The 68,755-nt window shown below is 34.8% G+C and overlaps 1 protein-coding gene and 1 long non-coding RNA gene across 2 annotated transcripts; both read right to left on the bottom strand.

Annotated features, from left to right (window-relative positions):
* Window positions 1-478: 478 nt before the first annotated feature.
* On the bottom strand, window positions 479-49,159 carry LOC136815893 (uncharacterized). The gene is made up of 3 exons (XR_010847778.1): window positions 48,950-49,159; window positions 44,930-45,028; window positions 479-530 (listed from the first exon to the last, which is right to left on the bottom strand). It is a non-coding gene; the product is annotated as an uncharacterized lncRNA (long non-coding RNA).
* A 10,006-nt stretch (window positions 49,160-59,165) lies between these two features.
* Window positions 59,166-65,118, bottom strand: LOC136815894 (uncharacterized). The gene is made up of 3 exons (XM_067072343.1): window positions 65,021-65,118; window positions 60,880-63,940; window positions 59,166-59,821 (listed from the first exon to the last, which is right to left on the bottom strand). Exons 1-3 carry the CDS (start codon window positions 65,091-65,093, stop codon window positions 59,398-59,400), a joined length of 3,558 nt encoding a protein of 1,185 aa, XP_066928444.1. The 5' UTR covers window positions 65,094-65,118; the 3' UTR covers window positions 59,166-59,397.
* Between the last annotated feature and the right edge of the window lie 3,637 nt (window positions 65,119-68,755).

Here is a 68,755-nt window from a genome sequence, read left to right on the forward strand (position 1 = left end):
TGTTTTATAGTTATTGTAACCTTGAGAGTGACTCATGGCTCGCACATACTTGACACCACGCCTAAATACTCCCCGAATCTTTTAACGAGGCCCCCTCAGCGGTAACTCTGATCACGATATCACGCAATTTTTTGTCTTCAATCACAATCATGAAAATCAGTAAAAAGGCTAATCACGCTACATAAAAGGCTAATCACGCTACATAAAAGTCTCTATCACGTCATCACGCAAACCGCTTGGGGGCCTCTTTAACCAAGATTTTAAATACCTTATCGGGGAAAATTTCGTCGGGGAAAAGTGACGAAATTTTGGCCAAGTGACGAATATTTTTCCCCGACGAAAATTTTCCCCAGCCTTAATGCGTTTACCAACTACCAGCAAGTGACGAATATTTTTCCCCAACGAAAATTTTCCCCGACGAAGTTTTCCCCGATAAGGTAAAGAACATAGACTCTGATCATATAACGAAATGACTTACCACTGGGCACCTCTATCCATATCCAGTAACTTCCATCCATGCAGCTCCCCACCTAAAAGGAGAAGGGTGAAAAGCTTACCTATCCAATGAGCTATGAAAGATTTATCTTATCGGCCAAAACTTAGTCGGCACTAAGTGACTAAAATTAGGGCCGACTAAAAATTTAGAAATGGCTAAAACTTAGTTATTAGTCGGCCCTTCTAAGTGACTAAATTTTGACGAAGTGACTAAAATTAGGGCCGACTAGAATTAAGGCCGGCTAAGTTTTGACTAATAAGGTATACAGCTTCTTCTCAGAGACCCACTGAGACCATAGATTTATGAAGCCTGAAGGGCTAGATGTCGTGCTTTGGCTGAAAAGTGTACCATATCTAGGTAGAAAATCCTACCTAGGCCACGTGACATTACAATAGGATTTCAACGCTTGACCAATCAGAAGCTTCACAGATTTTTGAAAACAATATCAACTATATTTCTTGCGCTATTCACTATTTTTGCCTGTGATGGCTTAAAACACGATATCTAGCCCTTCGGTCTTTATAAATCTGTGACTGAGACTCATTTCCACTGGTCGTCCCAGAGTGGAAAATTATACTTTAATTTTTGTCTTCATTGAAAATAATCTGATAAGCAAATCCTCACTGCAAAATATTGTGCTATTTTTCCATTCCCACTGAATTTTCAAATAATGGAATTCAAATCCCCAGCCATATAAAAAATGGGAATATCAATCCTCATCGAGTTTTGATCCGTTATTTTTAACCCTTACTGGCTGAAAAAATCCTACTGGGTCTGTGGGTCTTCCGACATACTTATCTAGATTAGAAGATAGAAAACCAAGCAAGCAAATTTTAGTTTTAAAAAGATACGGCACTTTTAAGGTTTAATTTTTAAGTGAATAAAGAAATCGAATAAAGGCTGACCTATGAAAAACTCCCGGGGGATATCTCCAGACCCTGGCCAGTGCCACGTCCCCGTATCCAATTTTGCGTAAGTGCCCCGTATCCAATTTTGCGTAAGTGCCCCCCCCCCCGGGATACTTTGAAGTCTCGATCATTCTCTTTTTACTAAATGACTAAATTGAACCAAAATTACACGAAAGGCAGATTTGAAAAAATTAACAATAGACGGACATTGCTTCGTGACATCCGACTAACACCAAACTGTCCGTAATTGGTATTTAGCAAAAATGGTCTTTGAAACTAAAGCCCATTTTTAGACAGGGTCCGCAAACATTATAGATATTTGGGTAGCCCGAAATTGCAACTTATTCTATTTAATGCATAGCGTTCCAAATTGAGCAAGACAGATAAAGTTAAATCTAGGAATAGAAATAGTCAAAAATAGCAGCATTCTTTTTTTGGAACTTGTTTCTTTGACCTTATCAGGACCTTATCACAAAAAATTAAAGTGAAATTCTAAAGTTATACTGATGACGTTAAATTGCAAAAGAACGACATACAGGCTAGCAAAATAAACAGCATACTACGTCTGAAGCTAAACTCTAACGTAATTTCGTTAGGATTATAGCATAACGAATTATATTTTTATTCGAGGATTACGTATCTATAGTACCGTAATTTCTCTAATTTAATACGACCAAAAAAATAATTATTTTGGAGGTGTCGCACTAATAATAGGAGGATATAAATTGCTCTGAATCTGGAATCTTTTTATCGTACTAATAATTAGAGGAAAAACTTTGTAAAGGCGCGCTAAATTGGAGGAAAAATAAAAAAGACAATTTTTTTTATTTTCTGTTTTTTGTTTCTTTCTTTTTTAAGCTTTTTTCTAACCCATATTTTCTTCTCTTTTCAAACTCTTCCAACTTTTCACGTGTCATCTGCCTCATTTGGGCGAAAAGATCAGCGTTCTCAGTCTTAAAAATAAAGCTTGCGGGAATTTCCATTCCTCCTTTAGGCAGGTCATGAGAGTATCTCCTTTCTCCTGTAATTTTCACCGACAATCCTCCTCCATTCTTGTAGACTGGGTTGAGAAAGCACACAAAGTTCTGTCAAACGACAAAGAGATGGTAGCCAGATCATTTGAAGTATGTGGCATCACAACAACTGATCCAAGCAAAGTGAGAAGTGGAGAATTCTACGAACAATGCATGGGTAATGCTAAAACTATCTTAGATTTAGAGGACGATGCCACTGAAAAAGACGATGACGATGACGACCCTTTTGAATTGTAAATAATATTTTTGAAAATTTGAAAAATTTGAAAGAACAAAACTAATCCTGAAAAAATCAGTTCGTACTATAATTAGAGGAAAATTTGAACTTTACCGTATTAAATTAGAGGAAAATCAAAAGTAGGTAAATGGGTGCTCGCACTAATAATTAGCGGATTTAAATTAGTTCAAAATGACGAAAATAATTTCCTCGCATTAATTAGAGGACGTATTAAATTAGAGAAATTACGGTAATGTGAATGTTATTTTGCCTCAAAAAGACGTAGGAAACCTACACAACACTACATCAACAAACGCGAGAGAGGGAAAAATTGAAATGATAGTGAAACAAGATAATATAAATTATGCGACGGGGGATTTTCCCATTTGCCTCTTTTTGTAGATTTAATTTAAAAACACATAAATTATAAACTGTGCTTTTTGTATTACATCATGGAGACATATTGTCTTTAAACCGGTGAATAACATAAATCAAATTCTTTCACCATCGTTGCTATAGTTTAAGAATAAATTATTCCCATCGGTCTTGCATCATAATAAGTCGTGCATAAAATATGCTAATTATGCAGTTTACATACAGCCAATAGTAACATAACGTTATATTGCTATAAGCAAGGAATTTTATCTAGAACTTGATCACATGATTAATAGTTGAAAGTCTAACTTTAGAAGTAGTCTCAATTACGTTGTTGTGTTGAAATAATTTCGTGATGTCATTCATATTGCGGTCAGTAATTTATGAAAATTTATGCGGGGTTTGTTTTTGTATAATTATGCAATCCCATGACGACAAGTGATGATAAGGCACAAAAGCGCTGCAATATCTATATATAAAGAAATTGGGAAAAATGAGATAGATTCATATGCAAGTCAACTATAGAAGAGTTCAGAACTAATGATCTTTCTCAGAACACATATTGCAAGAAAAGTCTGAGAAGTTTCAAGAAAAGTTTAAACAGAAGTCAAGTGCAAAGAAAAAAAGGTCATAACAATTCTAATTCGTGGAACTCGGAAAACAAAAGATTGTTGGTAAAACTATTAAAATTATCAAAATTCTTGGAAGATATTCACTACAAGAGAGTATAAAAACGCGCTGGAAAGGTTGCAGGAATCCAGAAGACAGTTTTTCAAAACTGGACATTGCACGGAGATGACCCTTTGTATTCAGATGACAAGTTACAATACATCGATTGGTGAATCTTATGGGAATGATACACCTTTACCGAATCGTTGCCGAGCGTTCTTACTGCAGCCTGCTAAAAAGATCAGCAGTTCAGTATGCACCGAGGTGATCGAAGAAGGTTTTGTAGACTATGGGAAAACGGTCCAGAAGCTTGGCCAAGAAATTCTATCTAAAGACACTCGTTCAAATTCCACTAAAATTGAAAGGGAAGGAAATACGAACTTTGACAAAAATGATATTGCTTACTGTACTGATATTAAACGATCATGCAACACGGAAGACGAACAGCAGCATCATCAGAAAGAGCTTAAAGCGCTTTCGCCAGCCCACGATTTAAACCTATCATCAACTACACCAATACACCAGGATATAAATCACGTAAATTCGAACAGACCTCACAGCGAGAATGAAAAAGAAGATATTATGGTAGAGGATGATGATGACGAAAATATAGACGTCGTTGGTGGTGTGGAAGATTGTATTTCTTGTCGATATGGACTTTATCAGCAGATGTCAGACCACTATTCAAATGACAATGTTTTATATAGAAATCAAAGATATTTCGAAGATAATATGAGAAATTGGAGTTCTGGTAAACGTCGACGATCTTCATGTTCAAGTGATGATGATTCATACGGCCCTTCACTTCCAAAACGGCCCGTACCAAGACATTCGCCGCCAGTTTCTTCACCAGTAGTTACCAGTCCTCGATTGGAGGCTAGATCAGACATTGGTCATGATAAGGGTATGTTTATATCTGCTTTTAATGTTTATTCGAGAGCAAAATCTGCTGTTGAAATTAAAGTTGAGGATAATGAGGATGTGGATGGTTTATGTATTCGCTCCAGTAGTGCCGACAATGTTTTCAAAACATACCCTACTTCAACAAACTGTTCAAAAGGATTGGTTTTCTCTAACCAAGGAATAGAGAAATATTTCCCTGAAAATGTCCAGCGTTTAAATAATGTGGCCGATAACTTGAACAATGAACAACAACGGTCGAAATTATCAAGCTATTTCATTAAATCATGCAGTAATAGTCCGGAAACTGTTAACGAGATCGACCAACGGAATCAAGATAATTATAGCCAAAACAGGGGACAATTCTTGTTAGAACATGGTCAAAAACTCTTTGAAAACCGATTGTCAAATTCTGGGAATATGGTTGATCATGATGAGATAAGGGGACTTGGAACGAGTATCAAAGAGGAAAACGAGATTAAGAAGGAAGTGTTAGCAGAGGATAATGATAATCACGAGGACGAGATTCTCGAAGAGGAGGGGGCAATCCCAGAATGCAATAAAAAGAAGCGAAATAAGGAAGCTTCAAAACAGTACCGAGAAAAACGGAAAACAGCTATCAAGGAAGTCTTCGAAAAACAACGAGAATTAGAACAAAAGAATCAAAAACTGAGAAAACAATTACGTGAAATGGAACAAGCGAGTGAAGAAATGCAAAAATTGTTTGCCAGTCATATAAAATCTAAAGACATGATCAAACAAGAAATAGTCAAATTGTTGAGTCGATCTAATGATACGACTGATTTACAAAGTGAAATTTCTGTCATGCAAAAAATATTCCAACATGTGGCGAATGGGAAATCGAGCAAAGGTTGTGTTGAAAAAGCTATTTATGAAGTTCTAGGTGAAGTCATTCATTAAAACTTGTATTATTAATCCTTTTCTATTTTTTGAGAAATTTTTGTTAAGAATTTAAAAAAAATCTTAATCATTATTTTTTAAGAGTGCAATTTATAAAATAATTCTTTATCATACAAAAGCTAAATTAGCAGTTTTTTGGTAAGCAAAATTTGCATCGTTTATTATGTTCAATATTTGAGCCCTAGAGTAGATTTTAATAATGTTGTAAAAAAAGATATTGTTCATGTAATTATAAATAAAAAACATTTTAAGGGTATAGGTAACATATTTTGTTTGTAAATTTTATCTTCATCATTTTGTTGTAAATAATTATTTTGTATTATATTTAACACTAGAACAAAATTCTAGACAGAAAAAAAATAAATTGAAAAGAATCTAAGGTTTAAAATAACCAATAAAATTTCAATGTCTTCTTTTACTTTTAGTTTATGTTGAGTTTATGAAAGCCATCTAAAGTTTTTGGCTTGAAGCTTTTAAGAATATTTTTTGATATGGAATTTCATTTCAATTTTTACTGATGATGGTGATCGGAAGACACAGAAACGCCTAAAATATATGTTTTAAATTTTATCCAAATAAAATGAAAACGCTTCTGTGCATGAACTTCACGTTGAAAATATTCAGGAGGATCAATCAATTTAATTAGTTTTTTAATATATGTTCTTATTTTCAGCATTTGTAGATTAATCTTTTTGCGATTTTCAAAGTCTTTCAAAGTTTTCGAGTCCTCAGATAAGCCTTATAATGCTTATACAATGTTCTTAATTTTTTGAGCTTAAAAAACTTATAAAATATTTTATACTTCCTTCTTGTACTTTTTTCAATTTAGGGTAGAAAATTCTGAGAATAGTAGTCTGTTTAAAAAAAGAACATAATAAGAACAATTTCATAGGTTCAAAATGTAAACAAAGCACTCGACAAAAAATTTGTAATTTTAAAAGTGTTTTTGGTTATATGATGATAAACTACATTTGATAACCGAAATAATGATAAAATTTATTTCGAAGAAAGATACCTCACACGACATACCACATAGACCTACTCATAAAAAAAAATCAAGGGAAATTTCACTGAGGTAAGCATTGTGTTATACAAATAAGGCCATTTTTTAGGCCTTAAAAGACCATTTGATAACGTGCCCCAGATAAAGCTGTGTCAGCTACTTGACAATTGCAAATTATGTCATCTTAAGATATAATAAAGTAAAATTCTACACAGTCGACACTAATTTGGTGACGTTATGTAATTTAGCTTTTCCTTTTATAAAAAACTGATTTTTCTAGAAACTTTCCTAAGGAATGGCCTTATATTGATTACTTTGCATACCTAAACGAAAATCTGGTCCAGACCTTCATTTTATTGTGAATCAATTAGATTTTTATTGACTACTAGATTATGAAGAGTTTTTCTTCGAAACAAAATTTACAAAATTTCGTCTGCACGTATATGAGGTTTAGTAAAGATAAAACATGAATGAATGCAAAGATTCAATTGTTTTGCTTAATGCATTTTTTGGGATTTCTTCTATTGGACATTTTATCAGATTCTGAAAGGAAGCATTGTCCATTATGTTTTGATATTTCTAATGTTCTGGGGATAAGTTTTTGAACAATTTGAGGATATGAAAAATACTTTCAAATCTCAAGTATCGATGGGATGAATTTCGATCCAAACATATTATTTGAAAACTTCTGGGAATAAGACTTTGGAACAATAAATCACAGTGGTGTAAAATAACAGTAATCTTTTCAAATGAATTGAATGGATTTTTATAAGAACACTAAAATCTTTAGAGCATCGGATGTTCTTAACTTTTTGAGTTTTAAGCCAGAAGATATGTTCTTAACACGTTTTTATTTTCACCTTTTTTGTGAGTATTTTAGTCCATTTTCCTAAGAAATTGGGTGTTTTAGAGTCAGAAAAACTATTGGCTTTTATTTACTTTGATTTATTCTTATAAAAAATGTGTACTTTTGCAATCGTATGCTTTTGGAAATAACCAAAAATATTGAAATTATGCGAAATAAACTCTTCTGGTTCTTATGATAGACATGCCACGTTTTCTAAATGAAAAAACCTTTGTTTAGCTAATTCTGCTGATGTCATCAAAGTAATATAATAAAACGAAATAAACTCGTGACTCTTCAAATCATGCTGAGCTCATCATAAATTAGTCAACCAAAAACTTTGCAATCATCTGCGTAGGAGGGTTGATGTAATCAATACTTCCTTAAAAGGAGTGTTACAGCACTCCCCCACACCTAATTTGACTCACACGTGGGTGGGATGTGATTTATTAAACAACCGCATTACATAGTTTCACATGAGCTGAACTGACTCAAAATGGTTCGGAAAGCACAAATTCTTTGATTCGTAATGTACATATCACTTCTATTACAAAGAAGCCTTCCGAAAAGCACCTATAAAAAATCTTACAAAAAAAACTAATTCAACAGAAACCCTTCAAAGAATATCGTCAGCTTTGTACTTTGAAATACATGCTAACAAATACCAAAATTTCAAACAGCACAGTCTGACTAGCATACCGACCCACAAAAGTTAATATCAAACATGAATCTTCTCAAATACAAAAAGTTAAATGAAATCGAATTAAATAAATTAAATAAATAATTTTTACATTTTTACATTCTTACAGTACACCGTCTCTCAAATCGACCCTTTACAATGCACTTGAAATTTTTACCCTTAGCACGGCCGATAGGTCAATTACCTCAAGTGCTGCAAGGCCCCGGGTCCACACAAGTACAAAGGTAAGTCTTTCTCAAGTAGCATAAGTGTCAACTATACATATACTATCTGTTGTCGGAGACAATTTCAATCAAATTTGAAATTTTCTAAAGATTTCCTCGTGTTTTTTAGTTCCTAGATAACCCAGATAAAGTTCTAATGTACCTTAAAATATAAAAACATCGGTAAAGAAATATATCAAGCTTTTGCTTTATTCTCTGTAATACTTTTGCCCACATCAAAGTTCTTTTCTTGGTACGAGGTCTATAAGATTCAATTAGAGTAAGATTTTAATACATATTTTTTATAAGAATGTCAAAGTTTTTTTGAAGATTTCGGCTGTTCTTAACATTTTGAGTCTTAACACTAAAAACTTTCCCAAACTTTTTTATTTTCACTATTTTTTGGGAGTATTTTCGTGTAATTTCCGAAGAAATCGTGTGTTTAAGAATCCGCAAAGCCTCATGTTTGTTCTTATGAAAAACTTGCTCAGAGCTAGCAAAAACAGTTTTTTCAACGTACATCAGATGGGGGTTTAATGCCAGCTAAAATAATATTGTATACTTTGAGCATCATTTACAGAACCTTGGGGTCTTCAAAAAGTTCAGAACAAAACTTAGTATCATTTCTATTATGACAGTTTTGAGGAAATTTGACGAACTTTGAGATATCTGTCAAGAGAAGCAGAGCCCATTATCAAATAGGGTTAATTCTAAGAATTTGATGCAGGAATAAATAAACTGTTCAAACACACAGCTATCAACCTCAAATTTTTTTAATCTATGGGCACTCTTAGCAACAAAAGAAAATGTTCATCGAGTTCTAAGAAACCCGTTAAAACCGCTTCCCTCTTGACAGAATTTTCCCACCCATGGCAACCCTGACATTGTACAATACCATGTTCTCGTTCAAGTCGTTTGCATTGGATTTATCTCCGGTGGCAGTAGATTTTCATTCTTGCAGCGTGCTTAGGGTTTTTCTCCCCGAGCGACGCGTTGAGACTCACGACCCGAAGGCATATTCGTTATTTTCTATACAGACCGTCATCTTGATCAAGGTTTAGTTAGTATTCTAACGGAATCCCCCTTAAAAAGTCTGTTATTTAAAAACAGTGTTCAAAATCCGGCCTTTTTCGGGTGCTTCCGTTAGGAAATATGTGTCATTTTGCCTTGGGTAGTCTAGATTTACTAAACCTTTAAAGAAAGTTTATCTAACATACATATAATGTCCACCATTTAACGTTAGAAGAAAATCGCAAACTGGGGAAGTCAAACAATTTTTGACACTCCTTAATTATTTAGATCTAAGCATCTGTGTTAGATAGTGAACTAATTCTGAGAATTCTATTCATACTTAAGCGACACAGTATACAGTAAATAGTAGATGACGCAGATGAGATGGAGTTTTTTATAAGATACTTTAATAATTGGTCATTTGAAGTAATAAAAATGATGCGTTCTTTAGAACTTTTTTATTACTGGTTAACGACCAACCAAATCAAATAAGAGCTTGTAAAAACTCCATCTCGTCCCTAGATGACGTGACATATTCACGTGATGCAGCTACAAACATTATTCAACTTTAGTCCATTAGAGAGTCAGCGTCAGTTCGTTGTCTCTCGTCATTGTTTTTACGTTCATCGAACGTTGTATTGAAGATGTTATGTACTCTCTAGGTGTGAAGTATCATTTTTATTTCGAAAGTTTATTTTGATCTTTACATAAGCATTGGCGTTTTGTTAGGGCTGGCAGACAGCTACGCAAGGCAAAGGGTTTGACGATCATTAATTTAGGCGCCCTTTTCCAACTTAGCCCCAAAAAACGACAGTTTTTTCGTATTAGGGGATCATGGTGATTAAGTGATTTGTGCCAAAGGGCTTTCTCATTCCAGCAAATTCCGCCAGTCCAAAAGACGAAAATATTATTTCATGCACATGCGCATGTTAGAGAGCGTCTTTAAGGCACCGACAAAGCACAAATCGAGTAAGAGCTCTCTGTCTCTCACAAAAGTTTGTTTTACAGTGGTTTCAATCTCGTCGGTTGTCAGCTCTCGTCAGTTCTCGGAATTGGGAAATCTGGTGAACCTTAAATGATTGTTGTCAACACGATCAAGGTTTGAAAATAACTATATGGGAAACTATTTGGGCTCAGAGAATTATACACCATTTGTCAATGTTTTTTTATCTATCCATACCAAACATCCTCGCCCTCGTGCCTTCTACTAAGCGCCAACACCATGATTTTGAAAATCTGCGCTGCCATTCTATATATATTAAAAGAACATACAAATTTTAGAAGGAAGTGTATTCATTTCAATATGACTCAGTCATTAGTCATTAGGAAGCCCGCCTAGTGGACCTTCAATCCACACAATCACGCAAATTTTTTCCCCAAATTCATGCACTCAAGCATTTTTTTTTTGTAATTCAAGCTATTTTTGTTCACGCAATCCTTTCCAATTCACGTATTCACGCAAGTGAAAAAGCCCATTAACGCATTCACGTAAACCGCTGGGGGGGCATTAGGGCATCTAATAATAGGGCATCATCTCACCCGGGTATCTAAGGTAATCCCCAATGGCCCTACAGAGTACTGTAAAAAACAATGGTAAAATGTAGATACATATCACAAAAATATCATTTTTGACTTTTGGCAGAGTCATTCCGGTATATAAATAAACAGGTGCTATATGATCCAAACATACAAAAAATTTGTGCTCAGACGTGTAGTAAATCGGGGAAAAACATAAACAAAAATAAAAACGTGAATTTTAATCTATAATTCGTTGTCTCTCGGAATTAAAAATAGCATGACATACCACATTTGTTCAAATATTGCCGTTGTCAAAACTTTTGGACAAACTATGTAATATTAAACAAGTGGGAGTCTGTCAATAAACAAACGCTATGTGCCCTTTTCCGATGAACGTGCAACATATTTGAATCTTTGTCCAAGTCTTTTTTATAAGAACATTGAAGCCTTATGATGTTCTTAACTTTTTTGGTTTTAAGCCTAAAAATGTTCTTAAAATGTTTGTATTTTCATCATTTTGTGGGTATGTTTACCTATTTTCCTAACAAATTGGCTGTTTTAGAGTCCACCAAGCCTTAAAATGTTCTTAACATTTATGTCATCGAAGCCTTATGTTTTATGTATAGTTTGTTCTTATATAAAAAAACGTGTAGTAGACCTTAGAGAATTTAAAACACCCCTGTGTTACAGACCCGGTGGACCCCCCACCCCGGTGGAAAAATAGGCCAAAAAATCGTCCCCGGTGGAAAAGATATCCTACAATTTCAACCCCACTGCGAAATTGCTCTATGATTTTATCCCCATTGAAAACTGAATGTAAAAGATTGCACTCCAAAACCATCCCCACTGAAATTTTCGAGCTGGAAACAATAGATTTTCTATCCCCATTGGCATTTTGATAGAAATTTTCATCCCCACTGAGGGAAAAGTTCTACCGGGGCACTGAGGCAGGGGTGTTTTAAAGATACAGTCGTCTCTCTAGTTCGATCTTCAAGGGACCAAATATTTTATTCGAATTAGAGTAAGATTTGAATTATAAAGAGTAATTTAAAGTACCATGTACTTTCCAGTTGATGGGGCCAATATTTTAGTTCAAATTACAGAAAAATTCGAATTAGAGATAGTTGACGTGATAAAGAAAGGAGGTGCACTGCTATGCTGACAAAGAAGAATAATGAAAAGAATTTCTCAATTTCACTCATGCTTACGAGTAAGATTATGTATCTAGAGCCTTAGTATTAAGATATACAGTGTGTCAAAATATAAAATTGCGCATAAATCATGACGATTTTACTTGGGACACAATGTAGTATGGGATCTTTTTGGATTAAAACAACTCGACAATACATGCCTCCTGCTGGCACATAATAAGTTTCCACCAAAGTAATTATTTCTGTTTTTCTTGGAATACATAAGATACGGAAAAAGAAAGTTAAGTTAAAAAATACAAAAAATCTATTTTAAGACAGGATTTTATTTGGATGAAAATTTGATCTTTCTGTTTTTGTTATTTTTGGGAGATTGACATAGTATGTATGACAAAAAATTGTTTATTTCTTTGATTTGAAGATGCAATTTTCCCAGGCTTCCTGATTGACATGATGACAAAAAATCTTGACCTTCAGTTTTATCTACACGTTTTTTTATAAGAACAAACTACATAAGAACATAAGGCTTCGATTGCCAAAATGTTAAGAACAAGTTAAGAACATTTTAAGGCTTTGCAGACTCACACCCGATTTCTTAGGAAAATGGGCAAAAATGCTCGAAAAATGGTGAAAATAAGAACATTTTTAGGCTTGAAACTCAAAAAGTTAAGAACATCTAAAGGCTTCAAAAATTTTGGATGTTCTTATAAAAAAAACGTGTACTCGGCAGATTTTTTGTCCAACAAGATGACAACACTTTGACCTTTGTAAGTTGGAATAGACGATATCGGCTTAACGAAATTCTCTCCGAATGATTACCCATGATGCATTGCGCAAAAAAATTCAGTAAGTCAATATTGTCCGTGAATTTTTTTGCGCAATGCATCATGGGTATTCATTCGGGGAGAATTCGGAAAGCCGAGATCGTCTATTGTAACAATATGTGTCAAAATTAGAGACATGGTGATGCATGTTGTTTTAACTTATACATTATACCATATTATGGCTTAAAAAACTTTCCAAACATTTCTATTGATATTGAATAACAGGATGACATATGTAAATTTTGACGGGATTAAGTTTCAGTTTTACAAAACTAAAAAGTGCGTAAAATGATCTCACCCTTATCTTCTTTTAACACAATCAAAAGCCGCATAAATATAGCATCAGGGAAGTTCCCTAGCGAGACTTGTCCACATCAGTCCCATAGATCTGCTGAGGCACAGCATCAACAACAACTATATAGATTAACACCGGGGATTAACATTTATAACATAAAATTGAAAAATATAAAAGACACGATTAGACGTAGGGTGTGGTGGTTCGGGACGAACGGGGGTTCTGATTTCCGAAACACCGAACAATTTTGTTGTGATTTCCCGTTTTCTTTGACCTTTGACCTTTTTGCCGAAAACCGAAAAATGTAAGAACGAAATGGAGATCATCATTACCGAGATTAGGACACGTACAAATAGGTCGTTTTTTGATATGTTTCCGAAATACCAAATAGATTTTATAAGATTATCGAAATTCCAAAGTATATACAGAATACTGAAATCTTGTACGCCCCAATATTTTTCCAAGTTATAAAAAAGGCAGAATGGACTTTGATAAATAGTGATCACTTTTACTATTAGTGTCATGGTAAATTTTTTAAACATTTAAGAGATGTTTTGATACCTAGGAAATTCTTATATAGTGGAGTCTCTATAACTCGAATAAGCACGGGGAAAAGAAATTGGTTTGAGTTTAGGAGTAAGGTTGACTGAAGGGACCATAGCACTTGTTCTAATAAAGAAAACAATCGAGTTGTGGAGGTTCGAGTTAATGAGATTCAGCTATATATCATAAAAATCTCAACCTATCAACAAGTTTTCCAAGATTTTTCATAGAAGTCAAGTTCTCCTCAAAGCGAATAATTAACGTTCTAAAGGAACCCAGCCGGCACACAACGTCAAAACAACGTCCATTTGACATTCATAACGTCCAAATAACGTTATTTAAACGTTAAAACAACGTTGCGTGCCAGCTGGGAAGAATAACACATTCTAAGTAATTGATCTGATAAAATTGAATTCCTGATTAATTCAAAATATGGCGGCTTTATTGATATGTAGTAAGATTAGTTGTCATGGAAACTTTAATTGACCTTATTTACTTTTACTCAGAAATAAGTAGAAGTGATCCAAGCCATGAGCCAACTCACTTATATCGTAGAAAAAAGCATTAAAAGAAGATAAACTTGTCTCCTAGTGTCCAGAGCCAAAGGTGATAGCGAATCTAAATCATCACATCCTCATTTGTCATAAAATGACACCAATATACTTTATGATCAAAGTCCAGAATGATTTTTTTAACTTTCACTTTGGTATTGAACTTTCAAAATTTCCCTTAACGAGTATTATATTTGTTACACATCATTTTTGGCAAAGTCATTTAAGTCAGCATTTTACAATGAAATCATCTCCTAGAAAGGATTCTTGAAGAAATTTCGATATCTCCATCGGTGCTTGGATCAGAATGTGGATTATTCTCGTAGTTTGACTCCAGTTCTTGATCCTTTGTTTATTGAACCATTAAATCAACGCCCACATAGAATCCATGGCATTAATATATAACGTTGTATGGACGTCAAAAGAGCGTAGTGTTCCAGGTTCGGGGGGAGGGTCACTCAAGGAAAACGACCTACCGTATGTGCGGCCCTTAAGGGTCCCTCTTCCAAGCTTCCCAAAGTTCACTGTAAGGGTTGAAATGATCAAAGATGAGAAAAAGTGCAGCACTAAGGGTGTAAAATTTGGAAAATCTACCCTTTCAATATTTTGCCTAAAATTGGTCAAAAAGCTTCAAGAAAATGTACCCTAAGGATCGATTTTTCGCCAAAATTTACTCAAATTTGGCTAAATTTTCTCTGCACTGAATGTGTCCGCTTTAAAAGGCCTAATTTTGGGCCGTACGTACGGTCGTTTTATAAATCAACTGTCCCACCCAGGGTTCCAGGGGAAGGCTTATCGGTAGGATAACACAACATGATACAGCCTGAACTTCTCACAGATCCATATTGTTAAGTAGATCAAGGTCAGAAATTTTTGAAAGCACGAAAATGGTTGTAACTTTGAAATTTCCCAATTACTAACTAGTATTATTGTTGTTCAAAAATTATTTTTGGCAAAATCATCATGGGGAGGGATTGTTCATTTCCAAGGACAACAATCAGCAGATTCAAAAAATCAAAAGTTTATTCATGACAAGCAATCAAATAACAAGTACTCGTATTGTATTATATACACGTTTTTTTATAAGAACAAACTATATTAGGACATAAGGCCTCGAGCGACCTCGAGGGCCAAAATATTAGGAACAAGTTAAGAAAATTTCAAGGTTTTGTGGACACCCAATTTCTTAGAAGAATGGAGAAAAATGATGAAAATAAGAACATGTTTTTAAGAACTTTTAGGCTTAAAACTCAAAAAGTTAAGAACATCCGAAGGCTTCAAGAATTTTGTATGTTCTTATAAATAACGTGTATTATATTTAATGTCATGAAAAGTTTTCGAAAAAAAAAAAAATGACGAATCAAAAATTGACTGATTAATACTTGAAAGTAAACCTATATGGGTCAGAGTAGAAAAAATATTATCCCATTTAAAAGTATTGGAAATGTTTCACTATTGCATTGAGAAAAATTGGAAAGATCAGGAACATTTTCTCTAGAAACTGAGTTTCGAAGTAGGAATGAGAAAAGAAGAAGAAATAATTTTCTAGACGTTTCAAATTAAAAAATACTGATGCACTATAATAACCGTATTTTGGTGATTTATTCATGATACACGTTTTATAAGAAGAAACCATGTAAGAGTAAGGCTTCGGTGGCAAAAATATTAAGAACAAGTTAAGAACGTTTTAAGGCTCTTAAAACACCCATTTTCTTGGTGAAATGGACAAACATAATCATAAAATGGTGAAAATAACAACATGGTAAGAACTCTTAAGTTAAGAACACCCGAAGCCTTAAAAAAATGTTCTTATAGAACGAAAACGTGTATCATGGTGAAATGAATAATAAGTATGGTTTAAACTGTGAATTCGAATTGAAATCCTAGATGACAGTTGACAAATTAACAACCGATCAGAATCGAGCAAAAAAATAATACACCTTTTTTTTAAGGATATACTTTCTAAGAATATTTATGATTAAATTGGCCAAAAAATTAAGAATATGGAATTTGGAACCTAAGAATGCCATTTTTAGAACATTTTACCAAATTAAATTGCCAATTATTCCCCAGCAATGCTAACAAGATTGCACGAAAAATGCCAAATTTTTGCTTCACGTGTGTATCACATGCTAGATCTTTGGCTTTGTTTGGATCCAAAGTTAAGAATAACGTAAAAATATTTCAGGATGATTTTTCCCGAAAAGTTTAGAATATTCATGATGAGTTGAAAAAACACCATTGTTATAGAAAAAAAGCTTGTAGCCTTTTGAAACTTGGACAACCACGGGCATGATTTGACGATTCAAATCAAACCATAAAAAATCTCGGAATTGCATCCATTATTCATTATTAAGCAATTTACAATTAATTATGATTCGAAATCTCCGAACAAAGCGCAAATTGTCATTCCCAGAAAGATGGAAACTGATAAATGGTTGATGATTGGACCTGCCTATATTATTTTCAAAAGACTACAACGTGATGGTTAGTAATTTGGCATATACTTTTTCCATAATTGGCATTTTCCGTTTTTCTTTTTCGCGTTAAGTGTTTTTCTTTGAAAAACAAATTAAAAACGGTGGAAATAGATGATTGACGAGGTTATTTTCAAAGAAAGTATAACTAGTCCTAATGGATAGAAAACGGCCTCTTTCCACATGTACGGTCGTCAAGGAATATCATCATTTCACCAGGACGGCCCGAATTTTCTCCGATGAGCAAGATTGAAGACAGATGATAAGGATAAGGAAAAAAAAAGCATGCCCAGCTATGATTGAACCAGCGAAAGTGTAAACAAAGTTATAAACTTTCATTTTTTGAGAGAAAAATATAAGGGAAGGGAATGAATACTAAGGTCGTTACATGTGTAGATTCATTTTTCGAGCCTCTGCGGTACACTCCCAGCTGGCGCACAACGTTGTTTCAACGTCCATCTAATGTTCATAACGTCCATATAACGTTAGATGAACGTTGAAACAACGTTGTGTGCCAGCTGGACTCTTTTAGTTGGTAAGGGTAATAGTTCCCAGGTGCAGGCTCCAAGTTGAAGAGCTTTCAAAAATTAATTAAAAATACTTTTTTTAAAGGTTCTTTTTCAAGGATCTTAAAAATTAAATTATAGCATGCAAAATGTCCGAAAAAACAATCAAAATTTAAGAACAGTCGAAAGCTACAAATTTTTTTATTATTTACTCCTAATGCTTCTCGAATGAACCACTCCCAAAAAGCGATAAACCACTCCTAGGAGTGGTTAGATGATTCACCCAGAAAATGTAAGGAAGGTTGGGGTTTCATTATTACAAGATACGAAAACAGTTACGATTTCAGTTATCAAAACAAACAAGTAACAATAAACTGTATATTGATAAAGAAACTTTTTTCAAGATTTGAATATTGACAGATGATGGTTAAGGAAAAACTTAAAGACAAATAAAACCCGCTAACCCCTGCTTTTAGGTTCTAGACTTTTAAAGCTATACACTTATTTCAAATTTTATGTAAGTTCATAGCCCTGTGTTGTAAGACTTTTCGACAGCCTTTCGATTGTTTTCACAGTCGGCCTGATCGGTTATTATTACAATGAATGGAAGGCACATAAAAGCCCGGGGGGGGGGGGTACTAGGGCAAAATGGGTTACGGGGATGCACCGCTGGTCAGGGTACCTTTTTACCTACACGAGTCCCAGGTAGGGTCGCAAAACCACCAAAGTAGAAAAATCAGTCCCTGGTAGGGTGCCTTTTAGGAAATTTGGGGAAAAAGTAGAACATTTTGGAATTTCAGCCCCATTCAGGGTCACTTTTTTCGCAGATTTCGGCAAAATTTTTGAAAAAACGAGTCCCACGTAGGGTCCTTTTTCGAACCTCAGCGGAGCACCCCCGTCGGTCGGCAAGGGTAATACCGGGTATAAAAAGACGCCAGACCAAGCCTCCTAGTCTCTTACGAAACTAACGTTACAAAACTCGACATGCAATTTTGAACTTTCAGGCCATCATGTTTAAGTCATTTTTAACTGTTTGTTTTGTGTGGCTAGGTCATGATCGTAAGTGAGAAGGCAAAAAGTGACAAGATCAAATATTTCGCTTACTCAGAGCTGGCAAACTTTACTGTGATATTACACGTTTTTTCACAAGAACAATAAAATATATAAGAACATAAGGCTTCGATGGCCAAAATGTTAAGAACAAGTTACGAACATGTTAAGGCTTTGCGGGCTCTGAAACACCGATTTCTTGGGAAAATGGTGAGAATAAGAACATGTTAAGAACATTTGAAGGCTTTGCAGACCGTAGAAAAACACCTATTTTCTGAGGGAAATGGACAAAAATACTCATACTAATGGTGAAAATAAGAACATCTTTAGAGGAAAATTTTGAGGCTCGAAACTCAAAAAGTTCAAAACATCGAAGGCTTTAAAAATTTTGAATGTTCTTATAAAAAAACGTATATACGATCTACTAATTTGCTATGAATGGAAGACTTGCTAATACTGATTGCAAAATCGTTGCTTCAAGGTTTCTTTCAGCAGGAATGTTTTGGGTGATTTACGCGACATTGAAATAATTGAGACCAAAATTCTACGAAAATCAAAACATTCAGTTTTTCATATCTCGCTTAAACGGAAGCAGTTTCAACTTTCACGCAAATTGCATTTTTGTTGTAATAGTATGACATTGTGTGGTTTTTCATATACACGTCTGTTTCTAAAGATTACACGTTTTTTTTTATAAGAACAAACTATATAAGAACATAAGGCTTCGAGGCCCAAAAATTTAAGAACATTCTAAGAACATTCTAAGGCTTTGGAGACTTAAAAATATGCATTTTCTTAAGAAATTACATCAAAATGCTCAAAAAATGCTGAAAATAAGAACATTTTAAGAACATTTTTAGGCTTCAAATCCAAAAAACTAAGAACATCCGAAGGCTTCGAAAATTTTTGACGTTCTTATAAAAAAAAAACGTGTAGTCAGTTGCATATCTCTTAAACTTTTGCCAATCGTTTATCTGATCGTTCAATTAAGACTTTGATCTCTCATAGAGATAAAGTTAGTTTTGCACAAAAATGATTTTGTTAGCAAACGACGTGATGAGTCCAGGGGATGAGGGTAGTGTTAATGCAATAGCAATAAGCAAAAAAAATTTAGTTTCATATGATCATATTTCACTTGATCAATGACACAACAAATCATAGTAACAGTATAGAGCTCGGGTGACATGATAAAATTGTTTTGAAATATAGTATGAACCTTGAATTTCGCCAACTCACACGATGAGACAGCCAAAAATATCTTGAACTTTGGACAAACAAAGCCCGCAGAGTATATGGAAATATTTTCCCAAAGAGACTTTTGTCGTATGTTTAAAAATCAAAACGATCAAAATGGATGCTCTTTTTCTAAGGTTATGTTCGCACGTTTCGATTCCGTTTTGCGAAACAAAATGAAGCAATTATATTGGTTACATTCAAGTTTTACGTCACTTCTAACCAATAGAATGGCTTCATTTCGTTTAGGAGCGAAACGGAACTGCCACCTGCGAACATTGGGGCCTTTTTAAAATGTCTAACCGGGATCAAATAAAGGGCTACATTGTAATGTATCCCCTAAATAGTATTTGTTTATCTAGAGGTCTAAGGAATCAAAACAAGTCAAGAAATCAGAATTATATACTCCTCCTGACAACAAAAACTTTCTCATTTTTTGTGAGTTTTCTTTCAAAGCTGTTTTTTCACCTTTAACTCACAGGCTCATAAATACACCTTTTCGACCGTAGTGGCCCGGTCAGGCGCGTGTCACTTTATCATTTAATTTGCCACCCTAAACTCGATCCAATCCTTTTTTTACACTTTTTTCTATTGTTTTTAGGTGCGAAAAAAGACTGGGCTGTCCACGCGGCAATTGGCGGCTACGGTCGAAAAGGTGTATTATAAGAAACTTAATTATTTCTTAACGTTAGATGAATGGATGAAGTTAACGTAAAAATAATGTGGTGTGACAAATGGACTAGGTGAGGGTGCGGTTCCAAAAGAAAAAGAAAAAGGTAACAAGTGATACTTTTATGGACCTACCTGGTTATGCATTTAACACATTTATAATTGATATCTACGTGACGTGACCATTAAACAATCATTCAGAACACAAATAGTGACGATCTATTAAAATAAGTCGTTTGTTTCTTATAAAAAAACGTTTAGAAACCAAAATTTCATGCTCTTGAAATATTCTTTCATATTCAAGACTTTGTGAGCAAAAACAAACATCTATCTCATCAAAAAATTGAGTAATTTGGCTAAGAACATTGATGTATGCTTATTAATAGTGATTCTTATAGATAAAGATGCGTTTTTTTGAGCTGAAAAATTCTTCTTTTACAAAAATCTGCTTCAGCCATCTTTTACCTACTTTCATGCAAAAAATCAGAAAAAATTAATGATCCAATTTTTCACAAAGTCCAAAAAACCCTTTTTTAGCCGTTTTTTGGGCCAAATTTGCCCAAAAACATTTTCTTTCGAAAATCGGGCTCCGTTACATTCGAGGGTTTATAGTTATGCATGTTTGTGCAATAAATCATAAAGAATGAAAGAGCCAATCTCGAGAAACGCTAATACCTAAGTAATTGATAATGTGCTTATAAAAAAATATCGAATTTGGCCAGTTTTTTTATAAAAACACGCCAAGCAACCCAAATTTCCTGTCTAAACACACATATTCTTCAACAGTAAGGCCTCATGAGCAAAAAAAAACATCTTTCTCATATAAAAATTGAGTAATTTGACTAAGAACATTGATGTATGCTTATTACAAGTGATTCTTATAGATAAACATGCGTTTTTTGAGCCAACAAAATTTTTTTGCAAAAATCTGCTTCAGCCATCTTTTAACTATGATGGTACCCTACTTTCATGCAAAAAATCAGAAAAAATTAATGATCCAATTTTTCACAAAGTCCAAAAAACCCCGTTTTTTAGCTGTTTTTTGGCCCAAATTTGCCCAAAAAAATTTTTTTTAGAAAATCGGGCTCCGTCACATTTTGCCCACCACCATTTTGCACCTTTGTACCAAAAATCAAAAGATTCCTAATGATTCAATCCCGAGAAAAGTTGGTAACAGACGGACGGACGGACGGACGGACGGACGAACAAAGGTTAATTTATAGGACCTCCAGGTAGGTCCAAAAAAGAAGTACAGTTGACCAGTTGACGCTCTCTAATTTGATCTTCAAGGGGAATTGGATTTTCATCGAATATGGGAGCCTATCGAATAGTAGAACATCGAATTAGAGAACATCAACTGTATTACACGTTTTGTTCAGCATTTGGATATTTTCAAAGTATTTTTCCCATCATACCAAACTGTCAAGACAATAAGACCTCCACCTAGTACACAATAAGGTATTGCACATAATTTATAACTACTTTGGAGGTTGATTGCTTAGGAGGCACATTAACGTCATGGTAACTTGCCAAAACAATTTGTGACCCACGCAGTGTCTTGAGGAAAACATGATTTATCCATAAATTTATTGCATCAAATACAGCAAAAATGACAAACCAGTTATGATCAATTTAACACTACAAACGCATACACGGTTCTCCAATACTAGCAATGTTCCATCACTTTATCCGAGGAACTGCAGGGCGGTATTGAGGCTATTATGAACCGTCACAAAAAAAAGTCCAGAGGAAAAGAGGCTCCAATCCTTTAGGGAGTGGAGATTAGAATTTCAGCTGTATTAACAAGAAAAGTTCCTTGACGTGTTAAGTAGGCATAAAAAATGTCTATAGCCAATAATCAAGTTTAATAATGGAAATAAGGGCTGATCGGAGTTTTTACTAGCCCGGGGTCCACTTAAAACTTTTTTATAGACTGGAAGGCGCGATCAAAGTTACTTCACTGGACACAGCGTCATCAAAAATTATTAGAAAGCAAAATTCAGCCAGAAGTAGACTCTAGTCTAGGTTTATACAAGTTTGCTTCCTAGCAAATTATATAAAGGTGAAAACTCGGTCAAGGCATTAGATAATCCTTTACTAAAAACAACACAAAAAATAATTACCTAATTAGCTAGATATTACCTTAACTATGGTAATTTACTTTCAATTTTTTCATGGTAAGCATAAAATGTTCGCAATTTACTAAGCACCAGTTTATAAGTAATTATGCCTTCCGTATCAAGACATTTCCTTTCGTCTACTTCCTTTATTTCTAATGAAATGTAAATTATAAGTCATTCATCCTTCTTTCTGGAAAAATTGCTGCTGAGTCGCAAGAATTCATGATGTGCACCATTGCAATGTCTTCTGACATTACATAACGGACCCAACAGTTCGTGATTGGTTGAAAGTAACGGATTGTCTGATTTTACGTCCATTCTTTTTATGAAAATCTTCCCGAACAAAGACTTTTCAGTTAAGCATTTACGCATATGAAATCTAGCTTGTTAGGCAACATCAATCAACCATAGTTTATACCAAGTACGAAGTTTCAAGTCCTAACTATCATTATAAAAAGTACATAGTGTCTAGCTGCTAAGCTTTTAGTAATTAAAGACTATGACCTATGTTAATTAGTAATTCTTAGAGAAAAACTAAGACCCTAACCTACAGTGTTTTTGCAGAGATATAAAAAGAACAGTCTTAAATGCAAGCATAAGCTTACCGAGTACCGTTTCTCAATTTAACTCATCTTCTTTAGCCCTACTAGCCGGTTAATTTGACTAAAAAGAACTATGATCTACGCCACTTTATTTTGGCCCCACCTAACGAAATTCTTAAAGAGTAAAAAAGTAGTCTCATTACACAATGGAGCCTCCATAACTCAAACACGCATTAGAGGCACACATTTGTTCGAGTTAAGGGGATTTCGAATTATCGAGGTTTATAAGGCATTGTTAACCTGAAGGGACCATAAAACTTGTTCGAGTTAAGGAGACATTTAAGTTATAGGAGTTCAAGTTAAAGAGACTCTACCAACGATCACAGTTAAAAAGAATCATCATTTATTTAGACATGTCAGTCAGGTTTTTCCCACTGATAATCACATGACTCAGTTTCAGATAATTACGAATAAATTATGCTGACATAATTATAGTTTGTCATTAATTGTAGGTACTGAAACTGAAAAATAATTAACTCGGTTAATTATGTATTTTTATAATTGTACCATATTTTTATATTGCTGGACTAAGCGTTTTAGCTCACAATGTGCCTCTGTGAATCCAGATGAATTGAAAAAATAATGGCTGATGAGGACTTGATTCCGTAATCAGCGCCCCAACAACTTACCAGTTAATCTTTAATAGCAATAAGGTTTACCTAAACAGATAATTATAAATCAGACTCGATCACTATTTTCCCTGTAAGTTAATATTTGCATAAAACTTACTTTCCAAACCGATAGGATACAGATACACAGATACACTGTGCTAGATGGGTCAACGAACTTGCAAAATATTTCTGGAGAATCCCGACGATTGGGATGCCGCATCAGAAAGTGGAAATCTAAATTGTTTTGCATATCAACTGATAAGAAATTTAGACCAGGACACGCAAAAATACCTAGAAACGATACGACAAGACAAGGAGACTATTCTTTTATCTTTCCCTAAACAGTCTTAGCCTGGGAATCCAAGCTCATAATCTAAGAAAAAAACATATATACCTCGCCTCACAAAGTTCTAAGATTATACAAGCAGCAAAAGCAGCAAAAATATCATAAACTAGACTGTGAACAAAGTTTAACGCTTGGATTCCCAGGCTACTAAAGGCTTTGGTGCAATATTGCATCATAGCTAAATCTGTCGATTGAAAAAAGACACACCCATTTTCCTCTGTAAAATGATTGTTATTATATCATATATTATCGATTTTCTCCTCGTTCGTGAAAGAGATTTCCTGAGGGCATCACCGTTTTAAAATAATAAGTAATTCCATCAAAAAAATAACTTGATTAGCATTGCAAAAAAAATGACAGATGCAATTTATCGTTCGTTGTATTATCTTGCTTCAAAAATTACATACAGTCAACTCTTTCTAATTCGAGTCTTTCTGTAATTTGAACTAAAATATTTAGTCCACTCAGCAGAAAAGTAGTTCAAAATACACTCTATAATTCGAATCTTTCTCTAATTTGAACTAAAACATTTAGTCCACTCAGCAGAAAAGTAGTGTAAAATACTCTCTATAATTCGAATATTTCTCTAATTTGAACTAAAACATTTAGCCCACTTTGGAAAATGTAGTCAAAATACTCTCTATAATTCGAATATTTCTTTAATTCGAAGAAAGTTTTGTCCCTTGAAGATCGAATTAGAGAGAGACAACTCGACAACTCTCGCATTACCTTGCCACGGTAACAGTGACGCAGTGATACAGGGGGTCTAAATTCAAGCGAGGATTTAAATTCCAAAAGTGATGATGGGAAAATTCTTGCTTGAATTACTTGCCTTGGAAATTTTATCTTCTTTGATTTCTAAGAATGGTACAACAGACTCTATACATAATTAAGAGATCAGATGAGAATTTTGGGATCTTCAGGTTCAGGACTTGTCGCAACAAGAAGTTCGTTTTTTCTTGGCGGATCGTTGAGTGCACTGCTTTATGCTGGAGAGTGTTTCTTGACAATTTTGTTGCGATGTTTATGAGAGTTTCTTTTAGACTTTGACTTTCAGTTCGAATAATGGAGTGTATCGAAAAATTGAACGTCAAAATAAGAGAACGTCAATTTTATGTTTTCCCCAGTTGGAGTGCGTAAATTTTGAATGGGACTGAGATTTCAGAATATTCTTTTTGTGATCGTCAGGTTCAAGACTTGTCGCAACCAGAAGTCCGGACTGGAAATTAATAGTTGATGTAAATAAGAATATTGTGTTGATTACAGAAAGGTATACAAACTAGTGGTGCAATATTGTGCAAAACGTACATTTATAAAATTGTACTGTGTTATGAATTATCATCAGAGAGCTTAAATGGGGGACTTTATTCTTCAATAGTTTTCTACTAAGAAATCAAGTATAAACGTGACATTTATTCTTTGTCGAGAGATCTACATGTAACAAGAACACCGACCAAAAGAACGTTTCTCGATGAGAAGAATATCCTGAAATCTCAGCCTCATTCAAAATCTACGCACTCCAACTGGGGAAAACATACAATTGACGCGCTCTTCTTTTCGATACGCTCCATCATTCGGATTGCGAACGACAAAGTCATCAAGAAACATAAACAACTCTCATATACGCTCATACGATCCCTGATTTTTCGATAAAAATTTAATTAGAGATGGTTTACGGTAATTTGGAAGAATCAAGCTGGATTATTAAGCAACAAAATAGAATTGAAATCTCCGCTTCTTTAGGTCTTCATTCGATCCCAAATGGCTAAAAATACACTCCAGCTCATTGAGACAGGGGTGTTTAAAAAGCGGCAATTTCCCTTTAATTGTTTATAGTTTGCGAAGTTTCAAATACATAGGGACTTTCCACGTACCCCTAAAATGTTCAACAATTTTTCAAGTATTATGATTTGTCATCTGCCTGTCATATTATGGTTAAGTAGACAGCTGCTGTGACAAACAAATATACAAAAATAACACTTTAATCAAGTCACTGTCAAGAAGTCAGACACAATCATACGTCGAATAATCATTTCAATAGAACTCACTGCATGTTTTTTTCTCAGAAATGCTTACTAGAAAATGGGAACAAAAGTTATAAAAAATCAAAATATTGCAATATTAAGATTGAAAGATGGTATTTCTGACTTGTGGCCAAAAATATTGATATCTAAAACTTTATAGTAAATGCAATCCCAGAGAAAGAAAAAAGCCCTCCAAAAATGTATGTGGTATTAAAATTAAGAAACCCGTTATCATATATGAAGTTTTAAAGGTCTTAAGTAAGGTAAGGTCTTAGGTAAGATTGCGACCACAGTCGATAGGGCGGCCAAAGCGCTACCTTTTCTTTAGTTGCTGTTTACTTGAAGGTAGGGGAGAGCGCCACACTTTCCCCTGAATTTCTCTTCCCTTACCGTCGACCCTTCCCTTAGTTGATTAGTATTGAGCAGAGAAGCATTAGATAACCTTTGTGTACTAAGTACGAAGTTTTTGACATGACCCAACCAGGGATTGGAAACTAGACCATTCGCACCGTAGCCGGATGCTTTACCTTCATGCTAAAACCGCTTAGAAGTCTTATCAATGCAAGGTTGATTATATTATAATATATGTATGTTATAATTTGAAGCTATTTTTCAAGTTTAAAATTCAAAAACAGTTAAGCGATATTTTTCGGTGGTATCACCATTTTCAAGCTTTTACATACAATGTAGTATGCAAAATATAGAATACAGGAGATTATGTCTTTTTAACGGTAACCAAAATCTTAGGAGATTTAGGAAATTCTTTTCACCAAAAAATTGATCACTCTACTCAAAAAGCTTTTCTTTGTCCAAAAAGAGCATCTCTTTGCAGAAAAAGGGAACGAATTTAATAATTTTTGTAAAACAAGGAATTTTGAGTGTCATTTTTTTGCCGATGTATGCTGTCCGGGCTCGAAAATTACAAGACTAGGTGAAATAAGACCTAATAGTAATATGTTAAAACATAATTATTAACAGCATTCATCCTTTCTATATTTGAATGAGAGCAAAAATCATATGGGTATGCTGTGCTACGTATTTATTTAAAGCTTTTTCAGTGGGTGATATTTTGCATATTTTTGCATAATTTGGTAAAGCTGGCAAAGCTCTATTTCCCTTATGGCATGATCACACGATTGAGAGATTTGAAAATCATCAAAAATTTAAAAGTAGTTCAATATCGATTAGCCTCATAATATAATTTTGTTGTCGAATAGGCTATTTCATTATGATTTCAAAATATCTTAAACCAATTAATCATCGAAAGGGTCCTGCTGAGTAAAGGGATTATAGTCATATGAGGGAGCTATAAATATTTGCTAATAGTAAAGAAAGACAAAAAGGAATGGAATGCAGAATGGTTATGGACCTTTTTCTTTCCAAATCCCCTTGATCACAGACCATAATTAGGACCACATCACACTGAACAGATTGGCTAACAGATCGTCCCAGTGAAAGAAAACACCTTGAAACTTAATTTCCTTTACTAGAAAACTACACTAAGCACACATACTTAAAAGTAGTAGACTTTCCTACGTGACTTCAAAATGACCGCCGAGGCCTGATGGAATCTACATAAGTTTATCGACCCAGTGATATTCATATTGGAAGTTAAGCGTGACTTGGATCATGAGATTTAGGTTTGGCTACGTTTCGAGAGATTGCTCTCCTATTATCGGCCAATGTGGAGGATGTTTTCTCCACTATTTGTACTAAAGCCTGATAGAGTCTCTTCACACTAATCCTCGCTAAGGAAAAAATATTAAAAGCTTATCAGATGGGAATTGATACTACTGTAGAAACGAGAAATTTTTAATCCCAAATTGGTGTTTCAACCGATTCTTCATACGAAACCTTTAGCCAAAGCAATAGTAAGGTTTGGGCGCAAAGTCGTAAAAGCCAATTTTGAATCGTAAGTAGAGTATACGGAAAGAACAACCGTATGTCACAGACCCGCTGGGACCCCAGCCCCACTAGAAAATACGGCCAAAATCTCGTCCCCGGTGGGAAGAATACCCTACAATTTCATCCCAACTGGGAAATTGACTATGATTTCATCCCCATTCAAAATTCAATGCATAAAGTGCACTCCAAAACCATCCCCACTGGATTTTTCGACTTAAGAACAATAGAAGTTTTATCCCCATTGGGTTTTCAATAGAAAATTTATCTACATACTGTGGGAAAAAGTTTCACCGGGGCTGTGAGACAGGGGTGTGCAAGAAGATCACAATATTTTGACGAGAGGCGTTGGCAACTTTGAAAAGCAAATGGTTTAGAGCACATTTGATTCTTTGATTCAAACTCCCATTATCTTGAATCTTGCTATAAATTCGAATCAGTTTTCGATCTCGATCCCTGTCAAGGAGAAACCCCTTATAAAATACTTTCTATAAATCGAATCTCTCTGTGTTGAGAAAAATTTAGATTTTCCGCTTTAGATCGAATTAGCGAGATTACATTGTAATACTAAGATAAGGAAAGGGGTTATTGATGAGCCTCATTATAACACATCGGAAGTTAATGAATGACTTCCTCTAATGCTCCCCATCTGACACACAACGTTGCTTCAAGGTTCATCTAACGTTCATAACGTCCATATAATATTAGAGGAATGTTGAAACAACGTTGTGTGTCAGCTGGGTCTGTAACCCAATCAATATTGCGAACAACAGGCATTCTTCTAGTGTGATGGCCAAAGCTCTTAGTTCATAAATTCGTTAAATAAGCTCGGTTCTAAATTGCTTATTCAATATTAGACTGCAGAAAATTGGTCTTGGTTTAATTAATAGTATTAGGAAGCTATTAGCATTAATATTGAGGAAATGTGTAAGGTGGAAGAAGAAAATAAACATAAATCACTTCCCTCTGTCCCCCGATTGCAATTCTTTTATAAGATGTTAAAGAACTTAGACCCGGGGGGATACGTAGTCAAAGTGGGTGCTGGGTATGTGCGGACCATAAGGGTCCCTTTTTCAAACCCTCCAAAGTCTCTCAAAGCGGTACAAAAACCATTAAAAAGCAAATTGAGTCTATGTAAGGGTCCAAAAACGTCAATTTTTTCAAAGTCTCTCTAATAATTCTTAAATCCCTAAAAGGAACCCTTCCCAGGATAAAATTCGGGGTAAGAATTAGTCAAAAAAAAGATTCCCCCGAGAAAAACCACCTCTTAAGGCACCGCAAAATCTTTCAAGATTAGGTAATCACCAATTCCCTAAAATCAATCTCTAAACCACACAAATCTCTAAACTTCCGGGAAATATTTCTCGAAGGGCCCAAAATTTTCTCTCAAATTGATCGATTTTCGATTACTAACTCGGTGAACATACCCGTCACCTTGCAAAATAACTTTTTACCCCCTGGAAAATGAAAAAACACTCTTTTAGACCCCCAGGAAATTTTTCTAAGGTAACCCCCTGGAAATGTTCGTCCACCTCCCTGTATGGAGATAAAATGGAATAACCCAATGGCAGCATGCGTCTACTTATAAAAAAGGAAAAAGAGATCCATGTATAATAGACTTTCGATTACTAGTTTGAGTAAAGAAACCGATTTAAGTTAATTTCATACTCATGAAACTAACTGTAAACTAAACTAACTAAAGACTTTAGATTATAGAAATCCTTAGAGTCTATTCTTTATCGACGTGTCAATCGAACTATAAATATACGGCACATGAGAAAAAATAACTAAGGCAATTAATAATAAATGTTTCAAGGGATTTTCCCAGAAAAGTCTATAGGATTCGGTTAGATTCTAGTGATAATCAGTGATAAGAAGCTTTGCAACTAATTATAAAAATGGAATTTGCAAAAGATATTACACTTCCCAATTACGAGTATTCCTAGAAGCGTGCTGAAAGTCAGTCAGTCACTACGATCAAAACTTATATATAAATAAAATTCACACGGTTGTCTTTTAGCCAGTACCTGGGCATTCAACTCGTTTGGTTATAGCATTGCGATCAAATAAGTTAAGTAATAGGTACTGGCTGATGGAAAGTGTCCGAACCATTAGCAATAAAAAGATATTATGCCAACTATTGAATTATTCATGATCGTATCAGAGCTGAAAGTTGTGCTGATAGTGGATGGTTCCTATTGATTAACCTGACAAATCCTCTATTTTGTCTATATACACACGTTTTTTTATAAGTGCAAACTATATAAGAACATAAGGCTTCGATGGCCAAAATGTTAAGAAAAAGTGAAGAACATTTTAAGGCTTTGTGGACTCTTAAGACATCCGATTACTTAGAAAATGGACAAAAATACTCACAAAATGGTGAAAAATAAGAACTCAAAAAGTTAAGAACATCTGAAGGTTAAAATTTTTTGAATGTTCTTATTAAAAGAACATGTTCTTCACTCAAATATGTACGATAATTCGTCTAATTATTAACATCAAGCATGCTTTTGGTCGTGCATTTCTAACCGTTTAACTCAGACATGTGAAAAATACAGAACCTATAACTTATGATGAGTCGTAACGTGTGCCCGCTTTTCAGAATTGTAACGCAAGTTAGAATTTGAGAGATTTCTGCGCGCCTTGAGTTTAGACCCCCTCCCATTTTTTCTTGCTTACTCTCGGGTACCTAATAGCCGGGGGGGTTGGAATAAGCAGGGGGGTTGGAAAAAATCTCAAAATTTAATAAGCGGGGGGGGGGGGGTTGGAATAAAAATGTCCTGGGTGGAAAATGTTTGAAAAGGAGGCTAATACAGCAGAATTAAGACAAAAAAGGGAACTTTCAAAATTATTTTCCCAAAAATTAATAAGCGGGGGGGTTGGAATAAGAATGTCCTGGGTGGGAAATTTTCGAAAAATTAATTAGCGGGGGGGGGGACGGCTATTAGGTACCCGAGAGTATGCATAAAGTCGAAAATGGGAAACTGGAATAAACTGCCCCCAGAACCTATCTATCAGATCAACTAGGTACCCTTTAACAAACAAGTAACCCGAACAAAATGAACAAACTATTGTCGTTCTGTATGAAATTTGCCGTTCTTTTAGTCTATTTTTAGTAAATGTAGAATTCTTTTAGATTTAAACTCGTATTATAATAAGCAGAAAGCCTGAGAAAGCATAATCTTTCAGTTGCAAGAAGTAGGAAATCTAAGTATAAGACTCGTGGTCGAATTGTGTTTTGACTAAAATGCAGATTGAATTCCTTCCATCTTTTACTTTTACTTCATAAAAACGGGTATGTGCAAGCTATGAGAGGACCGTTATGGCTCGCACATAAGCCTCGAAAGTCTCTCACATGAGTACAAAAACCTAAAAACAACAATCGAGTCCTTATCAGGGCCCCAGAACTTACCGAATATAAAAATTCCACTCCCCACTGCCCCACACATGATCATAATTCTCATAATTTGGGCCAAAGTTTGGAAATGTTGGCTTAAAATGGGAAAATAGTTTCTCGCAGGGTAGATTTTCGAGCTTTGGCTCGAATTATACCCGTCACCTCGCGACCTAGTGCCCCCTCCGGAGACAAGATCTGTCTAGCATGTATGACATTGAAGATTTAAGATACATCTGGAAAGGATTATTTAGGGAACTTGGAAAGCTTTCTACGTGTTGCACTTCGAAAGCAATAGCTTTATAAGCACTTAAAATTTTCTTGAAACCTAGTCTAGTTTTCTAAGTAATAGTCGTATTTGTTTAAAAACTTGCATAATCATACGAGGTCTCCAGATCTTAAGGTCATGGGGCTTCTATGCACATTTAAAATCAGCAAGATTGAAAACAATAGTTTGAATGGGTCAAAGAAAGGTTAAAGAGGGTATACTCTTTTGGGAAAATAGTTTCGCTGCTATACAGCGGAGTCTCCTAATAACTCTGCAAATCGAAGTCTGCTTAAAACTCGAATATATTTTATTCAGTTAACAATGCCTCATAAAGTTTATTCCATAATTAGGAATTTCCTTAACTCGAATAGATTTGTATTCCCCGTGAGTGTTCTAGTTATGAAGACTCCATTGTAGCAGTATTTAGCAGATTGCAAATAATACCCCACTGATTGTGCTTTCTGCAAAACAGAATTAAGGAAACGTAGTATTTTGCAAAAGATCATTTCGGAATAACCTGCAGTAAAGCTTAATCTCCCTCTTTCAGCTTTCTTAAAATACTTTTTTTATCGAGTACTAACAAAAACAAAACCCCAAGTCAAACCCACATTTAGAATTTCACAAAAGACATTCAAATACCTTTTGCAGATTCATCATTATTTTCTTACAGTTGAAATGTTACAAAATAGAAAATGATTCTCGGAATAAAAATTGAACAAATTTCTAAGAGTATTTTCTGAGAAAAATTGTACAAACTGTCAACACAGGGTGTGTTTTTCGCATGATTGTATTTATAAAGATGGTTGACCTCGCTTGTTTAATGTATAATGATTTTACAATCCTATTGATTATTTCTGAAATCTAAAGTTGGGAACCGCTTTGAATTTGCTCGGGTCATGGTGGGGGTAAAAGTAAGCCAAGTATTCTTATGTAATAAAACTGATGTTTACAAAAGAGCAGAGATTCACTTTGAATTTCTTTCTGCGGTCTTTTTTTTTTATCCAATCCCTAAAAGTAAGCATATTCATCTGGTGGCTGTCGGCGGAGCCGGGAGCGAGGGAGTATATCCCCTTTTCTATTTAGGGAGGTCGAATGCTGAGGTGGACCTCCACATCTACTCTCAGCTCCCAGTAACTTACCGCCTAGATCAGATTACCCAATCTAAGCAACTCATCATTCGCCGAGTTGGCGATTACTAGGGATCGATCCCACAACCCTTAGATTGTAAAGCGGATGCTCCATCGACTAAGGTACCCGGCCACAAGAACATAATTCCTAGAACTAAGCAAATAATTGAAGTTGCAGGTTTTACACATTCTTAGCCGATTATGTGCCAAACTGAAAATATAAAAAATAAAAATATCTCATCTTTCATGAAAATTCTATATGCATACCAAGACAAAATTTGGAGGGCAGCCCAAAAATTTTCGAAACGAGAATTGTGCGATGTCGAGTTTTGCGGAAAATTTGTATTTATATTTGTATTAAACTTTCGAGAATATATATCAAAAAATTCTGAGAGAGTGAAAAAAATGCATGTAATTCTTTTTTAAATAATTTTTATTCGTACTATGAAAAGAAGTAACTTTTTAGAGGTGCTTTACATATTGGGGTATCGAGAATTCAAAATTGCCTTTAGTACACATACATGGCACTGTATTGATTCAATAGTAAGGCATCATGCCAGTTCGACTAAAGCCATCAATAATTCTAAAAGTAACATTTTCAGAAATTGTGCCAGACGGCACGCAATCGTGCCAATTTTTACTTTAAGTGTCCCTAGGAAACAAAGGTAAAACAGAAGAAAAGGCAGGCGAATGAAAGTTAAGTAACTGTTTAGGTTATAGGATATCGTAGTTTATTACAAAATTTCTCGGAAGTAAAAGAACTCTTCTATGTTCGACTCTAAAAATTGACAGTGTAAACAGTCAAAAATGTTTTCCCGGGTTGACCGCTAATACAGAATTACAGTGGGGTCTTCATAACTTGAATGTCTCCTTAACTCGAACAAACTTGTGTTCTCAGTGCGTGTTCGAGTTATGGAGATTCCGTTGCAGTCCTGGTTGTAAGAAAAAAAAGTGAATTTCTGCAAAAATTTAGAAATTTATGGCAAAAAATCATTAAAATAGGGCAATTTGAGTCTCAAAAAATAAGTGACCAAGTGAAAATACGTGTTTAAAAAGCAAAATTAGGTAATATTTTGAAAACTACGGATTGAATCAAATTTTCGCTTTTTGAACCGGCTAAATTTAGTGAAAATCAAAGATCTGGCCTGTGACAAATTTCAGTACAAAAGGCCAACTTTGGACATTATAAAATGTGGTAAGATGCGTAACTGATATTACAAAATTTATAGTCAAATTGTTGTTTTGATCGTCAGCAAATTTTCTTTTCGATTTCTCGGAAAATTTCACACTCGAAACAAAAAAAATTGTTGAGAAATATGGAGTGATCAGTGGACGTGTTTTCGAAATTTTCATGTACATTTGACTAAAATTTCTTTTTTACTGACCCAACAGACCAAATTGGACATTTTTTGTTAATAAGATGATGAAATAAGGATAGGAAACTGTGGGCGAAGAAAAAATTCAAAGCCAGGCTATGGCATATCGTGTTTGAAAAAATAGGCAAACTGGAATAATCTAACAATTTTTAGTTTATGATTTCAATTATTTTTTGTTTATAATAATTTCATAAATAGTGGCCCTCGACAACCAAGGAATCCTAAGATCATCTAAAGTGATAAGATGAGATAACCAAGATTTATCCTAACAGTTTACTTCAAACGCAAACTGTCAAACAATAACGCCAAATGATCGCGGCAAGTCTGTCTCAATATAAAAACTGCAGCGGAGACAAAAAAACATGGTAGAATTTGAATTAAACATCTCAATGTGCTCGTTGAAAAGATAACCAGTAGTGGAATATTGTCAAAAAGAAAAAGAAAAAAAAAGTCAGCATCACTGTGGAAAAAAAAAACTTGCAAAAAATATCCATTAAAGTCTGTGTCAAAAAGGTGTGCAGTGTTTTTATTTTTTGTCATAACTTTCCAACCTGCTGTATATTTAAAACTTTGGTACCGTTGGAGAGATATTTAAATGCGTTTGTATTTTTCACTACTTAGTTTTTCAGAATTCGTCCTAGAAAGTGAAGAAAAATTAAGAAGAAAATGTTATTATTGATAGAAAGGTGCTACGTAAATGATACTCACATCAATCGAAAGCCTGATGATAAGCTTTATTAAGTTTTAGACCCTCTAAGGATCATCTGTGCCAAATTTCATGCTTTAATCACATCTGAAGTATTCTTACATTTTTATGTGCTACCAGACCTCACTATGAGGGCGAATTAAGAACATTTTACGGTTTTGTGGACTCGAAAACACTCAATTTCTTAAGAAAATGTACAAAAAATGGTGAAAGTAACAACATGTTTAAAAACCCATTTTTAGGCTTAATTCTGACTTTTAGCAAGAAATCAATAGAATTTGAACGTCAAAACCGCTTAAAAACCCGATAAAAGTTTGGCTAAAATATTTGAAGATTCAACTCAGAGAGTTTTCTTTAACCTGCTAGCCTACAGAGAGTCAACTGTTAATTAGGTACATGACACACCCGATTTTCAGCATGTGAGGTTACGATAATTAATCATAATTTATGCAAAATATGTCAACATCAATCCTCACACCCCCTTGATTTAAGAAAGTAAACAAAAATTTCAGCTTTAGCATAATTTATTCAAGAGAGAAAGTTGATAATTGATATCAGTCAGACTTTCTCAGAATTTAATCTCATGTAGGCGAATGATTGGACGAGATTTAAATAGCACTTTTAACTCCTGAACTCCTGAAATCCGTAATATTGTTATGTTCGATATGCACCGATCAAACTACTCTATAAGGGTAAAAAACTTTCGGTAAAATGCACTTTTAGGGTACCTTTTCACTGCTCAATCGAGAGCTGCACTGTAAGGGTCTAATTTTGAAAGCTATTTTTAGCGGTATAAACAGGACCATAAAATACCTTTTCAAATTGTACCAAGAGCGAGGTCGTTTAGTCAGGGGATTAACTACAAAATGTTAGTGATACTTAGCTATTTAAGTTCGGAAAAAGAGCTCTATTTTGTTTTTAGAAGCCACTACGAATGAAAAACCTTTCGGTATAATTAAGGCGTATAAACTTTCGCGAGCAGAAACTTTCGCAATTTTCGCGAACTTTGGCCTTTTTCACGAAAGTAAATGTCTTTGAAAATTCTGCACAAGATGATTCGCGAAAGTTTATGCTCGCGAAAAATTCTCTTAAAAGGTCGCAAATCTATAAAGCTTCGAAATAAAAAAACAAAACAATAACTATAGTATTTTTATGCCTTTAAAGTCTTGTCGAAGTCATACCAGTACTACTAGTACTTGTAATCTAATTGTTTATTTAACAATAAGTAGTTAAATCGTAGTTTAATTTTAAATCGTCTAAATCACTTATTCCGCCTGCGGTACTACCGGGGCGTCACGCCTGCAAGTAGCCTTACTTCTCACTTGGTTCCGTGCGATATTGGCTATACTCTCAAAGCACAAACAAGGTTTAAGATGGCGGTGTTCAAGTCTCAGAAATTTTTTATTCTGCCTCAAGAATCGTATTATATCCTTCGCTATCGATTCGAAAACATCATGTTATTGAGAGCAGTGGATACTTTGAGCATGGAAGTTCGTAGAGAGTAAAGTATTTTGTGCATTGGACCGTTTACTTTGCAAAATAAGACACTGTTTTGTAGTGCAGTATAATGGGCTTTAACAATCTCGTATTCATGTTGAAATGAGTTGAGTATGAGCTTTGTGGTGTCCTGTTGTAACGGATTTTTTGTCAAAGAAGGAATTTGTTAGAAAAACATGAGACACCAACCAATGAGATGCCAAATGACATGCTGAAATGGCTAGGGAGATTGTCGCTGCTGGGTGTGGTGGGATGTTGGCCTAGGAGATTGTCGCTGGAGATGCTGAGATGTTGGCCAAGGTGATTGCCGCTGGATATGCTGGGATGTTGGCCAAGGTGATTGCCGCTGGATATGCTGGAATGTTAGCCAAGGTGATTGCCGCTGGATATGCTGGGATGTTGGCCAAGGTGATTGCCGCTGGGGTGGTGTTTCGAGAGAGTATACTTAGAAATAGCTGTCTTGAAGACGGAACTGATGAACTACATGTTTGTTTGGTCTAACTTAAACTTATCACACCTGACCACTTAACTTATTCTCAAATATTGCATGGCATGCTCACTTTGACATTTTGACAAATGTTCCTGTGTAAGGAGAGATAGATATTTCAAAGTACTCATAAAAAAAACAACAACACATGTTTGAAACTTCAATTCAACTGGGTGGATTTTATTATGAGATTCGACAAGAGGATAAGAATTCATGGCTCAGGCAGAGCTCAAATACTCTCCTTTACATCTATTTTACAATATAATCTTGCACTGAGGCCCCCTTTTGGTTTGGATTAAGGTCATTAAGAGGTTAAACTATACTTATAATATACTATTATAGTTATTTGATTATATATTAACTTAGTTTCTGATTTATATTTATAACTAACTATATTGACTGAGTGTATAGCATAGTCATGAATTTCTATCTAGAGGCTAGAATGAAGAGGCAGTTTACATAAAGGGTCAGCAACAAGTAATCAAAATTTTATACAGACAAGTAGTGAATCGGGGTGTATCTAGAGTATTTGTTGATCAACTAGATTTTTCTTCTTCAGAAGAGGCTGGTTTAAATGTACAGAAGGCGAGTCAAGGCAGAAGATTGACAAAAGCCAATACAACTCAAGTAGAAAAACATATGGAAAACTAGGAAATCAGTGATTTTTGTTTTTAAGGGTGACAACTTAAAGCTTGGGCATAGAAGATGAGCTAACAATTTTCTGGAAATATTCCAGACCAAAGTATACACAGAACATCGACCAAAATTAACAGGCATAAAATGAAAGTTTAAGGGAAAGTTCCGTTTATTTACGCATCCTGCAAAATCAGTCTTCTTTCTGCAGTAAAATTGAATTGTGGAAAATCATGAAATAAGTTCTTGGTTAATTCAAAGGCTAGGCCAGTGGCACTCCAGATGTTACAATAAATACGAGAGCTTTGTGAGTGTGTTATGTGTGTTTATGTCCCAGGTCGGGTCCCAGTTAAGGGGAGTCACTTCTTGAGGGAATTTCGAACGGCGGTTCGGTTCTCTCAGAAACTTCGACGGCCGTCTGGTAACCTTGACGGTGGTCTGGTTACCTCGACGGCGGCTTGGTTTCAACCCTAAAAGTGTCTCAGGTCGGGTCCTACTCAAGGGGAGTCACTTCTTTGAGGGAATTTCGAACGGCGGTTCGGTTCTCTCAGAAACCTTGACGGCGGTCTGGTTTCAACCCTAAAAGTGTCTCAGGTCGGGTCCTACTCAGGGAGTCACTTCTTTGAGGGAATTTCGAACGGCGGTTCGGTTTCTCTCAGAAACCTTGACGGCGGTCTGGTTTCGGTCACCCTACAAGTGTCTCAGGTCGGGTCCTACTCAAGGGAGTCACTTCTTTGAGGGAATTCGAACGGCGGTTCGGTTCTCTCAGAAACCTTGACGGCGGTCCTGGTTTCAACCTAAAAGTGTCTCAGGTCGGGTCCTACTTAAGGGGAGTCACTTCTTTGAGGGAATTTCGAACGGCGGTTCGGTTCTCTCAGAAACCTTGACGGCGGTCTGTTTAACCCTAAAAGTGTCGGGTCCTACTCAAGGGAGTCACGTCTTGAGGGATTTCGAACGGCGGTTTTCTCTCAGAAACTTGACGGCGGTTGGTTTTCAACCCTAAAAGTGACTCTGAGATCGATGTGTGAGTGTATTGTGTGATGTAGGTTTTATCGTTTCCTAGGGATTTTTCTAAGCTTTATAGTTAAGTTACATTCATTGTATTACTTTAGACTGGAATTATTTATTTGAAATTTTAAGGGAATTTAGGGCTACCTGGTTCCCAGATAGCTAGGTGGTGTGGGTTTCAGTCCGCACAATATGGTGGGCTGGAAGTTTGGCAAGATCATCATAGTTTGTATTGTATCGCAGGCTGAGTTCGTTTTCTAATAGACTATGACAGGTAGTTGCTTGGCTCACGTGGTGCAGGGCAAGTTTTCGTCACTACCTCTCACAACGCTCAGTGCTTTGGTGGCGTGATGCAGGCACAAGTTATTATTTTTTTTTTTTTGTGTTTTTCTTTTTCTGTAACTGCTTCATTTTTAATGGTACTAGGTTATGGGCAAGTAAGAATATCAATAGAACTACCAGTGGCTAGATAGTTGTATATAGTCGTTTAATTAATTTAGATTTCATCATATTTAGGATTTATCATATTTAACTGTTTATTTTTTATTGGTTATTTCCTCCTTTTTATTGTTATGTTGTCTGGTCAGTCTGCAACCATTGTCTTGTTTTGGGGATACCTTCGGTTGGGACTAAATTTTCCCCAAAACTGATTATGGGTTAGCCAAATATGAACGCCAAACTTAATTGAAAAATGTCTCAATCTATCTACTCCCCTCCAAACAGATGAACGAATTTGGAAATTAAATGTTTATTTAACAATAAGTAGTTAAATCGTAGTTTAATTTTAAATCGTCTAAATCACTTATTCCGCCTCGGACTACCGGGGCGTCACGCCTGCAAGTAGCCTTACTTCTCACTTGGTTCCGTGCGATATTGGCTATACTCTCAAAGCACAAACAAGGTTTAAGATGGCGGTGTTCAAGTCTCAGAAATTTTTTACCTCCCTCCCGCCCTACAGATATTGGTTGCCGGCAACCCTATTTCTAGTTTATGTTAGTTTATCACTAGCAGGGGACTAAATTTTCCCCAAAACTGATTATGGGTTAGCCAAATATGTGAACGCCAAACTTAATTGAAAAATGTCTCAATCTATTCTACTCCCCTCCAAACAGATGAACGAATTTGGAAATTAAATAAAGAGGCATTTGTCACTTTTAAGTGATTGTGGAAATCGTGTGAAAATCTTCATTTTGATCACCCAATTCGCGAACGAAAGTAAATGTCAAAATAAATTTCGCAAATTTTTGACCTCGCGAAGGTTTCTGCTCGCTTTTAAGCCATTTTTCGTGTGAAAATCTTCATTTTGATCACCCATTTCGCGAAAGTAGATGTCAAAATAAATTTCGCGAATCTTCGACCTCGCGAAAGTTTCTGCTCGCGAAAGTTTGTACGCTTAAAGTAATTCATATCAAAGAAGGAAAAATTTAGGATTTAGGGGGTGAAGGTGTAATTCTAACTATACATTTTGAAGAAAAATATAATATTTGATCCCCTAATGTTTTCAGTTTGGTCCTCAATCCCTTACTAAATTATCTCATTAGAGATTATTTCTTGATTAGTCTCATTTTCGTAGAACCTCAAGAACTGCGAAATCTAGATGACTAATAGGGTTTTAAAGAAGTGCTGTTTCGATATGATTGTTCAATCATTAGATTATTTACGTCATCACGTCAACCACTTTTTAAGATACAAAAATGTCACTAGGGTCTCATTTTGATTGGATTTTCCTGTCTGTCTTGTATAGATGATCTATAAAATAGCGAAATATTTCAGAGACAGGAAAATCTGCCGTTTTTAAGATAACGTAGGGAGCTCTTTTGTCTAAAGGATCTGAGTTAATGACCGTATGATATAATTTAAAGTAACGTTGAATTAGCTTTGAGACCCATGCTATGATGTTGCAGTTCCGTATCGTTCGAAACGAATCGGTTCCAAAAAAATGTGAGTGTCGAAATTTTAACGTCAAAAAAGAAGATGTTACAAAGCAAATCGAATCGAAACTGTCCCGGTTCGTTGTTCTGAAATTGTCCGAAATCAGTATGAACACTTCCTATCCGTAATGAAAACAATACCGGAGCCATACGAAACATGGTCTTCTTCTTTCATATACTGAAAGCGGAACGAAAAGCATTGTTTTGGGCTGTGAGATTAAATTTCCAACCTCAAAAATGACGGTCGATCATTTTTTTTTCTTTTACTGGTCACACCTACATAGAAAACCTTTCTTAACTTGTGGTTCTTTTAGTGAGTGGGACAGCACTAAAATCTAAAATTCTAATTGTTATCTTTATGGATCCTAAATTCGATTCAAAGGATAGACCTTCCCTTATACATAAGATAAAAAATACCGAACGGGCCTAGTCTACTGTGAAAAACTGATTCAACTTTGAAGACAAATCATGACAAAAAATGGTATTATGGTTTTTCCTTTAGGTCTGAGGTCTAAAGAAGAGAACAAAACTTGCTTGGAAAAGACCCATGACAGTGGGGGCTTGCAGGATTCGCCAAAACTATAATACTCAAGATATACGCATTTCTTGAACCACCGTCAAAACCGAGAGCAAAGTCCTTCTTTTCAAAGTTCTTCCTTCAAAGTCCACCGCTTGGCACGTTTGAAACCGAGATATAGTCATGTTTTTCTTCAAAAACCGAAACTTCCAATAGAAAAAAGGCCTGCTACCGCCACACCGTCAAACTTTACGCCCCCACATGACGAGACAAAATGGTATTGCAACAAGTTCAGGAAGAATTAAATATTCAAAACTTAATAAGGAGATAAAAAATAGGCCCACGGCTTTAAAAATTCGATTGGAATTTAAAAAATTGCGGGGTAGTAGCAATGCTTGTGTTTGGATAATAACATCGAAACCATATTCTTGCTTGAAAGCTACATTAAAAAAAACCATTACACGGAAAATGATAATACCAGAGCTCTTATTACACCAGTATTTATCTTAACGTGACGTCAAAGAGCTCACAACTTGATTAAAATCTTTATTCAAACACTCCCGCGCACTTCTTCCTATATTGAAACCGCATTTCGAAATCAAGTGTAATCTTATATGGAATCTAGATGGAATTTACTGAAGGTTGTATGTTTCGTATGGTTTCGCAAGATCATATCGCCTGTTGGAGGTGATTTAATTGGAGCAAATCCTGATTATTCCCCGCATGACACGCGATTTGCAAAGTCTATGGCTCCATAGCACTGACCTTTATATACCCTGGACCAAGTTTCTCAATCCCGGCCAAGCAAAATCTTTGATCAGAGTTTTTTGAAAAGTGGTACCCGTTGCCCTTTCACTGACCTTTATACATCCCTGGACCAAACTATATCCGCCATCTTTGATCGAAGTTTTTTTCAATTGGTACCCGTAAAGAAGCCATTGCAGTGTCATCAAAAGTTTTCGGAAAAGGGAAAGTAGATCTAGCGCTCTCGATGCATTTACACCGCTATTGAGTAGTGCCGCCATTAGGATTAGGGTACCAATTTCAAAAAAATTTCGATCAAAGATTTTTGATTGGCTGGGATCGAGTAACTTGATCCAGGGATATATAAAGATCAGTGTGCCCTTTAAAGCAGAGTGTGTGTTTCTGGACGAATGAATCAGAATGTAAATCCAAGTAAAAAACATAAATTAAAGGTGCTTAGGTGAAAACATCTTTTCCCATCGAATTTGTCACTTACTTTTTTGGAGTTAGCTTTTAGACGAAGAACGATATTCTGGCTTAAGAAACACTTCATACTTTCTTTCCACAATTTGCTAACAACGATAATGGGGGGGGGTTGAGCCCAAATTCTACAAATTCGATATATATGGGAAGGTCTTTATTGTATAGAACTAAACTGTTTCATTGCTGAATCTAAAAAGACTAATACAAAATAAACAATATAATAAATACAATATAAATTTGTCCGTTGCATTTACATTCACAATACTATTAGCTAAACTCAATGGCACTGAACTGGAAGACTCTCAACGCTTTTGTTTCAATTTGTGGTCAGTTTAGTGTGGTGAACTCATTATAATTTTTTAAAAGAAATCATTTCTGCGAATTCACATAAAGTTTGTTTTTTTTTGGAAAAAATATCTGCCTTTAGAAATTACATTGGACGAAGGTTTGAAAAAAAGAATACCATTTGTAACAGGTGATACTTTTATGGGCCTACCTGGTTATGAATTTAACACATATAATTGATACCTACGTGAGCATGACCATTAAACAATCATTCTGAACACAAATAGTGACGATCTATTAAAATTAGTTGTTTGTTTCTCATAAAAAAAAAACGTTTAGAAACCAAAATTTCATGATCGTGAAATATTCTTTCATATTCAAGACTTCGTGAGCAAAAAAAACATCTATCTCATCAAAGAATTGAGTAATTTGACTAAGAACATTGATGTATGCTTATTAATAGTGATTCTTATAGATAAACATGCGTTTTTTGAGCCAACAAATTTTTTTTGCAAAAATAATCTGCTTGAGCCATCTTTTACCTATTTTCATGCAAAAAATCTGAAAAAATTAATGATCCAATTTTTCACAAAGTCCAAAAAACCCGTTTTTTTAGCCGTTTTTTGGCCCAAATTTGCCCAAAAACATTTTCTTTCGAAAATCGGGCTCCGTCACATTCGAGGGTTTATAGTTATGCATCTTTGTGCAAAAAATCATAAAGAATGAAAGAACCAATCTCGAGAAAAGCTAATACCTAAGTAATTGATAATGTGCTTATAAAAAAATATCGAATTTGGCCAGTTTTTCTATAAAAACACGCCAAGCAACCAAAATTTCATGTCTAAACACACATATTCTTCAAAAGTAAGCCCTCGTGAGCAAAAAAAGCATCTATCTCATAAAAAAATTGAGTAATTTGACTAAGAACATTGATGTATGCTTATTAATAGTGATTCTTATAGATAAACATGTGTTTTTTGAGCCAACAAAATTTTTTTGCAAAAATCTGCTTGAGCCATCTTTTACCAATGATGTTAGCCTACTTTCATGCAAAAAATCAGAAAAAATTAATGATCCAATTTTTGACAAAGTCCAAAAAAACCGTTTTTTAGCCGTTTTTTGGCCCAAATTTGCCCAGAAAATCGGGCGCCGTCACATTTTGGCCACTACCATTTTGCACCTTTGTACCAAAAATCAAAAGATTCCTATGATTCAATCCTGAGAAAAATTGGTAACAGACGAACGAACGGACGGACGGACGGACTAACACAGGTTAATTTATAGGACCTCCACCCCACCGGGGTAGGTCCAAAAAATACGTAACCCAAGCAGACCTAATTAACAGACCCAATGTTCTTGAAACTGATGAATTGAAGAAAGATGACCACTTACACTTGAGATACTTTAAATTTACTTTATATTTAGAATTTAGTATTTTTCTTCATCAGGCAAGTACTTACTTATTTTCTGGTTTACAGACATTTGGAGATTTTTTAATTTGGAGATGATCTTTAGGACCAGAGAATGGAAAAAAATAAAAATGAAATTTTTTAAATTTTCTTTTCAAACTTTCATGTTGGAGAAAGTTAAAAAAAATAAGTTTGAGAAAACTTACATACATAACAGAAAATCAAAGAACGTTTTTCGTAGGGAAATTGTGTCTAAGTGCCATTAAAAAAGCACTGGGCCCTTTTATCTGCCCTTCCTGCTTTTATAAAATATAATTTTCTATAAAAAGTTTCCTTTTTATGGCTGGTCAGTACAGGGTCGGAAAAACAGAAATGAATAAAATATTCGTAAATTTCAATTTTATTTTTATTTTTTATTGCAAAAAAAATGTCGGCGATTCCGTAAACCAGAAAATAAAAAAGTATGCGTCAGTTTGAAAAAATTGCTGTTTAAAAAATTGATGAATCATAAGACGAACTCTGATTTTTTAAATTTAAATGGTTTTAACTCTAGAGATCAAAGAAAGATTTTAAGATCGCAGTTTTACCAAAAGGAAATCCAGTAAACCTCTTCTTCCACTTTGGCTGAGAAAAAAATTTCTGACAAAAAATCTGAAAAAAGTGTACAAACACGACCTTAAAGGAACAACTGTAAGATTTAAAAAAGTTACCCCATTGATATTAATTTTGTATAGTAAGAGTCACTGAGCCTTAGTGATTTACTATTTGTCCTGTTCAGAGGAAATTTCCCAAAGTATTTCTAGTCATTTCTATTCATATTCATTCTTTTGTATTTAAATTTAGAGAAAATTCAGTTCAGGAAAATGGGTTTTTATTATGATATGCACGTTTTCTTTTTATAAGAAGCTTAACTTAGCTCAAAGCCTGGATATTCCTTATTTTTTCAGATAATCTCAGCCTCAAAATTCCCTTATTCCATTATTCGCATTTTTTTTGTACTCGTTTTGACAAAAAAATGACATACAAAGGGAAATAGCTAATCCTAAAAAAATGAGGCGAAAAATCTTAAACAATTGAGCAACCTTTGTCAATATCTACAAAATTCAAACAAACACTTAAAGAATTCTAGGAAACCTGACCACTGAGTGTCTTTGTATAACTTAATTTGGACAACTTATAAAAGACAATCCTTCTTCATGCCCTTTTCTTTGAATGATATTTCTCAGAATAGCAAAAACAATTTATACAAACTTCATTCATCGAAAATACTCTATAATTCTCAATAAATCTTCATAAGGTCATCAAATAGAGCATTTTACTGCATTCTTTGGCAAAATAATTACAACAGAATTATAACTTACATTCTAATTTTGATGTCTTCTCAGGTTGTCTCTTGGGGTTAACAGATTTAAGAATCAACATTCTTGTCAACTTTGGATCGTCTCAAATAGTTTGATTACCTGAAATTGGTAAAAAAGCAAGACTTGAAGATTCCTTCTCAAATACAAATTTTTATTACTGTAAAGGAATTTCGAGGCTGAAAATCTCTGAGAAAATAAGGAATATCCAGGCTTTGAGCTAAGTTAAGCTTCTTATAAAAAGAAAACGTGTATATCATAATAAAAACCCATTTTCCTTCAAAAATACAGGAACTGATTGAACTGAATTTTCTCAAATACAAAAAATATGTTCCTTTGAAAATAAGGATGAATAGAAATATTTTGTGAAATTGCCTCTGAACAGGGCAAATAGTAAATCAATAAGGATCAGTGACTCTTACTATACACTTTTTCTTTTCTTTTCTTTACTTTTTCTATTTATTTTTTTGAAACGAAAGGCAAGACAAAGGGTTAATTAAACAGAGGTTAAACCAGCCAATATAATGAAATTTTTAAAGAACACTAAACACTGCCAAAACTGTCACCCAGGGATTGGATTCCTAGGCCCTCGTTGAATGCCTACAAAAATTTATAAAAGAACGTGCCAGCAATCATCAATATGTCTTTAGCCGAAAATTTTATGTCAGGCCTCTAGTCACCAAAATATCATAAGCATTGTTGAGAGGTAACTCACAGATAATTTTGACCCCTACATCAGAGATCTCTGAAGAAAAGGGCTTGATTACTTGTGACATAAAGAGCATTGATGAGGAGTACAATAATTTAGCTATTTTTAAAGGTAAAGACACATTAACAAAAATAATTTGTAAATGTGAAAATGAAATGAAAAATTCAAATGAAAGAAATCTGTCCTGTCAAGATGATGTTAAGCTTCTTCAAAAGACCTCAATAGAGTATACAAATGGTCAGAGATCAATAATATGTACAGCTAATGAACTCAAATTTGAATATTTGCAATATGGGATAATGCCATTATCAAAAAACGGCGATAACTTTAAATGTTTTAATGCAATTATTATAGCTCCCAAATTTGATTTATGCTTTTTGAAAAATTAAAAAAAATTAAAAAATTAAAATTTTTGGATGGCGTCATTTTCTCTGCGGTAAAAATGAAAATACGTTAAATATGCTGACGTCATTAGAAATTTTAGAAATTTTTTGCTAAATTGTTTGAAATTTTTGATCTGCATCATAAGTTAGATTTTGGCGTTCTGATGTTCATAACATTAAAAAATTAAAATTATCGTCGCTTTTCTATGATGACGTTATTGAAGCCGTCTTTGTGATGTGTTTTTCGACGTATTTTATAACGTTGATGTCAGATTTTAATATTTTGATTTCATTTTAAATTTTTGACCCAGCACTTTCAGTTAGGGAAACCATCCAGGATCCTGGCATTCTATAAGCCAGCAAAAACTAAATGACACTTGTAAACTTAAGTTTCTTACCATTTTCCATCAAAAACAATCGAAAACATTACTACTTCCCAAAGCTGGAGACCAGAGCAAATGATCTTCCATGATGAGGGCACCCTTTTGGATCTATTGTTAACTCATTTAAAACGGTGGACAGAGTTGCGGAATGAAAAAGGTGCCTGCCGCTTTGAGGGTGGTAACGCCAAAACGCCCAATATAATCAGCCAACAGAAGGCGAGTTTGTTGCCGCGCAACTACAACATGCCCTCAACCGTAGCGAAAGTGCGAACAACATTTCACATTTATAAGAATATCTTAAATGCTCTTAATTCTATTTGACTTTGAGAGCTTCATTGAAGATGAAGGAGTAGAAAGATAATCATTGTTGAAAGTTGGAGAAATTTCTACCGACGCAGAGATTTTTTACAGCCAATTAAAGGCACAGTCTGCTTATACTTACTATGTTTACTATATCGTCTAAGCAAAAAACGGTAAAAAAAGACGCAAACATAATTTTTTTATGAGTGCAGTTTTGATTTTTTTGATTGACTTTAAAGCTAAACAGTACATGACTTGGAAAAAACTGTAGAAATCAGGTGGCGTCAGGCAAAATATGTTTTGGACTTACCTTAGCTTACCCGAGTATCCTGAAAAGGACTAAAAATGACTAAAAGTTAACAAAAAATGACCCTGTCAGATACACATCTTGAAAATTAATAAATTTAGGACCCTGTCAGATGTCTTCAGAGCCTAAAAAAGGGACCCTGAGCAGGTTGGCCGGGCGCACAAGGGTCCTGGACACCGAAATACAGAGTCAGTACTAAAATGTAAGACATACATGAGTACTAAAAGGATTTTCGCTAATTTTTGACATACCCCCACCTATTTTTCGAAAATGTTTTTTTAGTACACATGTACTAAAATTATTTTGAGCAATTTAACATAGATACCACCCATTTTTTGCCCTTTTACGGCTTTAAATTTATCAAAATGGGGTCATTGTTACAAACCTAGTCGAATTTAATGCATCAATCTGCAAAATAATATAATTTTATTACTAAACTGTGCTGAACTGTACATAAAAATATCTAAAAAATTAGAAAAATTGCTCTGAAGATTTTTTCGAAAATTCCTGAAAAAAAAATGCTCCATTTTGGCTGATTTTAGAACAAAATACTAAGATTTTTCAAAAATTTCTTTAAGGGACCACCCTTTTTGGTATTTTAGTACACATGGTACTAAAATTATTTTTGAGCTTTTTTGCAGTACCACCACGTCACTAAATGTCATGATGTCTGAGATTTTAGTACCGACCCCCCTGACAGTTTTTCACAAAATCACCGCAATACCAACACATTTTTTACAAAATACTGACACCAACATTTTTTCATGTTTTTTTCTTAATTCTAATATGAGATATGAGGACAGTTATTGGAAGCAGTTGAATTCTTTGTCTGATCGAATTTAGTTTTTATCAGACACAAACAAAAGAAACCTATATAAAAGACAAAAGAACATGTTTCATATACAAATATCTCAAGACTGAAACCATGGGTTGTCATGAAACTTTCACAAGCTAACCTTTAATGGTTAAGGAAGACTTTGAATGAAGAATCATGTCATCCCATAATTGCAAAATGAAGAAAATGAAGAATGTTTGAAAATGTTCTTATAAAAAAATGCTTCTAAACTATAAATATTTCATAGTTTGACCATGACTCATTTTCCACTTCTCATTTGTTTGGTCCATGAAAACAGGATGCACCCTGGTAGGCCTATCCTGTTAAAAGGATTGTCTTTGGATGTCATTTCATTGGTTTGAATCAGATGGTCACACTTCCTTGCTTCAAAAGGATTACATAATCAAAAAATAACAAGAATAAATTTTGGCTCATGTTTTCAAAAATCAGTCTTAAATGGTGGTACCGTGAAGTCGGGTAACTTGCATCAGTGGAGGGAAACTTGCATAGCCATCAAATGACTGACCAATCAAAGCAGCAAAATTTCAAAGCAAAATGAACTACGCAGCTCCGCTTGCAGCTCTACTCTACCATTTTTTTTTATTTTACTTTGTATTTTAATGACCAGACAGACAGGTCATTCATTTGAGGGCTATGATGCAAGTTACCCGATCTCACGGTACTATTTCCACTAACTGGAGGATAAGAGGGATTTCTGAGGAATAGGCCTTGATTTAGCACCATTTCTCTGACATTTTAACAGGTTTTAAGCAAAAATACTGTATCAACGATTGAAAATTTGACATTTTCCGTCACCAGAAAGCATCTCAAACACCGAAATTGCGACACATTTTTTGTTGATCACCAAAATACCGATGAAAAAAGGTCTACACAGACACACCAACAAACTGGTACGTCCCCTCTGACCAGCAGCAGGTCCCCGTACCAAATTTTGCCTGAGTTATGTAAGTACCCCCTCCTCAGTCTTAAAATTGCAGAAAAATAAATATTCTTTGTGCCAAACCCAGAGGTTAAACGAACCTATTGTTAGGCATAAATTGTTGTTCGAGTTGACGAATTCAATAAATGAATATAGAAAATGTAACCTTTTTGGATTTTCCTGAAACTTCTTTGCTTTGATCGTTTGATGATGCTGCTGGTCCAGAAGAGTGTCTCTCGCCCACGTGGGAGCTCCACTACTTGGCTACCATGTTAATTCATGCTCCACAAATTAGTCAAAGTATTTTCGCGCTATATTTTAGATTCCGATCGGGATAATGTTGTTTGCTATCTACTTTGTACTTTCATTACTTCCATTCAAGTCCGAAAACGAAACATAGCCCAATCGGACACGTTTTCTAATCCGGAATTGATGATAAAAGGCGGGAAAAAAAATATACTGCCAGCCAAACAGCCTTCCTTGCATGCACACTTTCCAGCTTTATATGCACTACTTTTTTAAGCACTACATAATGGGAATTCCTACCTAATGCCTACACACTGCTGCCAATTGACTATATCTGGCTGGTTTTTTTTTTGAGGATGAATCACATGAGTTATCTATATTTTGTAAGTTTTATTTTTGTCAATTTCTTCTCTTAAAATAAAAAATGATTGGAGAGGACATTTTATTTCAAGGGATATCAATCGAATTTATTTGATTGCCGAACGAATCGAAGCTAATCGAAGCTAGTCGAATCATTGAAATTCGATTAGCCGAATCGATCCAATCTCAATCTAATTTACATTTTTTGGCTCAATCATCAATTCGATTGATATTCGATTCTTCTTCGATTGATTCGATTAAGTTTGATTTTACTTCGAAGTAGCGAGTTTATGTGTCAAGATATCCCTAGCGCTACGGCTAGTGGGGCGAGGGATGGCGAGTAACGACGAGTAAAAGCAAGTTCGATATTCGACAAACCGTACTATGTCGACTTATTTCATAAATAAATGGACATGTCCTGTTTGCAGGGGCGGTGTGACACCCATGCCTGCATGGTAATCCAACCATAGAGTGATTTGTCGCAAATAAAAAACGCAAGTCGAAGATGTATTCAATGCCTTATTGAAATTTTTTACTGCAGATAGAGCCTTAAGTAATATGCTCTGTCTATGTTATTATCCGGAGTCAAACTTTACGGTATTTAATCATCATTTCTTAGGGTCTCGAGATTTGTTTTACTGACTTAAAATTTTTGCCAAAAATAATGAAACCGTAAGAGACGTCGTGTTAGCAGGTCCGTGAATTCGAGTCTTTGTTTATAATTTTATGGTACTAAGAGTTTGCGTACCATGCAACATGCTAATTTTTGCAAAAGTGAGCTCATCGAGGTCGATTTGCATGTTTCCCGGGATCTTTGAAGAAATTAAGCACTAAAGTTCTAAAAGCAAGACTCGGAAAATAGCATTGTTCTGTTTCACAACATTTTCAGTTTTAGTGAGTCCTGATTTTAGATTTTTATGTCATAAGAAACTTGTGAGTTCAACCGGTTGCTTTGGCTTGCATGTTGTGAACAAGCATAAACAAGCAAATGAAGTCACAGAGAAGATATGCTGGATTTTTTATCTGGAATTCTATCATTTTCAAGAATTACAATTCAGCCCCACTCAGGACTGAGGCGGCAAGATTGAGCCTTTGGACTGATCAAATTACAACATATGATTTACAGTTAAATGACATTTTCTATGGAACTCTTGGAACTCAAGATTGCAAAATAAATTTCAAAACAGATACAATATTTTTTTGTATCAACAAGAATTTCTATTTGGTGGGAATTTGTAATATATTTACATATTTGTATATTTGTAGGTATATATAATGTAATATATGTAATATTTTTAAAATGTAATTCATGGAAAAGATAATTTCAAATATGAAAACAACAAATTGATAGAAGATCTTTCTCACTATATATACACACACACTTTTCTTGTTATACCCCGTTATACACAGTAGGTACAGTTATAGATAAAACTCTCAAAAAATTATGGCTTTGTTTTGCTCTTTTGCTGTTTGCTTTTTATTTAATATTTATAAGGTTTCTCTTAACGATTTTGTTTGAATTACTTCATACTAGCTATAAGAATTTTGCCATGATTATTAAAAGCCTCAAAAGTAGCGAAATAATCTGTATTTTATCTGTATTTATTACTTTTTTATAAGAACAATTCGAGGTTTAAAAAGATTAAAAGATTAGGAGAAGCCAAACACCAATGAAAATTAATGATTTTTTTGAGAAAAAGGATACACTTTTCATACTAATTCCGACTAAAATTTTGATGTAAACCTGATAAAAGGTTGCCGTTTTAGCCAATCCAGAAGAGCCTATTTTCAAAAATTTTCTGGTCCGTCGGCCCCAACCATGGTGAGGCCTCCTTAGATACTATATAGAGCAAATTTTGTTTTTGCATGGTACCCTCCAAATCCTACATCCGCCACTGGTTTGTAAGAAAGTTGTCAATGAGAGTGTTGTAATTCAATCCAATGCAACATTTTTGACCTCTGGACTCATCAACACAAATGTTCTTTACTTTCCTGCTCTCAATTTCAAGCCTTTTCCTTACCAAACTCTCAAAATTGGTATTGCCCAATATGCATCAACTCAGCTCTACCAGGCTCTGAAGTTTTCTGTTTTGACCCCCCAAAAATAACTGATGTCTCTGGCTTCAATCTTAATGACGAGTTGAAAACATTACTTTTACTTTCTGACCTTAACAAAGTTGTCACTGGCACCACTGCCAGTGATGATGAGGAGGAAAATAGTATCCAATTTCATAATAATAGTTGCAGTTACCTTGACTGCAATGAGCTAAACAACATTATTGCCAAGACAGAATTCGATTGCTCTGAACTGCCTTTCACCTTAACATTGCGTCTATGTCAAAGCACTATGACAAATTAATCAATCTACTAGCACTGGTAAATTGTAGCTTCAGCTTTATTGGTCTCTCAGAAACAAGAAACCTAACTGAGAGTGATGACCAGCTAGGATTTCCCTATTCCAGGCTATAACAAATTCTTTACACCAACTGAGTCCTCTATATCCTCAAAAACCTCTCCTCTAAACCTAGAGAAGATTTAAACCAGTTATGCTACATGCCTCTTAACCTCGAGTCTGTCTTTGTTGAAATTACTCTCTCTAATAAGTCTAACATCATAGTTGGCAACATCTATCTACATCCTTGTATGTCGATAAGAGATTTCAATAATGAATTTCTACAGCCACTTTTTTATAAGATTAAGCTAGAAAAAAAAACTAATTCTCTTATTTGGCGATTTTAACATCAATCTCCTTAAGTCCGAAGAAGTGGCTGATGCTTCCTCTTTCATGGATATTTTTGGTTCTCGCCTTATTTTACCTCAAATTCTGCTACCTACAAGGGTAACAGATCATTCAAAAACTCTGATTGACAATATTTTCTCTAGTCCTACTGAATCAGGTACTATCTCAGGCAACATATGTCATTGTATCTCGGACCATCTACCCCAGTTTTGTTTATTTCCATCTCTTAACCTTGATAAAATTCTTGAGGATGGCCCTTACTTTCGCAAGGATTGGAGCAAATTCAATGAAATTAACTTCATTCTTGAATACCCAAACATCGATTGGGCCACTCTCTATGGTGAGAATAACAATCATAGTGCTTGTTTTGACATTTTTAACAATAAAATCAAAGACCTTCTGGAGACACACATACCCACAGTTAGGCTAACCAAAGACCAAGTAAAAACTAAACTAAAACCATGGATCACTCCTGGCCTTGTTGCATCTATGTCCAGGAGAGATTTCTATCAACGAAAAGCTTTAAGAAAAAAAAAACAAAAGCAAGAAAGCTCAATACAATGCTCTTTACAAGCGATACAGAAACTCAATTGTCTCACTGAGTAGAAGGAGTAAGTTCATTCATTTCACACAATATTTCAGCAGACGCTCTAAAAATATGCAAAAAGTTTGCTCTGGTGTTAGAGACTTCATATCCCCAAAAACAGGTAAGTCTCCTTCTCCCATATCAATATCAATAGGTGACACAGTGACTTCTAACCCTACTGAGGTAGCTAACTGCTTTAACGATTTTTTCACCTCAATACACGTTTTTTTTTTTAAGAAACTAGTTTTACCAAGCAGCCTCAATGTTTCTTAAGAAATCGGCCTTTTGAGCCTTAAATGTTTCTTACATGTTTCTAAACTTTTTGACATAATTAGCCTTGATTGGAAGGTTCTTATAAAAAACCGAATTAAAAAATGTTATTTTCTCATTCTCAGCCTCAGCATGTTTCTTAGATGTTTCTTAGTTTTTAGGCATTCTGAGCCTCATGTTTCTTAAAAGTGTGTTTCTTAAAAAAAAAGACGTGTAGCCGACTCCATTAGGCAAAAGATGCGGCCTGCCAATCATCATTTCTCAACTTTCCTAAAAAATCACAATTAACACTCCATATTTTTTGCACCAACAACAACAGAGGAGATCAGTAAGATAATCAGCTCACTCTCACCATCTAAATCCTATGGTCCCAACACTATTCCTGTCAGAATCTTAAAACTTTTAAATCAAGACTTTGTATTGATTCTTATTCTACGTGTTCTTTTGTTAAAGTTTCTTTTATTTGGTGAAATTGATATCAGTTAAAAAAATTCTGTCTTCAAATTACCCCCCCCCCTCTTATTCCATCCCCCTGCTTATTAGAATTTAGAAAAATTTCTTACCTCCTGCTTATTCGGACCCCCCCCCCCGTCTATTCGGGAGACAAGAGTAAAGCATCATTATTGCTTGCACCACTTCATCCGGTATACCATATGCTCTAAGAATATGATCCAATTTAGATCGATCGATTGAATCGAAGGCTTTGGAAAAAAGTCTACAAAAAGAATGGTTGCTTCTAGGTTTCGCGATTTGATTCCCTCTATTAATCTTCGAATGGTCAGTATCTGTCCGGTGGTAGATCGACCTTTACGAAATCCGTTCTGGTTTTTCCTTAATACTTTCTCCACTTCGGGTTGGATTCAATTGAGCAGCAGTTTATTGTAGATTTTGGCCGCTATGGAGGTTAAAGTTATTCCTCTATAGTTTGATGGGATGCTGAGATCTCCCTTCTTAGGGAAAGGAAGTATACAGCCTTCTCTCCAGGCTTCGATTTCATGGGATTCGTAAACTGCATTGCAAAAGTTGAGGAGATGTGCGTCAAATTTTCGAGATTTCCACAATTCTGGTGGGATTTCGTCAAGTCCACAGCTGCTTTTTTGTTCTTTATCGCTTTCAATACTTTATCGAGTTCTGCCAGATCGAAAGGACCCGTTTTAATGGAGAGTGTATGTTCAATCACTCTCTCAATGTTGGAAGGCGTTTCATCAGGGGGTTGACCAAGCAGATTTTTGAAGTGCTCTTTCCACTTGTTGACCCGTTCATCTTGCGAGCCACCTTTAAGTTTGGCTGTAGAAGAATCTTTTCGCCCTGTGATTTTGTTAATGGTTTGCCATGCGAGTGAGGATTTTTGACTTTCCGCGGCTGCAGTTATCGAGTCTATCTTTTCCTGGATATACTTCGCTTTTTCTGATTTATACACTTGTTCGAGGTTTCTTTGAAGTACTGTTACAGCATCGATATTTTGAAATGTAGGATTTTTGTTTTTTGATTTGGATGCAATTCCTAATAAGGTAGGGAAGTGTTGGTTTCGTAGTATATTTTTCGAGATTCGAGGCCGAAACCTGAACCCCGACACGCGCCCCTTGTTGACCCGCGCGACAGGCGATGCGGTTTGAAAGTCTTGGGATAAATTGAGTCATTTTAATTTATCGTTAGCTAAAATACACATCAGCGCTCGCCACTACTGTTGATGCGTGCAGTAACTCACTTTTGGAACTGTTTTGAAATCTGATCGTATGATTCATCCGCCCGACATTTCGTTGAATTACGACCATTGACTTGTTGTCGTATACTTACTTCAGTATACTTCAGTTTGATTTGATGATATTCATCTGTCCAGCTCGTTGAGCCCAACACGTATGATTTGATCGAAAAGAGCATTTGATTCAGCCAATCTTGTTTGTCGCGACGTAGTGTGAGGTTCGTCGGGTATAGAGCACAGATATTTATCGAGTCGTTTCTTGAATGAATCTTTTGAACAGCCAGTGATATTTCGTATGTCAGAGGGAATACTGTTGAAGAGTTTTGGACCCTGTACAGCTAAGCTCTCACAAATAAATTTGCGAAAGCTACTTCGTTCGATTATTCGTAGTTGGCATTTTCGACCATGACGGCTTGTAGTTGAAGACGAGACACCTCCTTTTACAGTACCATCTCCTTCAGCGTGGCTGAAATTTGGTACTATACCCTCTAGTATCGACCAAATATAAATAATTCTGTATCTCTCCCTCCTCCTTTGTAGAGAATACATTTTCAACATTTTCAATTGTTCCCAATAATCGAAAGCACTAAGGCCTTTGATTTTATTGAAGAAGTTCTTTTGTACGGATTCAATCTGTTCAATTTGGTGGATGCTGTTTGGTGACCAAAGCTGAGAACAGTAGTCAAGGTGAGGGAGAACTAAGGATTTCCATAACGTTATCATAACATCACTGCTTCTGTCGTCAAACATCTCATGATATTGTGTGTTTGGTCTCTTTTTAATCCATCAAAATCAATCTTCCCTAACGCGTTTCTATCGAGAATTTAGCCCCGGGAATATCATCGAGAATTTGGATGGATTCTTCTTCTCTTCTCTTTTTTATCAAAATAAACATGAATCAAAAAAGTTCATGGATAAAGAATTATGTCAAAAGTTATAGGAACAAGGTTATGGTTACCAAGTACACGTTTTTTAATATAACTGGACAGACTATATAAGAACATACGGCTTCGATGGCCAATATATTAAGAACAAGTTAAGGCTTTGTGAACTCAAAAACAACCGAATTTCCTCAAAAAAATGAGGAAAATAAAGAACATGTTAAGAACTTGTTTGGGCTTAAAACTAAAAAAGTTAAGAACATCCCCAGGCTCAAAAATGTTGGATGTTCTTATAAAAATAAAACACCCTTTTTTTTATAAGAATAGTGTACTTTGGATGAGGGTCAAGTATTCTTAAGAAAGTGCCAAAATTGAGGGTGAAATAATTCTTAACGTATTCTTACTTTTTTAGACTTTTTTAGACTTTTACAAACACGAGAAATTATCAATTTGAGAGTTTTGCTCTTTTGAGTCAACATTTGAGCTTGAATTTAACTCTAACAAAGGAAGCAGTTTTTTCAATTCTGTTAACCAAATACAAAATTACTGTTATTCTGTGAAATTCACCCTAGAGGGTATTCTTAGGGTATTCTTACGATTTGGCCAATTTTCACCCTGATATTCTTATAGAAGATATTCTTATAAAAAGCAGTTAGTTTTTTATAAAAAACGCGTACATATAGTACATATTGCTGTATCGAAAGTGGTCTTGAAGAAATAAAGAAACACTAGGAAATTTTTCGTTACAATTATAGAATAGTTAATTATCATGAAAATAAAGGGAAAAGTGATAGAACAATTAAACATTAAAAGAAAATTACTATGTACATTAGATTCCAGGCAGTAATTACTTTAACTTGCTAGTTTAGTATTTCTGAAAAGCTCACAAGTCTTCCCTCTTGGACGACATTCAATATCAATACAAAATAAGCAGTGAATTGAAGAACAGAACAAAAAGGAAAAATAATACAGTGGAACCTCTAATTAGCGGACACCATCGGGGAAAGAGGTTAGTGTCTGCTAATTAGAAGTGTCCGCCTTTTAGAAACTTTTGATCTCGGAGCTCCAATTTTGAAATTAAGCCATCCCAGGGTGTCGAAAATACAAAATTATGGGGTCTAAAGTACTTATCTTCAGACACTAGGCCATAGAAGAACAAGAGAAAGGTTATTAAAATGCAACAATTTAGTTTTTAACAAATAAAAGACAATCAGTGATTTATGATTTCTTTGGCCCACCTAAATTCGTTGAATGGGTCAAGGGAAAACTGGAAATTTGTAGAAATAATTTGAATAATAAGACTAATAAGTGCTTGAAATAAAAATATCTAAAAAAAAAAATTTCGATTTTAGACGTCTGTGACCCGTTTGATATTCAATGTCCGCTAATTGGAGAGCTAAAATAGGGGTTTTGGCCATTTCGTGCGAAAAAATTTGTCCGCTAATTTCTGCCGTGATCTGACAAAAGGAAGTAACCTTCAATTTTTTAAAATTCATATTTTTGCAAAAATCAACTCCTAAGAGTCCAGCTTGTGTTTTCCAGTAGTTGATTTCTAGTAAAAGACTTCTTTTTATCAATTCTTTTTGGACTAAAGTTTCATTTTATTTTCTGACAAAAGGAAGTAAGTCACTTACTTCTTTTTATATCCTGAAAAATGAAAATTGCTCGCAATATTTTGCAGTTTATGTTCTGACAAAAAGAAGTAACTTTAAAATTTTTAGCTTGAAAGAGCTGAGTATAGTAAAACTTGAGTAGATTTTTCCAAAATCAAGATGTTTAACTCTTTTTAACTCCTTCCTTTTAAAATATTATACTATTCTAGGGTTTGGTCTTTCACAATCAGCAAAAGTTTTGATCTTAGAACGATACCATTAATCTTGAATAAGGTCAACTCGTTTATGCAATTATCTCAAAATAAGAAAAATGCAGTTACTTCCTTTTGTCAGATCACGGCAGATTTAGTGTCCGCCTTTTAGAAACTTTTTTATCAGGATTTGACTAGGAAACGGCCGGGGAAAATGAAATTGTCCGCTAATCAGAGGTGTCCGCCTAAGAGTGGCCGTTAATTAGAGGTTTTACTGTATCTACTTTAATGGGATAAATTTTCGCAGGGATTAAATTTCGAAGATTTCGCGGATTTGGGTGCCATCCGCGAAATTAAGTCCTAATGAAAATTTTAAAGAGCCTTATCCGCGAAATATATCTAAACAAAACTCAAAAAAATGTCAAATAAATACTTGGAATGTTTACTGGCATCAAAGAGGCGCAAATAATACGTATTTCAACAACCAACAAGCATGATTTGACAGTAAAAGGCACAAAATTGTAAAAATATTGACACCCAATAGCGCCATCCGCGAAATTAAGCCCCCGCGAAATCATAAAATTTTGCGGATGAGCTCAACTGCGAAACTTAATCCCCGTGAAAAAGTAATCCCATTAAAGTAAGCTGTAATATCAGCCACCTCTGGAATCGCATTTTTAGATGCTACACAAAATTTATATTACAACCCTAATTATATAAATCAACTAAATTAGTAACGATTAAAAAGCCAACAAGTCGATACCAGGAGAATTACAGAATTTATGCTGCCCTAGATTTCAAATACCTCAAATATTTTTAGGAAAGTAAAACTTGGGATTCTCCAGTAGCGTAGTCGTAGACAAGAGGGACGTAAAATTTGTGTAGGAGAGCATATTTTATGACACTATTATCATCTATTCGTAATATAAAAATTTAATTAGAGTGTCATAAAAATATGCTCTCCCACACAAATTTTGCGCCCCTCCTGTCTAAGTTACTGGCAATTTTAAAATTAAAGATTTGGAATTAATTTTCCAGTCTATCCAAAAAAAATTTGGCGGAGGTGCGGTGATAAGTGTTTTAATGTTACTACCTAGAAGATCAGGAAAAGTATTTTTGAAAAAGTTTCAAATTTGCTTACGTAATAAAATACAAAAATAAATTGAAACATTATAACATTGTTGGCATACTATAGGTTGAGAAATTAAAGGTTTTGTTTTTACATAAAACAGCTCCCGTTCCATATCAGATACATATTTTATATTAGGACAGTGTCTGCCTATTGTTATATTGTGGTGATATAAAAGAAAAATGTATTTCTTTTCCTCTCTCTGACCAATCTTGCTCCACATGCGTGTCAATTCAATATAAAAAAGCTTGTAACGATAATACTCTTATTTAAAAACAAAACCTTTAAAAAGTACAATCACGAATGTCATCTCTACACAAATGAAATTATTAATCGTGCGCTACTATAATACACTTTGCCCCCAAAAAATCTTAGTTTCTAAATTCGAAAACATTCAAATTAGTTTATGATTATTCAATTTTAAGAAATTTAAGGGCCTTTGAGCATAAATCAGTGTAAGATAAAACAAATGATACAAAATATATTTTTACAAAAACTAAATTTGAAGTGGTTTTGATCGAATCTACGTGGGTAACTAGTGTCTTTTTTCAAATTACAAAGCCCAATTAATGTAATGGGCTTTTCCAGAAAAAAAGTTTTTGGAAATTTATTCCTCGGATAATGACGACTTTTGACCCCCAGACAGCAGGTCTACCCACCCCCCCCCCCGAAAAGCATCATTTGACTCCCTGGACATTCAAAATTACTCTCAAACGGAGCAAAATTACCCTTAAACAGAGCAAGTTTACCCCCCGGACAAGGCAAATTTAGTAGATTTTCAACTACCCCCGGACACTATATCCTCCACCCTCCCATGTACGAACATTTTCTGGAAGAACCCAATATTTTACAAAGTAACTATTAAACCAGCTGGGTTGTTCCGGGAGTGTTCAGCTTTAATCTTCGTCTGATTCAAGATCTACAGAAGCTCCCCCTCTTTTAGATTTATTCCAACAAGACACGTTTTTTATCTTCATAAATATTGGTATTAAAACATTCATAAAGAGTAGCACAGTCACAGGTGTGGCAACCAAATCCAGGTACCAAAGTACCTTTAAGGTTCTCCTTGGGATCGGTGGCTGATCGGCGATATCAAAAACGTAGAGGAATGATTGGAACATGTTGTTGACCAAAGTGAAATTGATTCCCAAGAGACCAATAACTTCCATCCAATGCAAGATTGTGAATTGCTCTTTGTACGGCTTGATGAACCAGTAGACGATAATGAAGAAAAGGATAAAGGGTGCTGCGTAACAGATTCGGTTGACAGGGTTGATAGCATATGTCGTGAGGAAAGCCAGAATCAAACGTTGGTACAATCTAGAGCGAAAAGGAAAACTTTTAACTTGAAAGTCTAGTGGTTTTATCTGCAAGAATTAGATCAACTTGACTTTCAACCTACCTTATTACACGAATATTACTAGTCAACACGAATTGAAAAATTTTGTGTCAATAAAACCCCTTAATTAAAACCAGCCGTGGTGTCCTTGAAAAAGCAAATAAGATTCGTGTTAATTTTTTGCGTGTTAATTTCAAGGCCGTTGAATACTTGTCTAGTAATATTCATGTTAACTACAGGGCTTACACTGTGACACATCTACGAGCATAACGGTCAGGGCTCTTATGGTAGAAGTTTGTAATTGTGGGGTTGTTCTTTGATATGCCATGTCATTTGAAGGAGACTTTCTTTTTTTGCAAAAAAGTTTTTCTACTTTAGTCGGATTAATTCGCAAGATTAATTTTCTTTTCAAAAATAAAACTCGCTAATTCGTGTGGTCTTGCTGACCGGGTAAATAAGATCGACGTGAAATTCTATAAAAAATTGTAGTGAAAAAAAAGACACTTTACGATTTACATTTTGGTTTAAAATTGGTGTTTTTAGGGACTTACATGTTTGTTTTTTGACTCATTCGCAAAATTCAATCTCGCGAAAATAATACGACCTAAGTAGGCATATTCAATTTTGATCAATTGATTCAATTCTGATCTCTTGCGAAAATGCTTTTAAAAGAAATTAATTTATTTAGTCTTGATTAGGTATTTGCGTGGGAAATAGCAATTTCACAATTTGTGATTATTGAATTTCACACGCGTGTGATTTGATGATTTTTTCCTGTGATTGATGGCTCTGTTTCATGGCCAAAGAAGAACACAAAGAAAATTTTCTTTGCCATTCCTCCATCTGTAAGCTTACGAACATTTATCAGATCAAAGTAAGAGCTTATAAGCATGACAATGGTATTCATGATATTCATGACGTAATGTTTTCTACGGAAAGATCAGTAGTGGCAAATTTTATACTACTTTTGTCTAGTTTAAATTTGTGGGTATTTCCGATGAAAACATTACGTCATGAATAGCATGATATTTTAACCTACCTCCAAGTCTCCCAGAAGACATAGTATTCTTTGCCTTCTCTTTTTCTGTACGCTTCTTCGAACATCTCCTTTAAGTATTGACAAACTTGTTTGTTTTCTCGTGTGTCTTGGTCTTTTGATTGCCAGTTACGTCTTGTGAAATGCCAGTAGAATGCTATCGGTGGAAAGATGAGGCAGAAAACGAACTTCCTCAATGAGATGACGTGACGCATAAAGAGACGATAAGCCAACATGAGTGCTGCTGGAAATGGAATTACCCAAAATGCAACGAAGATCATTTGACACTTTTGCCACCATTGAAAACATACCTCTTCGCCATTTAAAAACCATACTTTCATACCCTCAATTTCAACGCAATGGAAACAAATAATTGCAAACGTTGCGACGTTCTTGTATCCAAACAAGATGATCCGGATCATTCCTAACCCGACTCGTTCAATAAATGTAAGATTCAAAGGATGTTCTGTTGGTTGGTCTCGTCCCCTTGCATTTCGGATACATGATCTGATCGCTTTAAAGACAAGACAAAGAACTAAAAACACAATAGCCCACATTAGCATAACAATGACCACAAATTGATTCTGGATGAAACCTTCACCTTTGGCAGTTAAACCTTTTTGTGGACATAACGATTGAATAAATCCAACAAAATTTCCGTTCATAAATTCAGTGACATATTTTTGATATGTACTTGCTATTTGGTAGCTTTCGTCAACATTAACAGTTAATAATGATCTGATTTGATAGAAGCCAACAACAATATTGAAGGCTCCGGACATGGTCATTTTAGGTTTTTCTTCTTCTCCACCATTGTTTTGATTGACATCTCCATTGGGTGTTACTATGGCTACTTGTACATCACCGTTTTGGTTCTCGTCGCCTGACGGTTTTTCGCTCAACCCAATCATTTCTTCTGGTTGCTGTTTTTCATTTTTGACTCCACGGCAACACTTCTTAACCTTTCCGCAACAGTTTTTAAAGAGTTTTCCCATATTCTCTTTGATATTGAGCTCTTTGAAGAAGGTTGTAATGTTCTTTAAGAAAAGAAACAAAATACATGCGATGAATGATGTGGCAGTGTAGAAAAGCCAAAACAAGTATGAATTTTGACATTCCGCCTTCAATATACATTCGTCATTAAAGAAATTTTCTTGGTAACCATTTTCACACATTCCACAAAGACGCCCGTGTCGGTTATTTTTGCAGTTCTTAATACTATTCCTACATTCTTTCTTTGTGCAACAATAAGATTTAGGGCAAGAAGTGAATAATACTTGACCATCGGATTTCTCGTCTCCGTAAAAATTACCACTGCTTCTGATACCATTATTACAGATTCCTCCAAGAGGACACGGGTGACATTTGAAATCTTCGAGATAGTTATGCACTTTCAATTTACTGTCAAATGTCTCACCGTCTAACTCGTATCCTGTTAACCTCAGGCTAGACCTTTTTTTTGTGTATGTCTTGAATTCACAAGCCACACATTGTGCATGTAGAATTTTTCCACGAATCGTACTGTCTATTCTATGCTTGGAATCACGATTTTGGGAGCATGTTATAATCAAATCCTTTATAAACGGTTTTCTATCAGATTGTGTTTTACTTTCAACTTCAATAGAAGCCATTGTTGATGAATGTATGGCATAGCTGGAAATGTTAACATTTTCAATCTCGTAGTAACCGTTTCCAACGTAGATATCGATAAGTGGGGGATGGCTCTCGTTGCGTTTTTTTGGCCATTCAATATGACAATTTCTGAGCTTGAAATAAGAGCTGTCTTCCGGTGCGGCAGCGTAGACCAGTGCTTTTGTGATATCCTCGGTTTCAATAATATTCGCCATAATAGTAAGGGCTTCAATACTTAATGTTCCTTTTTTATGCTGTATCATTGTTCTCGGGGATTTATTTCCAATGATTGTTATATTCCCAACGAAGAAATTAGCATGTGAAATTTCAATTCCGTATCCAATGTTATTTTCATGAATGTCTAAACGATTGTTGATTTTTATTTTATTAAGAGTGTTTTTTACCTCCATAACCTTCGTCATTATGCTCGTTCTAACTGAAATTTTGTTGAATGTGAAATTGTTCTTTTTTTCATTTTCCAATGGCTTGAACTTTGTTTGTGGAAAGTTGTACAGGTAACGACTGATTTCTTGCATTTTTGTTTTCTTTTGTTCATCTGTTTCACGTTTTTCAGACTGTTCCTTGTGTTTTCCTTTACCGATGTACACTGCTGAATATCTAATGGTCACACCTGTGACATTAATTGAATTGATTTGACAGATAGCTCCTTCAAAGTACATTCCGTAGTCTGATTTACCGCCTACGATTGAAACATCATTGATCTTACAAACATGTGATCTGACTCTCTCCACGCGAACTATATAGGTCGCATTGACGTTAGACGCACGAAGTTGACCGTTAACGTTTTGAGCATTGCTATTTTTTGTTACAACGTATACAGGTTCCAAATAGCTATTCCCTTGAATCAACAGTAAAGTTCCTTTCTCAAAACACACATCTTTAGCGGAGATGTTTTGGATTCCTTGATAAACCTTCATATTAATGGCAATCACTTCCTCTTTGAGAGAGATCGTATTTGTCAGCGAGACACTCTCCAAGTAATGTCCCTCCGAATCAATATCCAGTAGAAAACCTCGCTTCGGTATGTCGAAATCTACATCACTGACTGTAAAACTGCCTCTACTTCTTATAATGAATAAGTGGCTATGTTCTGTTTTGATGACCGGTTTGTTATTAGAATCGCCGTATTTTCTGAATGATACAGATGTTAAAATCTCGAGCGGAATTAACAGTGTATATGTCGATGACGTGTTTGTCAGATTCTGAAGATCTCTCCTTTCTCTATTTCCTGTTGTCTCTGTTGTATTCAATGTCGCATTCCTTGAAACCTCTACGTTTTGTTGAGTCTTGAAAGCTTTAAGGTAGATAGTGACAGGTGTTGTACGGTTGAATAAGACATCATCGATTCGTTGACATGGGTTTTGCTCTGTTCCACAGTATTTATCCCGCTTTCCATTGTTTGATACATAAACTGAAATAAGAAATAAATTTGATTCATACAATTCATGATTTTCAAGACGTAATATTTTCTACGGAAAGACCCCGGTTTTTGCCAGTAGTGGCAAATTTTATACAACTTTTGTCTAATTTAATTTTGCCACTATTGGCTAAAACCGGGGTATTTCCGTAGAAAACATTACGTCGTGAATATCATGAATTATTCTTCTGTTTTTTTCTCCAAAACCTGAACACCAACAAACCTTTTCTTCTTTCTGTCTATAAGTAACGCAGGGTCAGATTTTATGTCTAGAAACAATCAAAGCCTAATGCCAGAACAACAGGGCTTTTAAACTCATAAAACTCATAGTCCCAAAATTGTATGTGCCTCCCGTTTAGGGGTTACCCGATTTCGTCATTTAGTCGATTTTCCTTAATTCCATCAAATCGTCTAGACTTTCGACGAAATTCCGAAAAATATTTTTCCCAATTCCGAAATTTCGACCGATTTTTTTGCTAAATTTCTTTTTTTCTTACTATACTAAATATTTTTCCAATAACCGAAATTCCGCCCAAAAAAACGTAAAACCCTTCCCTCTAAATAACATGTATCTATTAAAGCTTCAAAGTAACTTCAAACTCGTTTTTTTTTAATCCCGATTTTAATGCGAGTGTTAAAAGCGGTTTATGCTGGGTTTTATGTCATGTTTATCACAATAAAGTTATCAAGCATGATCTAGAGGACCTATAAAAATTTGCACAAGTACTCTCAATCACATTTTATCAAAATTCTGAAAGTTTCAAATCCTTTCAAAGATTTTCTCAGAATTATATACAAAAGAACATCAACGTGGTAGATTCTACCCCGTAACATATTCTTGGGTTTTGTGGGGGTTTTGTTTGTCAACTATTTTATTAGATGTAGCTCCTCTAGCGATAGTCCTCCTCTAGTTGCAATATTCTGACCAAAAAAATGTCTATTATTCGAAAACAATATTCTAAAGGATTTCAGTTTTCGATTAGGGTTGCTGGTTGACAGGAAACCATTTTTTAAAGACTAGCATAAGTCTACTAGCACGAAAAATAACAATAAAAAATCTTGTTCGAAACTTACCAGTTGTCAAAAAAAATCGATGTGGTATTTTCAACATAAACAACAACAATAAGTGTAGAATAAAACAAGCCATTGTTTTTGTTTTATATTATCTATCTAAAGTTGAATAAAGATATATAAAAATACATTCAATTGGCGATGTCACTAGAAAATTGACCGGATCCGAGCAATGTAGAACAATTTTTTATTGAAAAAATAAACCTTTACAAATTATTCATCTGACGTTTTCAGGCCATTTGTCATTCATACAGGCTAAAAAAATTGAGGTTAAATTCTGGTATGGTTTCCAAAACGACAATGCTGGCGGCATAATTTCCAAATCTCGCTTCAAGGAAAAGTTACTATCATTGAACCTATAACCCTGAAGGGGCTAGAGATGAATCCCTCGGAGTACTAAGATGGTCATTGACCCAAATAATATCAGTCTGTCTTTTTTCTGGTCAAATTTTCATTTTTTGTTAAAACTAAATAATATAACCTATCCACAACGAAAAAAAAATTTCCTTAGCATCCATTGCTATGGTAACTAAGAAAAACATGATTTCCCAGTTACCATAGTAACCGTTGTTATGCAGAAAACGTTTTTTTATTCATTTCATAGAGTTTCATCCAAGGGAAAATCCTAAAGCTATCTTGAAAAAAAATGTCACAAAGTTTCGATTTTTTCGGGTTGCCGGGGCCGTAGACCCTAGCAACAGGGCGAAATTAAAAAAAAAAAAAAATTTTTTTTGTTATATTATCAATTTATACCAAAAAATGTTTCAATAACTTTACAGAATAGTGTTTTTCATAAAAGGGCCTTTTTGGGTCGATGACCACCTTAATGGGGAATCAAAGATTTATTATACACTGGATAAACAAAGTATAAAACGGTGGAGAGCGAAGCATTGTCTTTCTTTTGTTTAAGAAAACAATCGAGTATCTAGCTTTGTCCGCAAAGGACAACTGTCATTGCGGCTCGAAGTTCTCTAATTTTGAAAAATGATTAATAATCTCATTTCTAAAAAGTCCCCTATCTTTATCTTTTGTACTTTTCTTAAAAATTGGGAAATAAAAAATCTAAAATATTAACGGATACATGTATTAAATCTGGTGTGACAAAACATCATCATCAGACAAAAACATTAAATTCAACAAAGACCTAAAATGACACAGAATTTTAAGTTGGCAATATCCTTTCTAACATCTTTCGAGAAGAGCTAAGATTTGAACTTATATTATTCTTGAGTGTCTTGGCTTCACCGTGTTATGACATATTTTGGAGGCTCGGGTGGTCGGTGGTTTTTGAGGTTAAATTTGAAAATTTCTGGTGTCACATTCGATTTTTTTTACATCGGATGTTTTTCCTATCTTTTTGCGACTTGAAACGTTGAAAACGCAATATTTGAGCATTAGTTTGAAGGCCCCACTTAATTTTCATTGGGATTGAATGACTGTGTAAGATGAAAAAATGATTGAAATGTTACGAAAAATCGTTTAATGAAACGGAGGAACATTATGTTTCTGCACAATGCTAGAACATGAGAAATCAATCTTATTTCCAATTCGATAAATATATCACCAGATTTCAAAAAATATGCTACGTAAAAAATAAAAACACACTAAAACACTTAGTTATCTACGTAGACGGCAAATGCTAAGACTTTTTTCTTGTTTGTTGGAAGGTTAAGAACTCAAACTCATTGCTTATTACAGTCAAGCTACGAAGCTACAATGATTATTTACTACCGAATGGAAGAGTACGCTGAGTATCAGAGGTTGAATTTTTAAAAAACATATCAACCTTTGAACACCAATAATATAGATTTTATCGGGCATGTGTCAAACTAATCACTTTAGAAAGAGACCAAAGATGAAGAGCAAATATTACCATATTAATGTCTAGCAGACTGTTTTCAAGGTGTGAAAAACGACTCAATGTGTAAAAAACGACTCAATGTGTGAAACGACTAGAAAGTGAGTAACACTACAGAGGGTGAGCACACGACAGAAGAACATGGTCAAAAATACCCCCTGTTTTTGTGACATTTTGTATATGATATCTTTAACCAAAGGTTTTTAGGTGATATAATGTGGCTGACAGTAAGTTTATATATTCCTCAAAAGGGGAAAAGATCGAATTTCAAAGTGCAGAAAAAACGGTTACAATATCTCTTCTAGATATCCCTAAATTTCACTCTAAATCAGGTGACTTTTTGTGGCTTACATTGTCATGTGGCTTACGTCAGTCATAATTTTTAGAGAACAATTGTGGCTTACCAGGTATGTGTAAAAAAAACAGCAAAAACTTCAATGAAACGATAGAGAATTAAAATTTTTATTAATGGGTGATGGATCGTGGTTAAAACTCGATGTGAAAACACGTGGTTGACATTTTCCAAGTAGTCAACTGTAAATGGTTGTAAGCCACAAACCATCACCTAACAGAACTTTTCAAACTACTACAAGCCTAGGTTAAGCTTTGAACTTGAAGTGTGTAAATTTTCAGCTGTCAAAACAAATGTCAGCCACATTTATCACCTGAAGTGTAAAAAAATTGAAAAATTGTCAATTTTTAAATGTCACACTATTTTTGACCATGATCAGAAAGTGAGCACACTATAGAAAGTGAGCACACGACAGAAAGTGAGCACACTACAGAAAGTGATTGACACCTTACAGAAAGTGAGTGTCACCACAGAATAATTTTCAACTGGTAAATAATTTTCTGGTTATCTATAAAAGCATTAAAATAATTTTCCCTATCGGAAACACCCGAAAACACCGGAATTTGACTAATAAGTGTTACTAAAATTGCAACACATGGGTCAAATTCAACACCTCCAGCACTACCTAAAGTGAGTGACACTACAGAATAAGTTCCAAGTGTCAAAGTGGGAAAGTGGGTTTTCCTCCTTTTAAAAATTATGCTTTATTTCGCCCCACCCTATATTCTTGTCAATTCGTGGAATGTAACACTCAGAGTATTATTAAGATTCAGTCGATTTTCGCCCTGATCTATTCTTATAACCACTATTTTTATAAAGCGTGCGTATTTTACCAAAAAATGCAAAAACCATGTTCTTTAACTATTACAAACAAAGCCCTTAAAAACCGTAAACGTCGAAAATTTCTAATCATGACCAGACTCTGCACTGTTAATTACTGGACTATTAAAAAAAACGAGCTGAAAAACGTTTAGAAACAAAATTCTAACAGATATTCTAGAAAAAAAGAACACCGTAAGAACATCGCTAGCCTGAGAATTGAAGAGATTTAGCCGAATTTACTCAAAATTTTGCTCTGAATTCATAGAGAAATTTTTATAATTGCAGTAATTCTATAACATCCCAACTTCAAACTAGAGCAGATTTGTTTGACTTGAGGGTCAATTTTTATAACTCAAAGTAATTCTGCACATTTAAGCGAATTAATCAAAATCAAGACGTTTTATTTTTATGAAAAAGCCATGAGCCTCATTCCGTGATTTTAGTAGGATAGGGTAAAGCGAAAACTAAACTTTCTCCTGAACCAATAGTAATAAACACCCCTGTGTCACAGACCCGCTGGAATCCCCACCCCACTGGAAAATTTGGTAAAAATTTCGTCCCCGGTGGGAAAAATACCCTAGAATTTTGACAGCTCCACTTGGAAAACTACCTCAACTTCCAAAACCATCCCTCTGGATTTTATAACCGTGGCGCAATAGAATTTTCATCCCGATTGAAATTTCAGTAGAAATTTTTTATCTCCGCT

The sequence above is a fragment of the Clytia hemisphaerica genome, unplaced genomic scaffold (assembly GCF_902728285.1).
Source record: "Clytia hemisphaerica strain Z4C2 unplaced genomic scaffold, Clytia hemisphaerica genome assembly, whole genome shotgun sequence".
NCBI lineage: Eukaryota > Metazoa > Cnidaria > Hydrozoa > Leptothecata > Clytiidae > Clytia > Clytia hemisphaerica.

What these genes read in the sequence shown, in the direction of transcription:
- LOC136815894 (XM_067072343.1), bottom strand. Translation starts at nt 65,093, where the DNA reads ATGGCTTGTTTTATTCTACACTTATTGTTGTTGTTTATGTTGAAAATA. An exon ending in TCGATTTTTTTTGACAACTG is followed by an intron (nt 63,941 to 65,020) that starts GTAAGTTTCGAA and finishes TTCTTATTTCAG; the next exon opens with TTTATGTATCAAACAATGGA. An exon ending in GTCTTCTGGGAGACTTGGAG is followed by an intron (nt 59,822 to 60,879) that starts GTAGGTTAAAAT and finishes TTTTCGCTCTAG; the next exon opens with ATTGTACCAACGTTTGATTC.